The sequence below is a fragment of the Dipodomys merriami genome, unplaced genomic scaffold (genome assembly GCF_024711535.1).
Source record: "Dipodomys merriami isolate MVZ:Mamm:240054 unplaced genomic scaffold, mDipMer1.0.p SCAF_36, whole genome shotgun sequence".
Classification (NCBI taxonomy): domain Eukaryota; kingdom Metazoa; phylum Chordata; class Mammalia; order Rodentia; family Heteromyidae; genus Dipodomys; species Dipodomys merriami.
Window position 1 is genome coordinate 12,221,485 of NW_027205159.1, and position 72,089 is coordinate 12,293,573.

The 72,089-nt window shown below is 38.5% G+C and overlaps 1 pseudogene; it reads left to right on the forward strand.

Moving 5' to 3' along the window:
- Positions 1-5,940: 5,940 nt before the first annotated feature.
- Positions 5,941-22,819, forward strand: LOC138804202 (immunoglobulin kappa variable 1-27-like; annotated as a pseudogene).
- The last annotated feature ends 49,270 nt before the right edge of the window (positions 22,820-72,089 follow it).

Sequence of the window (72,089 nt, forward strand, 5' to 3'; positions counted from 1 at the left end):
CTGTCTGCACAATGTGTACACTTTGTGGGTCTATGTGTGGGTATATGGTGCATTTCCATACAGCTGTTCCCTGTGCATGGGAGGAAAACCCATTTCCTTTCGGAGAGTAATAACACTTATTAATGTATGTGTCTTATAAACCCAATCCACATGGAATACCTGTTCTTTAGGACATCTTCCTTCAAGTTGTATAACGACAGGAATTAAGGAGGGAGGAGTAGCAATGAGGTGCTAGGGTCCCAGGGGTAAGGTAAGAGTGGACATATTGTGAGACTCTGGCCTTGGCAGAGGCATGGGAAAGCCAGTGGGCAGTGTCCTTTGGACATACCAACAGTGTTCCAGGCCTCTGAAGCCCATCGCCAGGGGAACTTGCCATTATCTTAGTTGTCCTCGTGAATGGTCTTGAACATGAGCTGGGCAGTTTTCATAGCAGAGGCTGTTCTGGTGTTGCCCATGGACCTGTGGACAGATGGTGGTGCTAGAAGGAGCACAGGCTGTTGTCTGGGCTTGGGATGAAACTTCCTTTCCCTGAGACCACCCCTGCCCTCACCCAGCCAGCACTAGCAACACTACCAGCACCCCTTCCTCCTCCTATACCTCCAGCTCCTGGCTGACCAGCACTGCACATCACACTTGGTTAGTAGGCAGTAATGTGGCCACTCCCAGTACAGGCCAGGTCAGGTTGGAGTTGACCCCCTCAGGACACTGTGCCCCTGTGTTCATGGCCCAGAAGCTTGTGTAAGAGCCTGTCAGCCTCGGCCCATCTTGCTTTGGGCAGCACAGAACCTGGCACTCGCAGCTTTCAGAAGCCATAGGCAGAGTACTTAATTGCTACTTCCATGACAACAGCATTGTAAGGGGGCTAAAAATCCCTTTCAATAAGGGTTTAAAGTGATAGTATTTTTTCTGATCATCACAAAAATAAAAATGTAATCAAACAATATATCAATACATTATTCTGATAATATTACTGTCCGAATTTGAAAATAAATATGACTTGTTTTTTTTTGGTAGGAGCTGATGCAAATATACGCTTTCCATTTGATTTCTTTTGAAATAGTGCTATATGACGAGTTCTCAATAATGCTTTTCATTTCAAACATTTACATGGTATAATGAAAGTAAAAGAACACTTCCATCACCAGGTAAGATAAAGAAGACTTTGGTCAAGAGAATAAATTAGTTTAGAGAAATATCTCAAGATATTGGAAATTCCTTCTAACTCTAATTGAGAAGAAGTAGAATTTGATATTAGAGCTTCCTGAATTCAATGCTATTTACAATCATCTGATCCTTATACCAGCAAAACAGTAGGGGTCACTCAAGTGTTAGATCTATAGACATTTTTCTCATTAAAACTTCTGGACTAAATTTTTCAGACTTCATTCAAAGGATAGGAGGAGAAAAACAAAGGAGAGGCTAATAATGCTCGACAGAAATGTACTCATTACATTACTCATGTAACTATAACCCCATCTACACAACATCTTTGTAATAAAATAAAATTTTAAAAGGCCTCAGTGGCTCCTACATTAATTCTACCTAATTGAGGGTTGAGAATATGTGGTTTGAAGGCCATCCTGGACAAAAAGTTCACAAGACCCTTTCTAAGCTGATAGTGCTCCACACAGTGCTGTGTAGCTTTTATCCTAAGCTATGGAAGGGGGTGAGATTTGGAGGATTGCATTTCCAACTGTGTTATTTTAAACTCATATTCACCTTTTGCTGCCACTTTACTGGGACTCCAAGATGTGGTCTTTAGCCACCTCTTTCCTTGAAAGTAGAGTCAGGTCTTCAACCACTGAATAGGATGCATAGGCCTTCTTGCTGGCTAATCATGGAGCACAGGAGAGAGCTACAGAGCAAAATGCTACCTTTAAACTGGATTCAGATGTAGAGAAGAATGCTAAGAAATGTCTACTTAGGGGATAAGAGACTTCAAACTCAGAAGCTAGTTAGACATAAACATGCAGGTTCAATTCTACATGCCCTGAGATTCAAGGATCTATTCCATCCACCCAGAGTTTGGACTAATGCTTTGTGCTTTGTGACTAAACATCCTTTTATATATTATGCAAACACTCCCCATTTGATCGGCGAGAACATCCATTTCAGCCTTTGAAGGGAACTCTGTTTCTGTGTGAATTTATCTGTCCTCAAACATTGGTCTCCAAGGATGGCTAAGAATTCCCTCAACAAGTAGTTTTCCAAGGCACAGGAGGTGCAGCAGCCAGACAGTGTCGTGGCCCCAAACAATAGCACTTGGCAACACAATAGACATTACAAGGCAGTGCACCTGCCTCAGTCTTTTCCTTAATGGTGGCCAGATCCTAGGCACTTGGGGACACCTACTTCCACAAAAAACAACAGGATTAAGAATTTGAAGCACGTCAGAGGTGACATTGTGAAAATGGTACTTTCTATTTTTTATTTTTAAATTTAATTTTATTGTAAAGATGCTGTTCAGAGGGGTTACAGTTACATGAGTAAATCAATGAGTACATTTCTTGTCGAGCATTGTTACCCTTTCTCTTACTGATCTCCCACTATCCCTTCCTATTTTACATTATTTATGTTTTTTATCCTCAAGCTTGTTCATCTTCCTTGCTCGTCTGGTCCTCTATAACATGAGCCACACCTCCAGTCCACCTTCTTGAATGTTACTTGGGATTTGATCATGATCCTTGAGATCTCCATACTCCTATATGGTTAGGAATGTAGTCATGAGACACTGATATCTGAAAAATGTTTTCATGATTATATTTTGATTCTATGAGCTCATGACAGAATTTGTGCTGCTTCTTCATTTTGCCTCAGTCCAAGTTTCCATATTGGATAATTACAGTATTAATAGTTGAGGCAACCATAACAACATTCCACAATTTTAGTGTTCAGAGTAGCAGATAGGAATTGTTTTGTCATATATTTGATTGCTGGAAGGGGAAATAATGTGTCTGGCAGCTCTGACAAAGCATCTTGTTCTTCAGCAGGATTTGATGACGGTCCTGTGAAATTTCAGCCATTGCATTGAGAAAAATAAACAGTGGATCTACTCTTGTGTTTTAATCTGGGAAATCTACATTTCAACTATGGACTCCTTGTTGTGGATGCTCTACATACAAATTGGGATGAGATGAAGTAAGTTTCTCACTAAGAGCTATAAACCTTGACAGGATCACATGTTGCTCATCAGAAAATTAGCCATTCTGTCCCATTGTACACAGAGAAATAAAAAGAAATATGTGATTAAGTGCCCAATTATCATGAAGAAATAATGTAGTTTTACTAATTATATTGTAAAAATGATTCCATGAAGTTTTATATTCACATTTTTAGGTATAAACATCTCTACTATTATCCAATTTAATTTAAAAAAATATTATGAGCTCACTAACTGTAAGAAATGGGCTTTTTCCTCTGTGTCTATTTTTTCGGCCATGATCACTCTGAGTAGTTTATTAGATCCAATAACAACATTTCTATTATTTTTGGTAAATTTTATTTTATTGTAAAAATGCTGTACAGAGGGGTTATATTTACATGAGTAAGGCAGTGAGTACATTGCCTGTTGAGCATTGTTACCCTTTCCCTAGTTGTTCTCCCTCTATCCCTTTCCTCCTCCCCCCACCCTCTCCCCTTCGCCCTCCCCTTCCCCCCTCCTTCCCTGAAGTTGTAAAGTTCATTTTCAATATACTTTCTTGTGGATATGCTGCAATGTCTCATCCTATGTATTTGTTTCACAATTTTGTGACTCCTCTTCCTCTCCTCAAATTAGACAAATGTATATACAAGATGCAAGGTATCAAAATCAAGTTCAGTAACAACAGGGGATATACCCTAGGGGGAAGAACATACAAAGGAAACAAAATAATCACATAGTACATTAAAAAGTACAACAATAAAAGAAAGACCTCGTGTGTCCATATCTTGGGGTTCATTTCACTTAGCCTCATGTTATATGGTCATATGTACATAGCTTTTGAGCTTTTTCTGCTCATCTGATAAAATTGTCCTATACATACACTAATTATTGTAAATGAGGGAAACTATGGGACCTATAATTCCTTGGGTCTGGCTTACTCCACCTTAGGTCTCTGGGACTGACTGTCTTTTTTTTTTTTTTTTTGCCAGTCCTGTACTTGAATTCAGGGCCTGGATGCTATCCCTGAGCCTCTTTGTGCTGAAGGTTAGTGCTCTACCACATGAGTCACAGCATCACTTCTGGCTTTTTCTCTGTATGTGGTACTGAGGAATTGAACCCAGGGCTTCATGCATACTAGGCAAGCACTCTACCACTAAGCCACATTCCCAGCCCTGGACTGACTGTCTTATTTCACAATTAGTCGGGTGATTCTCTTTCCATCCTCATATCCACTCTTCTTCCACCTGCAACTTAGAGTTATTCCTCTAATTGTTCTTCTCTCAAACCCACGTCAGAAGAATGATAATCTAGAGAACTTGTCTGCACCAGGAGTGCATGTTTACCATAAGCCAGGTCCAGCTTCAAAGCTCTACTCATTATGTGGAGGGGGTAGAGGAAAACATGAATTTATTTCTATACTCTGCTTTGTTCCAATAGTTTGTGAAATACTTCAGTTAGCAGGGTTGCTATAGGAACCTGTCATGTAGAGCCTGGTACAGATGGACTCTGACTTTGGCAATGCCTGGTCTGTGAACTACTGGCCTTTGGGGAGCAGTGTTATCTTTGTGCACCTGTACCAAGTGCTTGGACTCATAATAAGATGGTGGATTCATTGTCAAGCAAATATCCTGTCCGTGTCTTCCCAGTTGTGACATCCAGCACTAGGGTGAACAGCTTCCTCACATGCTGGACTCCAGGTGGGAGCCTTCTTCATCATGCTCTGGATTTATCACCTGTGGCATTTTGTCTTGTCTTCTCAGGGCTTTGCAGCTCTGGTGTCCCACTTCACACTTCACTATGCTACATGTCATCCTTTCAGAGCTTGTTTATGTCATAAACTCTAAGTTCAATCACTGAAAACTTCTTTAATTACAAATTCCATTAAATGGGAGGTACTGTAGGAATTTACAATTTTAAGAGGCAGAGTAAATTGAAGTTTAGTTCAGCCTTGGTTTAGAGAATAGCTCAGGTTCTGAGGAGGAATAACTTGGATTAAGAACAATAAGGCATGAATGTCATCAAGACTTTAGGAGACTTGCAGCTCAGAAATGTACAATGATAATAAGGCTGTGCCTATAGCCAGGTCCTTTCAGTATATAGAGAGCCAATGTCTGATGTTAAGTCTACTGGATGATGGTGGTGGGAAAATGCATTCAGAAACAGTGGACAGCAACCTGGAGTTGATAGCAAAACCCAATGGCTACCCTGTACATTGTACACCATAGCACAATACTGCACATACTTGAATTTCATACTTTTCATTGTCTTTCATTAAGTCTTAATTGATACTTGTCTATCATCTATTTATTTAACTATCACTCTCTCTATCAACCTACATACCCATGTAGGTTGAGTAATTGAATGATTGTGTCTATGATTAACAAATAGGAAACCAAAGACTTAGAAAATCTAATCAAAATCATTAATTCTACATTTTGGGACCATTTTTGCTTGAAAAAGTGACTTAGATAAAATGCTATCATGAAAAGCGTGTCATGACCCATGTATAAATTAAACTTCATTGTATTTAACCAGAGAGTCATTCTGTCCCCTGAACCCCAGAGAGAAACACATTCTCTTCAGGCACATCAGTGCTACCCTGGTATGTTTTTTTGTGTGTCTGGGACATCACGTCTGGGCTGAGATACTGAAATCTGGCATGCTGGTGCAGCTGTGCTGGCCCCTTCCAACCCCTACTGATTTGCATGTGCTCAGAGCACAGCCCACTGCCCTGAGCAGTTCTTGAAAGCTGCTCATACCCTGAGCAGGAGTCAGTCCTTGTCAGCACACAGCATGGACATGAAGGCCCCTGCTCAGTTCCTGGGGCTCCTGCTGCTCTGGATTACAGGTAAGGAAAGACTATGCTGAGGATCTCCTCAGTCAGCTGTAGTCAGTGATGCTTGGCTGTTTATGAAGCTTTCTTATAACATGCTTGATTCTTTGTATACTTATTACTTTTCCAATGGCAGGTACCAAATGTGATATCCAGATGACCCAGTCTCCATCCACTTTGTCTGCATCTCCTGGAGACACAGTCTCCATCACTTGCCGGGCCAGTCAGGGCATTAACAATTGGTTAAGCTGGTACCAGCAGAAACCAGGGGGAGCTCCAAAGCTCCTGATCTATGGTGCAAAGTATTTACAATCCGGGATCCCCTCCAGATTTAGTGGCAGTGGATCTGGGACAGAGTTCACTCTCACCATCAGTAGTCTGCAGCCTGAAGACATTGCCACTTATTACTGTCAACAGTATTATGATAACACACCCACAGTGATACAAGCCATAACATAAACCTCCAGGAAGCAGAAGTGTGAGCCTGGGCTGTCCCAGCTGCTTTCCTCATGGTTCCTCTTGCAAGAGCTGTCTGAGAATCATCGGACAGGAATCTTTCTCAGGATATCCTGGACCAGCGAGTCTCTGTGTCTCAATCTTTGGAGTAAGTGTAATTATAGATGTGCGATACTGGCACTGGGCTGAATGTTAAATATTAAAATGACATTCCAGACTATAAACATGGAAATACTCTGACTTTATTCAGGCTTTTAAATTTTTGAATACATATTCACAATGTGCACAGAGACACTTCGAAGTTACTTCAAAACTTTTATTCTGAGATTTTTCAATACTTCATGCATGAATTTCATCAGCAAGTAAAGACAGTTTGCCACTTCCTTTTTCTGCTTCAGGTCTTTTGTGCTTTTTCCAATTAGTTGTAGCTTTTCTTATTGCATTTGGAGAACCTCAGTACAATATTAGGTACAGAAGATAATAGTGAGCATTTCATACTTTAATACAACTTAAGTGGTAAAATGCTAAATAACTATATCAATGAGTACAAAGTTTGTTTCAGAGTTTGCCTATTTATTAAAACAGGTATTTTCCATTATTCCTGGCCTGCTGATATGTCATGGATAGCTTTTGACTCTATTAGAAATATTTTTCACATAAATGGAGATAGCCTATAATTTTCCTCTTTAACTCAATCAGAATGATGAACTGCAGAGATAAGTTATCTAATTTAAAAGAGTTTTATACTTGTGGAATATATTTGACTTAATCAACATACATTGCCTGAGAAAAATAAGAAAAACGAGAGAGAGAGAGAGAGAGAGAGAGAGAGAGAGAGAGAGAGAGAGAGAGAGAGAGAGAGAGAGAGAGAGAGAGAAGCAAAGTAGGAGGTGGAGATGAATGTTATTTCTATATTCTAAATCCTAGTTCCACTTAGCAATCAAGCTGAAATTACCAAGAGAAACACCGAATACAAACAACCCTGTTGGCACTGGGTATCCAGCCATTCTGTGCTCTCCTGCAAGGTTCACTGAAGGTGAGATGTTTCTTGAGCTTAATCCCTCTGTCCTCCAGACCAGTTCCCACCAAGAATCACAGTGGTGTTCCTAGCTCACTGAATCTTCTCTGTTTAAATCTCAAGAATCTAGCAATCTTGGACAGTCAGCGGAACAACACTGACGTGTTTTATTTATAAAAAGAAAAAGAGAAATCCCAAGATAAAGCAGATCTTCCTTAAGTCAGAAGCCCTCTGATTCTCATATTGACAAGTGAACATATGTATGCAATTTATGCATCATATTTATGTATATATACCTAATGTATAAGATACAGTACATAATAATTAAATATAAATTATATAAAGTTTTTTATGTGTTATTTTTATATATATGATGTATTATTAGGTATTAGTCTATGATTTTTCTGATTTTCTCTATTTTATTGTTTTCACTTTTTTGTAAAGGTGATACATAGAGAGGTTACAATTACAAAAGTAAGGTAATGAGTAGGTTTCTTTTTGAATAGTGTTGCCCTATCCCTCATTATCTCCAATGTCTACCCTGCCAACTACTCCCCCAGCCCAAGCTGTGAAGTTCATTTCCAGTATAGTGTCTAATAAGTATTATTGTCACATTGTTTTGTTATTATATGCTATGTCATTTATGTATCGTCTTAAGACTTACCAAATTTTTTAAGCAATGTATAGGTAAACTCTTCCATTTTATAAAATATTGTCCTATAGATTATAACTTTACATGGAAATATATCCAATTAATCATAAGAAATAACTTGGGAAAAAACTCACTCTGAAAGAGTTTCTATTGTGAGTATTGAAGTTGCCACTACTAAATATCCTGAGTTAAGTGTTAGGGAAAAAGGTATACAAAAAGGTGAATTAAGAGCAAGTAAATCACTTAATATAATTTTTTTCCCAGTCTTTCCATTTCCTGACAAATGGGGCAATCATTCTTTCTGATGGAGGCATAGAATTCCATTGTGTATATATACCACATTTTCTTGATCCATTCATCTACTGAGGGGCATCTGGGTTGGTTCCATATCTTAGCTATAACAAGTTGTTATGTGGAAAAACGAATTTTACAACTTTGTTGGGAGAGGGAGGAGAATTGGGTGGTGGGGGAAAGGTGGGTAGGGATGGGAAGGGGAAACAAAGGAGGAGGCTGCAATGTTGATAAGAAATGTACTCATTATCTTGCCCACGTAATTGTAACTCCTCTGTGCAGTGTTTTCACAATAAAAATTAAAAAAGAGCAAGTAAAAATGACAAATATAGGGCATCTCTCTTTTATAGGCAAGGTTTTAGCAGTGGATATAGGAGGATCTAGATTGAGGAGGTGGGTGTGTTGCCATCGAAGAAAATACTTAGAATTAGGAGATATATGATCCTGTGAGTGAAAATAGCCAAGGAAAAAATTGGCCCATGGATGGAAGAAGGTAAAATCCCAGAGAAAGGTACAGCAATGTGTTCGGCACTACTATAACAGTTACACAAATGAGGATGCTGAAGCAGATAAGTAAGGAACATAGCAGCTGCCACACTCCATAAAGCATGGAAGGGCGGGGCCACCAGGGCACATTGTTTGACCTCAGGCTCACAGGATAGCAGCTGGATTGTGTCTATGGATGTGCATTTTACCCTGAGTCTGCAGAGACATACATGGAATAGAGTGGCACAGAAGAAATGCTTTCTTGAGACGCATGTTGCAGATGGAAAAGGAGAGTTTTATTTTTATTGAGGAATTAGAAGACAGACAGGGAGGACATTCAGAGCCAGAGAACTTAAGCCAAAGTAAAGAGCAGATCACACTGTCCTTTAACACATGCATGGTTGAAGACCAGCCATCCAATGAGCACAACTTGAAGGAGCAGGAAAAACCCAAAGTGGGTTCTAGGTAGACCTGAATTTCAGACTGCTGAGTAGCAAAAATCCATGAGATCACTGTGATTGTTTGGCTCATAACAATTGCTACCAAAGTGGCACTGTGGCTCAAGCAATAGAGTGCTTTCCTTGAACCGAAGAGCTGAGGGAGAGCGCCCAAGCCCAGTGTTCAAGCCCCACAACTGACCAAAAAACAAACAAACAAAAACAATTGCTACATAATGGGCAACTGTTTGATTGGCTGCATAGTTTTAGTGTCTCTGTTTCTTAGGGTTCTCTACAGTAACTTTTGGATAAGATTTTCACCTTGGTTCCTGGGATTTTCATCAGAGTTTTTCTAATATTAGGTTCAAGAAAAATTCACTGCCAATAACTTTGGGTGAGACACATGTAAGTGTATGCTTTTAACATTGCACATGTCAAGTACAAGTCATGACCACTATCATGAATTGACAAGCAAACAAATAAGAAGAATATGAGAAGTCCAGGCCTGGTGATGCATGCCTTGTACTTTCAGATATAAAGGACAAAGAGGTAGAAAGATCTCCATCCAGGGCAGCTCAAACATTTTTTATACATTCCAGATGATACCAGAAAAATGAATTAAAGCAAAATCAGATGGAAGGTGGCTTAGTGGATAGAGTGATGGCCTAGCAATTTGAAGTCCCTGAGTTCTATCTGTAGTACACTCAAAAAGAACTGTGAGATAAAGAGAATAAAAAATGTAATGATACACAAGAAAGATTCTATGCAAATACCATCAGGATAATTTACAGTAAAATGTTGACATATCAATTTGAAATATCAAATCATTGGATGCAAAGTTATCCAAACTATGGAGTAGGTATGTGTCTCCCTGTTTTGTAGTCTAACAGAATCAAAGGCACATCTCCCATGCTGGACACTGATCATTCTGAAACCAGATTTGTAACATTTCAAAATGCAGACTCCCATATTTTGTCTGGCTACTCATTCCCAAATGCCAAATACAGACATAGTGAAAGGCATAAAAAAGGAGGTTTATCATGGTAGCCATGGGAAAGGATCATTTTAATATTTATCTACATCTTTGGATAAATCTTGTGACTCTTATTTCTGTGATTGATAAGCAAAAAGCCAGACATGGAGATGTGGCTCAAGTGCTAGAACACTAACCTTGAGAGAAAAATCCAAACAAGAGTGAGCAGTAGGCCTTGAGTTCAAGACCCTGTTCTAGAACTGAAATAAAAAATATTGAATTTATAGGAATTAGAAGAAATTGAATACATGATTTGTATTGAAGATATTATATGCTTAGTAGGAAATGATAAAGCAATATATTTGGTTCTACTGGTGTTTGAACTTGGGGTTTCCTGCTTATTAGGCTCTATAACTTAAGTCATTTCACCATCAGTTTTTACTTTAGTTTATTTTTCAGATGAGGTCTTGTGATTTTACCTGGCTTGGCCTTCTATTTATTTATTTTTATTGTGAGAATACTGTACAGAGGAGTTACAATTACATGGGCAAGATAGTGAGTACATTTCTTATCAAGCATTGTTGCCTCCTTGTTGTTTCCCCTTCCCATTCCTTCCCATACTCCTCCCCTCCCCCCATCCGATCCTCCGCTCAACCCCACCAAAGTTGTTAGGTTCATTTTTTGACATAAAGACTTGTACATTTCATTGTTGCAATGGGTCTACCTGTATCCCTAGTTAAACCATTTGTTTATTTCCCTTCCCCTAGACAAATTATACCAGCATCAAATACAGTGAAAGTATGAGTTATACTATGGGGGAGGGACATACAAAGCAACAAAGAAATAATCTTATAAATACAGTAGAAACAATTGCATGAAAGGAAAAAAAACCACATTTGAATACTTATCTTGGGATTCATCCCCCTAACATCACCTTATCTGACCTTTTCTGCTTGACTCAGACATATACTAGTTATTGCAAATAAGATAAGAAGGATGGTCAATAGACACATGAAGAAATGCTCAACCTCTCTAGCATAAAAGAAATGTAAATCAAAACGACATTGAGATACCATCTCAGCCCAGTTAGAATGGCTATAATCAAGAACTCTAATAACAACAGATGCTGGAGGGGATGTGGACAAAAGGGAACCTTACTTCATTGTTGGTGGGAATGTAAACTTGTTCAACCACTTTGGAAAGCAGTATGGAGGTTCCTTAAGAGACTCCACATATCCCCTATGACCCAGCAATCCCACTTTTGGACATTTACCCAAATGTTTACAAACAAGACCACACTAAAGCTATCAGCACGACTATGTTTATTGCAGCACTATTTACCATAGCTAAGATATGGAACCAACCCAAATGCCCCTCAGTAGATGAATGGATCAAGAAATGTGGTATATATACACAATGGAATTCTATGCCTCCATCAGAAAAATGACATTGCCCCGTTTGTTAGGAAATTGAAAGACTTTGAAAAAATTATATTAAGTGAAGTAAGCCAGGCCCAAAGAAACATAGGTCCCATCATTTTCCTTATTTGCAACAACTAATATATGTCTGAGTCAAGCAGAAAAGGTCAGATAAGTTGATGTTAGGGAAATGAACCCTAAGATATGTATTCAAAGGATTTTTTCATTCATGTGATTTTTTCTAACATATTTATGAGATGATTGCTTTGTTGCTTTGTATGTCTCTCCCCCACAGTATAACCCCTGCTTTCACTGTATTTGATGTTGGTATAATTTGTGGAGGGGAAGGTCAAAAACAAATAGTTTAAGGGATACAGATGGACCCATTGCAATAATAAAATGTACAAGTCGTTATGTTGAAAAATGAACTTTACAACTTTGGTGGGGGATGGAGAGATGAGGAGGATACATTGGTGGGGGCCTGGGGGAAGAGGATGGGAAGGGATAGGAAGGGGAAACTAAGGAGGAGGCTACAATGCTTGATAAGAAATGTACTCATTATCTTGGCCATGTAATTGTAACCCCTCTGTTCAGTGTTTTCACAATAAAAAAATAATTATTTGTACGTTTCTGGATCCGTCCTTTTCAGAATGATTTACTTTTATAAAAGGCTAGCATGAAAAGCATTTTGTGAACAACATGGAAATCACAATAATAAAAATCACAGGATATAAAGTTATTTGGTTCTCTGGCTTCAAGTGACAACCATTTTCTGCTAGCTCAGTTGCACTACTCTTGTCAGGTAGACCTTACTGAAACCTGAGCACATTATGGACAACAGATATGTACTAAGAGATGAAAATCTGTCAGCCCTGCTGCTGTTTGCCCCGTTACTATCTCCTGCTGATTTGCATGTGCCAGAACACAACACAGTACATTATAACTTCATAACAGGCTGCTCACACCCTGTGCAGCAGTCAGTACCAGTCTGTATCAGTGAGCACACAGAATGTTTTAAAAATAGTATTAGCATAGAGGAACTGTACAAAGGGCTTTCATTGGGATATTTACAAGAAGATTATAATATACATTGATCAAAAATTAAAAATATATACTACTCTTTATTCTTCTTTTTTTTTGGGGGGGGCGTCCGGTCATGGGACCTGAACTCTGGGCCTGGGCACTGTCCCTCAGCTCTTCAGCTCAAGGCTAGTGCTCTACCACTTGAGCCACAGTACCACTTCTGGCTTTTTACTTTTTGCTTATATGGTGCTGAGGAATCGAACCCAGGCATGCAAGGCAAGTGCTCTACTACTGAGCCACCTTCCAGTCCTCTTTATATTCACATACATTTATATGACTTATATGCAAACATTTATATGATATATATGCATATATGTCACATATTCCATATAGGACACCCAGGTCACATATGTCATATGTGTTGCATACATTACATGTGTCACACATGCCACATATTTTTCATATGCATGTTACATATGCTATATAGCTCACACATCAAATATGTCACATATGTTTCATATGTGTCAGGTATCAACATGTGCATTATTGACACGTTAATATGCTAACATATATGGATGCATTGTCCTATATACTTTAATGACATATGTATGTATTCTATGTATATGTTTCATGTATATATAGTGTTCTGTATATATATCATAATATTCTCTATACAAAGAGACTATATTATATTGTGTTGTAATATATAATACATTCTTCTACTGAATTTATTAATTATCACCATCTCCTTTTACTTTTCACTCTACCTGATGGCCCTTCAACATTTATCCATTTATTTACTTTTTAAATATAATTTTGTTGTAAAAGTGATATACAGTGGTGTTATATTTACATATGTAAGGTAATGAGTACATTTCTTGTTGAACATTTTACCCCATCCCTCAATATCTTCCACTTTCCTTCCCACCTGACTACACTTCCCCACAAGATGTAAAGTTCATTTCCAATTTAGTGTTTGTGGGTATTGTTGTGGCAATGGTTCACCAGTTGTCCTTTTTCACTATTTTTAATTCCCTTTTCCTTACCCAAATCACTTGGAGTTTTAATTTAATATTTCTTCTGAATTATTTTCTGAGCACTGAATTATTTTCAAAGTAGCACTCACTTTCATTTCTGTGTTGATTTCATTTCTGTATGTATATGTTTATATTTCTTTTATAACTCCCTACTTACTGGCTCCTTTCACTAGAATGAGACTTAGGTTTAAACAATTATAAAATGATAACCAGTTTCAAGTTTGTTAACCTGAGTAACAAAAGTTAAAATTCACAGATCTGAAAAATTATTACTGAAAACAGGAAAAACATTGTGGGGATATAAAATATTTTCTGTAATTTGATCTCCTCATCATTATTTGTTGTCTTTCATAGAGATCATTGCCAATAATTTTGACCTATAAAGCCAAAATAGTTTTTATGCAATTATCACTTGTCAGCTTTTTAAAATGTCATGTTTAGCTAAATTTCTCAAAAGAGACGTTAAGGTTAGCTTTATTGCAGAACGCTATCTGGAGTTAGATTTGTTTGTTGATGTTGCTTTTCAATTAGGAATGATCTACATTTTATTAGTATTTATTTATTTTTAAGAGCTGAGGTTGACCATATGTCCTCTCATTTATTAGAATGGTCCTTGATTATTTAGGCCATGCACCCAAAAATGCTTTTAGAGGACATTTTGGAGATAGGTCTTATGACCATTTTTTCTTAGACTGGCCTTCAATCAGGATCCTTCAGATCTCAGCCTCCTAAGCAGCCAGGGCTACAAGCCTGATCTCTGCCTCCCAGCATCAGTCTAGAGTTCCCATTGCTCTAGCACTTGTGTTCAGGTGTGTGAGCATTGTTCCGAAGTGAACTGAGGGAGGCACTATTTTCCAGAAGATGGTTATTCTAGCCTCAAATGCAGTAGGGAGAAATGGAGCATTATCACATTGTTTCCCTGTTGAAATGATTAGCCATGCAAGGTTCTTACACCTGTAGGCAGTTATCATTATTAAGTGAAGCCCAGGAAAATGTGAGCCACAAGCTAATTGTAAACAGAACTCTGTGCATCCTGGCTTGGACCCAATAGTACTATGCAAATCATGTGATGATGTGAAAGAAAAGTGCAAGTGTGGTAAATCTTGGAAAGGGAGACAAAAATGGAGTTTTCCCAAGAATTGTCAGAATGGTTAAGATTGGCATAGTAAGTGCAAGATTCTCACTAATATTCACCAAAATTTTCAGTAGTTAAATACATTAATCATTAACTAAACTCTTCCAACTGATACACCATGTGAAACATGATATGGTTGGTACCAGAATAGTTGATTACAAAAATAAGGGAAGCAATACTTCTTGTGTTACCTCATGCAAAATATTTAAGTCATTGGACAGGATGAGAACAGAGTGCAGGGTTTATGGCTTTGTCTTAGCCCCTTGTTTGAGTTTTAAAGTCATGTTTAAGTTCCTCTTCTTCAGTACATATCAGTTCCAGACATCAGAGCAGACTTCTGATATCTCTCTCAGTACAAGCACCACTGCAGAACCTTGAGTCACCACATGCTCAGGAGCCATCTTTGTCACTGCTACTCAGGTCAAGCAGACTATCCTGTCCCAGTTCAAGTCCTCCCTATGCCTGCCACTGACAAGTCTAAGGTTCCACACCTCCCCCTGGTGGTCAAAGGTGAAACAGCAGCAGGTCTCAAGTTGTACAGCTGTTCATTTATTCCTATCATCAACACAAAGGAATTATTTAAGGTTATACACTGATAGTTATTATGAACAATCGACAACAGTGAAGTCATGAGCACCTCTAAGAAAATCAATGATCTCACAGAATTTTCATTTTAATGAGACTGACAGAAATCAAATGAACAAATCTTGTTTCTATGGCTGCTCCTAACTTACTCCTTTGGGATTCTCATCCTCTTTCTCAATGTTGTTGTAGCTTTTGAAATTAAGGCCTGGATGCTGTGGCTGAGGTTTTCTCCTCAAAGATAGCATTGAATACTTGATCCACAGTTTCACTATTGGCTTTTGTTGAATAATTGGAGGTAAGAGTCTCACAGAGGTTTGTGTGTGAGCTGGCATTGACCTGTGATCCTCACAGCTCAGTTTCCTAAGTAGCTAGAATCACAGGTCTGAGTCACTGGTCCCGAGTGTATTCTCCCACTTTCAGCAAGGTCCTTAAATCAGGGCACATGGTATTGGACTTCCAGTTCCATTTATTGTCTTCTAATTTATCATAATGAAAAGAGAAATAGACAAGAAGTTGAACAATTATATTTCATGGAAATTAAACTCAACTCTGTGCTCACTAGTGGCCAGTTATCCAAACTAAGGCAAACGTCTTCTAATCCATCATGTGTGTACTGGAAATAAGTTAAAATTGAACATCTGTGGTTCATTAAATATATCCCGTGTAATCTCACTGAAGCCTATTTAACAAACCCATATTCTGAATAAGGATATTAATTTTTCATTCCATCATGTCCCTGCAATTGGAAATCAGCAAACACTCAGATGAGTAACATGAACCAGACCCTGACTCTTTATTCAAAAGAAACCTTGAACCTGCTGTAAGAGTATCTTGGGCCATTTTTAGTATCTCTGTTAATGAAGGGAACCAATCTTCATTTTAAGTGATTTGTTCACAGGCATAGGGAGAGAAATTATGTTTGATTTCGCTCTGATTCATAATGATACTTCCTTCAAATTGTAACTTACTTTCCTTCTTTAATCAAAACTCATGGCCTTGGTCATAGATGAAACAATGGACATATATGTATGATCTTCCAATGCATCTGTTATGCACTTTAGAGCTCTTACTACAAACAGCTATTATTGTCTGTAGGCAGTTTGATTTTAAGGATGTTTAATTTAATCCCACTGCAGGACAGCTGATTTGCCTGTTTGAGAAGTCATTCCCTCGGCAGTGATTGTCTCCTGCATTTGTCCAAGTTGATCTTACCTGTCTTGACCTCATGGAGAGAAACAGATCCTAGTGGTAGATAGAAGCCTGTGCATGGCAAGGAGAATACACAGTTCTACAATTTGTTAACAACAAGGAAAAACCTTCTCCTAATTACAGAAATAGGACACAGGAGGACAGAGGAGAGAGGTAGGAAAAAATCATATCTTGCTATAACAAATGAACCCCTGGATTAAGTTTTGTTTGAGCTTCCTCCTTGAATTACCTTTTGTTTCTCCATTCTTCTATAAACTGAAATCTCTGCCTACTGCCAGTGAAATATTGCCACATGATGAGTAAGTTCTAATGGAGGAATATATGTTATTTTGCATCCTATTGTGTAGGAAAAAAACACGATATAATCATGGTCTTATCATTCTTAGTGACTGCACAGCAGCCATGTTTCTGAATGTCTCTCAAACTAGATTCATGGAATTTTCCCCCAGGTTATATTCAGTAGTGCATGTATGTGAGCAAAGTCCAGAAGTGCCACTGTGTTCTTTGTATGGTGACTGTCAACAGACCCACAGTTTGAATCATCATTACTAGTGATCTTCATCTCAATTCTAGACTAGGTGATGGCTGCCAGATTTCTCTGCTATAGAACAATTTTTCCCTTTTGCAATTTATGAAAATGTGTGGGGAAGATTTGATCATTATAGAATATCACATTTCTCCACAAAAAAATAGAATATCACATTTCTTATGAAAATACCATGGTGAATCCAAGGGTTTACAATTTATTTAATGGTGTATATTACTGTTTATATGGTATTCAAAATCCCTTGAAATTGGCCAGTGGGCATCCCTTGCTAGCTGATTCTCTCCACTTTTTCCTTTACCTCTCATACCAGGAATTTTTTTTGTGTTTGGCACAAAATGGTCCAAAATTATCTTACACTTTCTTAGTTTTGATTTAAAAATTCAATTATTTCCACAAGGGTCACTTGTTTCATTTACTGGAGAAAGTTTACAGGTACATTTGTGATGGTGCTATCTATTCATGGAACTACAGCATCATTACTTCTAGACTGTGAAAAATTATCCATACACATATTCATTCATCTAGTCTTATATGTACATACATATATGTGTGAATTTATGGTGATTTCTCCACCTGCATGCACAGCAGTAGGTTATTCTGAAATACATTCTTAGACAAAGTTCTCCTGTAATTAGATTACAATTCTTTGCTTCAAGAGTAGTGCTGTAAGCTCCATTGATCCCTCATGAATTTAGCCACATGATCAACTTTTTTAAATGATGAGAAACACCAGCTGTCACTGTCACTTACATGATCATAGCATACATTCCCCTCACATATTTGCTCATATATTACTCACACTGGCATAACACTGCTGAGATGAGTCAACTTTGCATCCCATGCAGTAGTGACTTGTGGGCCCTGACAACTGCACAGGCCCAAATGGATGTCCTCGTGTCTCATTCCACCTCAGCACCTTCAGTGCAGCCAGCAATGATCTTTCTCCCCAGCATAGACAATCAGCTCTCCTCACTCTTGCTTCTAAGCCCATGTTGCCTCCTGTTAATATGGATGACATTTCCATGTACTGCTGGCTCCTGGATTCTGTTCAAAAATTCTGACATGATCTTCCTTTCTATGGTTCTACTTGCTCTACTTGAGCCCAATATCTTTAACCCAGCTGTTAAACACAGTGTTCTCTTCTCAAATAGAAGACACCACCAGATGAAGGGAATATATGTAGGTTTAGGCAACTCAGTAGGCTTCAGCATAACCAGAGTTTATTCTTCTTTTCAAGGAGAATCTCTGATTCAAACACAGTGGCTTTCATTAAGATGTTTAAAACCCAGAAGGATTATGAAGACCTCAATAATGGACATTATAAATTATACACACCCCTAGGATGGTGGAAAAGATTGATCAGGTTTGAAGAGAAGAAAATGTCTTGCTTTTATGTATCTGCTGATGCAAGAAATTCAGAGATATAGGAGAAAACAAGGCTGTGCTGCACAATTCACAAGTTTAACTACTTTCCAATCAATGTAATAGCTCCACATTCTTATTTCATCTCTAAGGATCGCATTACAGGACAGCAGTGCTGACAACTTACCACATAAAGATGATCAGAGAATCAGAGCAATTACCAAAATTCCTGCTCTCGATAATAAAGGCCTGTGCCAAATGAGTGTTGTGCAAACGTCTATAAATTTCTGGAACTAACCTTTTAATGGATAGGTCTTGTCTTAGATAAAGAAATAAAAAGAAAAGAGACTTTTATCCTCAATGGGATCAGTGGTGTGCTCCATCCACAGGAAAGAAATGTGCTGATTCTCTTCTGTGGCTACAATACAGTCTGTTGCCTAATCTAAATCTCCTGAGACTCAAAGTTGTGTAGATCTACTGAGGTGAGGCAGCCGTACAGTTGTGTTTAACCTTGTCCAGATGCTGATGATTTGCATGTGCCAGCAGCACAGTCCACTGCCCTCAGGACTTCTTCATAGGCTGCTCATAGTCGGTGTAGCAGTCTGTCCCAGTCAGCACACAACATGGACGTGAGGATCCCTGCTCAGCTTCTGGGGCTCCTGCTGCTCTGGCTCCCAGGTAAGGATAAAGAATATTGGGCATTAAAATTCCTCAGTGTGATCCATGATGCTTTACTCTTCAGGAGAGCTTTCTTATAATTCGGGTAATAATGTGGATATTTGTTTCATGTTTCCCCTGCCAGATGCGAGGTGTGACATCCAGATGACCCAGTCCACATCCACCTTGTCTGCATCTGTAGGAGGCACAGCCACCATCACTTGCAGAGCCAGTGGAAACATTTATAGCAGTTTAGCCTGGTACCAGCAGAAACTAGGGAAAGCCCCTAAACTCCTGATCTATGGTAGTAGTATTTTGGCATCTGGCCATCCAGGTTCAGTGGCAGTGGATATGGAACAGAGTTCACTCTCACCATCAGCAGCCTGCAGCCTGAAGATGTTGCCACTTATTACTGTCAACAGTATAGCAACTCTCCTCCCACAGTGATATAAGCCATGACAAAAACCTCCCAGGGAAGCAGAAGTGAGAGGCTGGGCTGCCCCAGCTGCTCCTCCTAGTGCCTCCACCTGCTGACAGAGCTGCTCATATATAGACAATATAGACGTGAAGAGTGTTAATTGTGTCAACAGTTGAGGTTTGTAAAACAATAACACAAGTAATAGATATTCTAAGCAGCAATTTTTATGTTATTTTTATTGTCAGTCTTGGGGCTTGAGTTCTTTGGCTCAATGTTAGCACTCCAACATATTGAGCCACAGTTCCATTTCTAGTATTCTGGTGGTTAATTGGAGCTAAGAGTCTCACAAAGTCTCCTGCGCAGGCCAGCTTTGAACAAGGATCATGAGATATCAACTTCCAGAATAACTAGTATTATATGTATGAGCTACCGTCAGGAATTGTTTAATATGAAGGACAGATTCATTGCTTCAGATTTTAGTCATTACTTCTCTGGTATCTATTGTATTAACATATTTTAGCAGTATCTATTAATAACATTCTGGGATTCTCCATATACATCTATTATGTACATTGATCATGTCCTTCTACTTTTCCCCTGTGCTCACCCTCCGGCCTCCTGAACTGGAACCCTTTTCAGGCCCACATAATTACTCTTCTATTTTAATTGTTTTAAGTTTGTTTGAATGAGAAAGACCATACATAATGCCTTTAGTTTTGCCTGTTTTAACAGAATGTCCTCCTGTTCCATTCATTTTGCTGCGGATTACAGGATTTCATGTTTCTTTATATATGTTGTTTATATGTATATATATGTATATATGTATAATCTATATATATACATATACACAGACATACATACATATATGGACCAGTTCATCACTACTTTCTAATCGATTCTAGGACAATTGATCAATTTCAAATTTTCTCTAGTGATAACAGTATCACAGTAAATCTATATATGCAGAAATTCCTTTATAAACATCACTTTTGTATGTTGGCTTTATTTCCTTCACATGTATTCCGGGAGTGAGGTAGCCAAATCATCTGGTATGTCTCTTTTTAGGTATTTTAGTAACTTCCTTACTGTCTCCATACTGACTATGCTAACTTGCATTCCTACAAACTAAGTTTGCTTTGTGTTGAAAGAGAGTTTAAAGGGAGAGGGGAGTGATGTCTGATCTCCCAATCCGCTCAACCTTCTCTGTTGGATCACATCATTTCACATTTTTCTGTTCTGTTCTAATTTAACCACAGACAACAAAGTAACAGTGTATTAAATCATGTAGTTAAACACTTACAGATCTGGTCTTAAAGGAAGATGTGGGGAACCTAGATTGTGGAGATTTAGTAAGGAAAAACATGGGTGCCATATGTAATCTGTCAGTAGTTATTTTTATACATTTTTATTGTAAAAATTCTGAGCATTGATGCCTCCTCCTTTATGTTTCCCCTACCATCCCTTCCTTCCCCGCCTCCTCAACTACTCCCCCACCCCTCCTTCCGCCCCCCCGAAAGTTGTAAAGTTCACTTTCAACATAGTGTGTTGTACATCTCATTGTTACAATGGGTCAACCTATATCCCTATTTAAACATTTTGTTTGTCCCTTCCCCTCCCCAAATTAGAAAAATGTATATACAAGATGCAGGGCACCAAAATAAAATACAGTGAAAACGGGTTATTCCGTGGGGAAGGAACATACCAATGAAACAAACAAAATCACATAGTACATTATACATACATTATAAACAATAGCAAGAAAGAAAAAAAAATATTTGTGTCCCTATCTTGGGGTTCATTTCGCTTAATATCATCTTATATGGTCATATCTACATAGCTTTTGAACTTATCTGCTTATCTTAAACTTATAGTAGTTATTGCAAATAAGAAGATTATTATTTTCTTTAAAAGTCTATAAATGAAATACTACTTTGGTTTCACCATTATAATTTAGTCCTGGGATTACACTTGAGACTTCTGAAGGAGAACCACCAAGTGGGTTTGGGTTTCCCTATCATCTGAATTGAGGTAAGTAATTTTGTCTTGTAAAGAATATGTTTGCAATGTATTCTGTGGTCATGTATTTCTCCTGATGTTTCACAAAATGTGAATTTGTATATGGAAAAATGTGCATTGCATCTATATCCAAGATCAGATTGGTGGTTTGGGATAACAGAATGAACAGAATGGATGAATCCTCAAGAAGTACAAATGATGATATAGTCCATACAGGAAAGGCTGCAGGCCCAGAGCCCTGGTTTCTGGTAGCTGTACTGCTGCAGAGTTGTAAACCTTCCGATTTACAGGAATATCCTTCTTCCCTAGGGAGTCGCCTGAAACTGAAGCCACAGGTGTTGGAGATACTTCTGCAGGCTCAATTAGCAGTGGCCGTGTTGGATCTGTTTCTTGAAGCTTTTCAGAAATCTACTCGATAACATTTCCTAAGACTGTGTAATTTGAATTCCAGAATATGCACTTTTCTGCCTATTATTCATATTTACAACTATCAGCAAGAGTAGCCATTCCATACAGGATCAAGGGAAGCCAGTTTACTCCAAGAACATCACCTACACATTTTGTTGCTAATCAAGATACTATCTAGTGGACCTGCCAGAAGTGGGCAGTTTTGCAGGCTTTCAAACCTGAAGTCAAACAAGAATAGAGGAGCAACTGAGTTCTCTTTCCTGCAGCAGGGTTGGCCCCACTGTGGACCTGGGGAATGGACTACTGCTGTGATCTATCCTATGAACAGGATGGATCCAATGAAGAAACACAGAGTCTATGAAATTTAGGCTTGAACTTTTTAGTTTGAAACTTTTGTTGCCACACGGTAATGATGATGAAAATAATTGATACCTTGTAAATTATGTTTTTATCATTTTAAGCATTTGCATAAGAAGTTATCATTCTCCAAATCAGTTTAGGAGTTCAATACATCTTGTCAGCCCTTCCATCATTCTCCCCAATTCTCACAAGGAAATTTGATATTTGAATTGTCCACTCTGTCAGAATGACTGAAGGAAAACTATGTCAGAGGTCTAATTTCTGGGAGCAATGAAATATATTAAAGGGTGATACCACTTTTTCTGGGTTTCCAAATTCTTTCTGGTTGATAAGACGCTCTGATTATTGTTGTGACATTATAAGGCTCCAATTGAAATAGAAGATAGGGACTTGAATGAAGACACTGCATTTTTCATAGGGTCCTTCATGATCCATTAGGTGTCAGGACTTTCTGGCATTCTTACATTCCTAGTGGAACTTTTGATCTCTCTCTTCCTCTCTATGTTTCCAAACTCAGTGATGTGATGTTGATTTGAATCTGACTTGGGAGTCATTGTTTTGCAATAGATCATGACTAGTCCAGGGTTTTAGGTTTATCCTAATCCTGGTTCCTTCTTGCTTGGCTGGAAGAAGTGAAAATTAATTTCTCTTTGACAAATATGTTTAGCATTAGTAAGAACTTCTAGGTTGCTGAATAAGGCCACACTCAAAGGACAGAATATGGAGGCCCCTAAACTAAGAGCAATACTTAGGCAATTATTAGGTGGGCATTAAGAAACATTTGGCTTTTTAAGGGTCATATCCTTGAGGAAACAGTATTATCTTGGACATTTGTAGAAAAGTGATTTGTCTTACAAAGGAAGAATGATTTTAGCATATGGTTAAGGAATTTTATTTTGTATTGCAAATTATTTGAAACAATTTTACTCTTACAGATGGGTTGTAAGTGTCGTAAAAATTGCATTTTCTTCTCATTCATTTCAGAATATGCCCTCATAGTTTTACAGCCTAAACATTTCTTAAAAACAGGGCATTTTCTTATCTGACCCAATAAAATTATGGTATCTGCAATAAAATGATGGTATCCTAAATCATGCCCTGTGGACTGCAAGACCATTTTGACTTTGACAATTGTAACAACATTTGTGACAAAAGGACCCACTTACAGGTTGCCTTTACTGGCCTAGATCTCAGTCTGCTTTTAATTCAGAACAGTTTTGCGGACCTTCCTTGAATATCATGATCTGGCTCTTTTACACATTACATACCCATCAACTTCTTAGACTCATGTGGTTTCTATCACTACACAATTACAAATCTGAATGTTCATTAGAAACATTTTATATGTTCATATTGTATTTCTACCATATTTTCCTGCTTTAACTCCGTTTTTTTTCTCTCTATCCCATGAGTCCCCATACTCAGAGAGGACCTACTTTACCATTCCATCATTAATTTTGTTTCCCAATTTTTAATGTTTAAGCAGTCGTACAAAAGAATTGCCATTTTAAAAAGCAGGTTCTAAATACAATGCAAATTGATCAATCTCACCCCTTAAATTATTCTCACTATCCATCCCTACCCACTCTTTGTGCACTCTTCATAATCTGGGTGTGGGTGCTGTCCCTGTGCTCTTTAGCTCAAGGTGATTGCTCTACTGCTTGAACCACAGCGCCACTTCTGGTTTTCTAGTGGTTTGTTGGAGATAAGAGTCTCACAGACTTTCCTGTCCAGACTGGCTTTGAACTGAGATCCTCAGATCTCAGCCTCCTGAATAGCTAGGATTGCAGGAGTGAGACGCCAGCACCTGGCTTTGCATTGAATTCTTATCTGCATTCTCCTTTTCTCAGCTTCATTTTTCTTCCCCTTTGCCCTTGATCCCACTCCATTCCATTCAAATGCCTGCCCTCTACTGTTGTTTTGTTGAAATTTGACTTCGCCATTCTAAGGGATTATACTAGAGTGCTCTGTGGAATCTACCATCTTCCAATGAATATATTTGTATATATTTGTACACCAACTAACCTATTTACTAATAAATTTATAAGCTAAATCTGGCTTCTATACATAGAGGAAAACAGGCATCCTTTGTCTCATTCATTTTTCTTTAAATCTTCACAATAAGATTTTCTTTTTAAATTTATTTATTTATTTATTTTTATTGTGAAACTACCTTAAGGAGTTGTTACAATTACATGGGCAAGGTAATGAGCTCATTTCTTATCAAGCATTGTTGCCTCCTCCTTTGTTTCCCCTTCCATCCCCCTTGCCCGACACACCCTCACCCCCTTGCCCTGCCAAAGTTGTAAAGTTCATTTTTCAACATAACGTCTTTTATATCTCATTGTTGCAATGGGTCCACTTGTATCCCTGTTTAAGCAATTTGTTTTTTCCCTTCCCCTCCACAAATTATACCAGCATCAAATACAGTGAAACCTGAGGTTATATGATGGGGGAGGGACATACAAAGCATCAAAGAAATCATCTTATAAATATGTTAGAAACAACTGCAAGAAAGAAAAAAAAAACATGCATCTCAACCAGGGCAAGCAAAAGGCCATGTGCTTCTGGGGTCACAGTGAGCCCTGTCAGGTTCACTGGTTTCTAGCTAGCTATGATTATGGAAGCACCATGCCTCACTCTTCCCTAAATGTCGTATTTCACTGGACACATGTGCTCTTCATGGAGATCTCAATACTGTAAAATGAGGAGTTCCAAGATGATTTCAAATTTCAAAAGGCAACACTGGGAGGAAAGGAGGGAAGATGTGACACTGTTCAAAAGGAAATGTACTATTTACCTGACTCATGTAACTGTAAATCCTCCATATGTCACCTTTCCAATAAAATGTAAATAGAGGCAGGTAAAAAAATAGTGTTGTTTTAATGTTTTTCCTCAGCAGCCAGGGAAAAAATTTAGCAAACCTCACACTTGTAGGCCTGTAACTGTGATAATATGGAACGCATATGTAAGAGTACTAGGTTCTGTGAGCACCCTCAGAACAAAGCATGGGATTCTCCCTCAAAAATGTGCTAGAGTCAAAGTGCAGGAATGTGGTCATTTACCAAGATTGTTTGAATTCCTGAATACAAACTTCAGTCCCAACAAATAAAGACAATAGCATCAAAATTGGTACTGATGATGGTCAATATGCTTTAAGTAGCTGTATGTGTGCCCATACACTTTGCATCATAGATATTCTTTTTGGAGAATTACATGTTATTTAATAAATAAGAATGCTGTTTGCAACTAAGGTTTATAGAAAAAAACTGAATACTTTCTGACACTGTCCAGTCAGACAATGATTGCCCAAATTCTGATTATCACTTGCAGGCTGGTTGTCTGATTACACCATTAAGCACACTGCCTCCATCTTTATCCTAAATCACTCTCCTCCGTGCTCTTTCTGCAACTCAGGATCATATCCCAGATAGGCTTCTCTCAGACCACGAATGGAGGATTTATTGTCAGAGAGTCTTGTAGGACCTAGGGATTCATGTTTTTCATAATGCAGGATTCAGTTCCAGGATCTTAAATTGTACTTGGAAAAAGAAAAAAAGATAACAGGAATATTGTTATTTTGTGTGTAGTGTCAGTCCTGGGGCTTGAACTCAGGGCTTGGGCAGTGTCCCTAATATTTTGTTCTTGGTTAACACTCTACCATTTGATCCACAGCTCCACTTTCAGCTTTTTTTGGTGCTTAACTGAATATAAGAGTCTTACAGCCTGTCTTTCCTAAATGATCTTTAAATTGTGATCCTCAGATCTCAGCCTAAGTAGCTAGAATTACAGGTGTGAGCTATCCATGCCAGGCTAATTACTGTTTTTAATGCCTATAAGAATGAGACAAGGCCACCTTGTTAAAGGTGTTAGAACATCTTCAGTCTGTACTCAACAAGTGCTGTTTGAGTTTTTAATGGGAAACTATTTCAAGAAGAAATGTTAAAAGTACAACACAAAGTAGATTTTCCCTGAACCCCCTAAAGCAAATTGAAGAAGAAAGAAACATACTCTCTTGTGTATTTCTATTTACTTGCAACAAATAAGAAATCAGCATTCGTACCCCAGGAAGATAACCTTAATATACAAGTCTAATTCTTTCTTAGGCTCATATCAAATACTGACAATTATCCCCCATTGTCTTTTGTCACATAATAGTTCAGTCTAGGTCAGATTTTCCTAGATCTGCCTTTCCTCCTCTTCCCTGGAAATCTTCCAAAGTCTCTTCAGTCCCCTGATCTTATCAGTCTTGAGGATCACAACTATTTATATTCCTGAAGGTCCTTTGGTGTGGACTTGTGCACTTTGCCTCAAGGTTAGACTCAAGAATCCATGCTTAGTGGAATGTACAGCAGTACTTCTGAGTTCTTCCCAGGATATCCACTTGAAAGTTGCTGTTTTCACTCAGTTTCATTACTGATGATCTTCACTTCAATTCTATTCTAAGGTAATGGTTGTTTGATTGTTCTTAGCTGCATTGTTATTTTTCTTTGAAATTAAGTGTGCTCTGTGGAAAGAACTTGATGGCTTATAACCATCACATTCCTTGTTGAAATATACTTATGGATCCAAGTTTCTACAGCGGAATGTAAAATTATCTTTGTTATTCACTTGATAGGTAAAAAAGTTGGTCAGTGGGCATAAAATACAGTTGGCTTCTCATCACATTTGACAATTTCCTCATTTTTCATTATTAAAATATTTTTATGGAATATATATTTTCAATTGTGAAAATACTGTAAGGATGGGTTACAATTACTTGGGCAAGGTAATGAGTATATTTCTTATTAAGCATTGTTGCCTCCTTCTTTGTTTCCCCTTCCCATCCCTTCCCATCTTCCCCCTACATCCCCCTCTTCCCTCCCACCCCAACCTGGCCATAGTTGTAAAGATCGTTCTTGACATAATGTCTTGTACATTTCATTGTTGCAATGGGTCCAACTGTATCCCTTTTTAAATGATTTGTTTTTTCCCTTCCCCTCCACAAATTATACCAACCTCAAACACAGCGAAAGCAGGTGTTATACCGTGGGGGGAGGGACATACAAAGCAACAAAAAAAATCATCTTATAAATATGCTAGAAACAGTCAAAAGAAAGAAAAAAATTATTTGAATCCTGATCTTGGGGTTCATTTCACCTAGCATCAAATTATCTGATCCTTTCTGCTTGTCTCAGACATATACTAGTTATTGCAATTTTATTTATATATTTTTGCCAGTCCTGGGACTTGAATTCAGGGCCTAGGCACTGTGCCTGAGCTTCTTTTGCTCAAGACTAGCACTCTACTACGTGAGTCACAACACCACTTCCAGCTTTTTCTGTTTATCTGTTACTGAGAAATCAAACCTGGGGCTTCATGCATGCTAAGTGAACACTATTACTAAGCCACATTCCCAGGCCTCATTAGAATTTGTATCATAAAAAGGATGTTGAACTTTGTCAAAAGCTTTTCTGGATAAGTTAAAGTAATGATGCTATTTTTTAAACCTTGATTCTGTTTAAGTCCTGCATTATGTTTGATGTCTATATGGTAAGAATTTCTTTTTTTCAGGATAGAAACAAATATGCTTGATCATGTTTTATGATCTTTTAATGTGAAGCTGAATTTGATTTGCAAATGTTTTATTGAGAATTATTGTGCCTAAGTTCATCAAAAAGATTGGTCTACAATTCTTTTTTGTTGTTGGAATTCTCTTTTGGGAATGAGTGTAATACTTGTTCCATAAAATCAGTTGAGTAACATCCCTTCCATTTCTATTTATCTAAAAACTATGAGGGTTATAGGTGTTAGTTATTTTATAGTAATAAAATTTCACAATAAAAAACAATTAAAATATAAAATGACCAAACTTAAACTTTTCAATAAATATCTAGAACTAAATAATAATGACTCACTACTTAATGAAAAGGCGTCTTTGTTTAAGAAAACTGTAAAACATGCCTGGAAAAGGTTGAAGAATTACGACGCAGGCAAAGAGGAGGAATCATGAAGGCATGTCCCTTTCTAGGGAACACATATAAGATCTGTCTTGCCTTTCTTTTTATTATTTATTTATTTATTTTGTGAAAATACTGTACAGAGGGGTTACAATTACATGGGCAAGATAATGAGTACATTTCTTATCAAGCATTGTAGCCTCCTCCTTTATTTCCCCTTCCCATCCCTTCTCATCCTCCCCCTGCCTTTCCACCCAATCCTCCTACCGCCCTTTGCCTTTCTTTTTATAATGTGTATTTTTATTGTGAAAGTAATGTTCATAGGGGTTACAATTACATCAGCAAGGTAATGAGTCCATTTCCTCTTCTGTTTTCCCTTACTATCCCTTTTCTCTCCAACTCCTTCCTCTCTAAACGCTCCTCCCAGCAAAGTTGTAAAGTTTGTTTTCAACATAGTGTCATGTACATCTTATTGTTCCAATGGTCATCCTGTATCCTTATTTCAGCATTTTGTCATTTCCCTTCCCCTCCTCAAATTAGAAATAGGTATATACAATATTCAGGACACCGGAATCAAATACAGTGAAAACAGGGGTTGGACAATGGAGGAAAAACATACAAAGTAAAAAATCAAAAAGTACATTATTAGTACATTAAAAAGAACAACAAGAAAGATAAAATCTCTTGTGCGCCTGTATTGGAGTTCATTGGCTTAGTATCAGGTTATATGGTCATTTGTACATAACTTTTGACCTATTTTGCTTGTCCTAGACATATACTAGTTATTGCAGATAAGGGAAACCATGGGACCTTTGTTTATTTGAGACTGGCTTACTTCATTAATATAATTTTTTCCAAGTTTCTTGATCATAGTTAATGATTCTAATTAACAGGAGAGGCCCACCCTCCTGGTGTCACTTTGTTTTTCTTCTGACAGTTTGTCTCTCACAACTGCACTTACCAGGATATTTGCATATTGCTCCCTGGGGAGGAGCTTCTCTGCAAGTCCACCATAAAAGCTCAGCTTTAAGCTTGCCTGGGCTGACAAGGACTGCTTACTCTCAGAATGAGTTGCCCTGCTCAACTCCTGGGGCTGCTCATGCTCTGGATCCCAGGTAAGAACACACCAGAGCTGAGGAAGAAGATGGGGAGGGGCTGAGCTCTGGTGCCCAATTCTTCCCATGTGTGTTGTATCCACTTGTGAGAGGTGCACATTTTCCCTCCTGGATGGGTAGATGATATATGTATCTGTGAGAGTGAGGAAGATTCCAGAAGGACCAAAGAACTTGTTCTGCTTAGGACTAGATAAGCAGAAAGTGCTGGTAAATTCTAGAGGTCCTCAGGGACAGCACCCAGGCCCAGAGTTTAGGCCCCACAACCAGACCCTCCACACCCCCAAAAAAAACAAAATTAAAAAATTAGTGGAAAAGTTAAGACTTTCTTGTGTTTTATAATCCCATTAGTACTCAGTAAGCTTAACAAAGAATGAGAATCCAAGAATTATGTGAAGAAATTTTATCTCCAATCACGTGTTCCCTTTCATTTATTACTGGAGCAAAGAGAACTGGCTCCCCAGAATCTCACCTTCAGAATTGAAGAATGAGGTGGGAATAAGGCAAGGAAAGAGAGACATAGTAATTTGCACTGAAGTTGCTGTGCTGTCACAATGAACACATGTTCTCATGCAATCTTTTTGAATCCCACAGTTAGCATTTTTGTGTTTTTTATTAGTATGACAAGGATGACTGACTTTCCCAGACTGAGAGTTGGAAATGTGTGGGACACATTCCTTTATCTGTGGAATCTTTCTCAAAATTGTGTATCATTCACTTTGGTTCTCAGTGCCTTTTCCATCCTTGTCACAGGTATGTATTTCTACAAATGGAGAAGTTGGTTCATCATTTGCCTTTAAATGATCAAATTATGTGGATTTGGGGGATTGTGTGATTTGCTGTAGAGGGAAGGTATTATGAGTAGGACCCTTTGGTTACCATTTACATTTCTTTGTGGAATTCTTATTGGGGCTCTTACTCATGGACTTGTGTAAATAATTCTCCCCATATTCCAGTCCAGTAGAGTGGGCAATATATTAGAACTTTAAAACACACCTATAATTCTTTTAAAATATAGTTTTAAATAGAATAAGTAAAAGCTTTTGGGTTTCTTTTTTAGTTTTTTTATTTTAATTTTATTGTCAAGGTGATGTACAGAGGGATACAGTTATATAAGTAAGGTAATGATTACTTTCTTTTCTTGTCTAACTTGTTACCCCCTCCCTCATTTTTCTTCCTCTTTCCCTTCCTCTCTCAATGCCCCCCAAGTTGACAGATCATTTCCAACATATTGTCACTTTTGAGTTTCTTTAAGTAAATGTTTATGCTGATCCCATTTTGGACTTCCACGAATTCAACATTGGAACACCATGGTTAGACCTTTCTGCCATGCATATATGCATATATGCATATATATATATTTTCCTACAACTTCAGAGTCATATATTTATTTGATTATTCATTTATTTATTGCCAAAATTGGAGCTTGAATTCAGGGCCTGGGCATTGTTCTCAGCTTTTTTTTTTTCTCAAGGCTAGACACAGGTCCACTTCTGGCATTTTGGTGGTTAAATGGATTTTCCTGTGGGGGCTGGCTTTGAACCATGATCCTCAAATCTCACTCTTATGAGTAGGTAGGATTACAGGTGTGAGTGTACTTCATAACTTGACTTTTCATCGCATTATTTCATTTATATATTTCCTATCTAATAACATCCTAAGAAATTGCACTGTTCTAAGAACATCACTTATAATGATTACTTGGGAATCCAGTGCTTATAAATACCATAGTTTATTGAACTGTTTCTACATTGAAAATCTTTGTTGTCTCCAAAATATTAAATGCATCATTAAAGTTGTTTTGAATTTTTCATTCTAGTATTTATTTTTTATAAATAGATAAGTATCTGCTAGTTTTTAGAAAGAACAAAATACAAACTTCCTTCTTACATGATAATCCATCTTAACTTGGCTCATCTAAAAAAGTAAGTTACTCCTCCCTGTGAAATTATTCTTTTCCCAGCATGCAGTTCCACTTTTGTACAATTTTATATACCTTACCCACTAAATATGCCTTTTTCTAAAATCCCTCTTGCTATCATCCAGTTTTTGTAAAAACCTTTTCCAAGTTATTTCATTAATAGGAAGGCATAATTAACTAATAACAACTTAATGTCATCATTTCCATTGGTATTTGCATTTTAGCCTGGATCAAAACTTGATTCTAACAAGATTATACTTTAATGGAAGAATCAGAGCATCAATGAGGAGGTTGAGAGTACCCTCATGAACAAATTGTATCATGCATTGCTTATTTTTGTTTTAAGATTTGAAGGCTAAAGATTACCAGCTCATATAACCCTGGTTCCAGTGCCCTGCATCTTGTATATACATTTTTTTAATTTGGGGAGTGGCAGGGAAATAAATAAATGCTGAAACAAGGATTCAGGTTGACCCATTGAAACAATGGAATGTACAAGACACTAAGTTGAAAACGAACTTCACAACTTTGGGAGCAGAGGGAAGGAGGAGTTGGGAAAGTAGGCAGGGAAGGGAATGTAGAGGGAAAACAAAGGAGGGGGTAACAAGGCTCAATAGGAAATGTACTCATTACCTTCCTCATGTGCCTGTAACAACTCTATACAGTATCTTTACAATAAGTAATATTTTTTAAAAAAGATTACTAGCTCATACTTCCACAATTAACTTGCTATACACCTTAAACACTTCATATGGCTCAAAACAGGAAACCAAAAAGAAAGCAACTTTCAATATAGATTGTCCATTGTTGTAAAACCCAGATGCCAAATGCAGTGCCCAGCGCACAGGAACCCAGAGTACAGTCATTAACCTCTATAATGCTGAGTTATCTTCTTTGGCTGGAAATCTCTTAATTTTATTATAGACATTATGCAGAAATTTCCTGAAACAATATTCATGGAGAATAAACAGTTCTACAAAATCAGGAGATTTTTACTAAGTCAAAAAGAGGAAAACAAGACAAGAAAAATTCTATTCCTGGTTATATAAAAAATAGGATTGAACAATAGTCTACCAATAGTCTGAAGAAGAGAACAATTATTTAAGTGAGTTGTTATTATAAATGTAATAATAGAGTGATATGCATGGTAAAATGAAACCTGATGATGAGCCATGAACTCTGTCTTGGGAGGTCAGGAAAATCCTTCTTGCACAGTGTCTTGATACATGGAAAGGGAGAAAAAAGATGAAAAGCTTATGAAGTTTAGTAGTCCACAAATATTATGACCAAGGAATGCAAAGTATCAGGAACAGGGTAGCAGTAAGTCAAATTGGAGAGATGGAAATGGCCATGTAGCTTAGTGTTGTTGTACTTGCTTTAATATGCACTAGGCCCAGCACTAAAAAGGAAGGAAGAAAGAGACAAAGAAAGATTTGCGAAGTGGGCCTAGCATCATCATAGAAGTTTTATTCTCTAGCCCAGGATTTCATACTGTTAATTACTGCATGGGAGAGTTAAAAGTACAGTTGCCCAAGTCTCAGCCATTTGTATTTGAGTGGGTACAGATATATCAACTTTAGCTGATATGACTTGTGGGCAGCCAGGATTGAGATATCATGGTAGTGCATATGAGTGTAGAACATGGAAAAAAAGTTCGTAAGCCTTCTATTTCTGCAGGAAAATAAATGTACTTGGTATGAGAGCCTAAGTATGGATATAGTTTAGTCTGCATTTAAAATGTACAAATATACCAATTTTGCAAACTTGTGTAAATTACCTACCTCTCTTTAAGCCTTAGTTTCCTATTTTGGACTTGGGAGCCAATGAGACTATAGTGAGAGAGTGTTCATAAAGTGTTTTCTGGCTATGCATTTTAAAATGTATTATAACTACCCATAGTTGACTTGTTTATATAGTGTAAATTTGCACCAGGTGCTGAAGAGCAAAGCAGATGAGGATCAAGTGTCCTGTCTTAAGACTCTTGAGTACTTGATGTCATTCCTTACATTCCAAAATTTTTGAAGTGAGAATTGGACAAGAAGGCAGTTTTAAAACTTTTCCCTATGGAGCCTTAACATTTTTCAATATCACAGGGACTCCGGAAAGATGGAAAAATAAAATATAGAGAAAACACAACAATGCTTTTCAGATGGCTTACTGTTCATTCTTTTGACCTATGATGACAAATTACCAGACACTGTATTGGTTATAAACACTAAATTTATTTCTACATTCTGGAGCCTGGAGGTCCAAGATCGCAATGCCAGCGTAGTCAGGATTTTTTTTTTCTGAGTGATGCTCTGTATTAAAGATCAGGAGTGAAATCTATTTGGTTTTGTTTATTTAAATCCCATTCATGAAGGCTTGCCTCCATGACTTAATTACCATCCAAATACACACAAAGGCCCACTTCTATAATATTACATTTGAGATAGGATTTCAACAAGTGAAACTGGATGAAGGGTGTAAATATATGCATTGTACTTATACATTCCTTTTTTTCCCCATAAGATTGTGGATCTAAGAACAGTAAGATCCACACATTGAATGATCTTAAAGCTGACCTCTGGGCCACTCTGATTTTGGAGTATTATATTGATCTGGCTTATTCAATTCTCTGCCTTCACTACAAGATTATGTGGAGAATACATAAGATAATTACACTAAGTGAGTAGTTATCTAGAGAATTATTTCATATTATTTACTTTTAATTTTTTTGGTAGGTAGTTGGGTTTGAATTCAGAGCCTTGCATTTGCCAGGCAGGCACCTTACCTCTTGAATCATGCCACATCCAGCATGCTTTGGTTGTTTTTGAGATAGAGTCTTGCATTTGTTTATTCCTAGGCTACCTGGATAGTGAACTTCCTAGTTTGATGTCCAACACAGGTAGGATGACAAGCCACACATTGGCTCACCCAGCTTTTATTGATTGATATGGAGGTCTCTTGTGTGTTTTCCAGCTTGACCTTGAACTCCCACTATCCACATGTCCACTTTCAGAGTAGCTAGGATTATAGGTATAAACCACCTCATTTGGTTTCTATTATTTATGTTTATGAAAAGTCTGAAAGCTATGAGAAAATCCCCTAGAGTTTACTAACCATATCCAGATTCTAGATGATATACTCATGTTTATTTTGTTACAAACTGTGTTTTTCATTCTGTTTTATATAGAGATATGGCAAGTCAAGAATAAAAATATTATTAGGAATGCCAATTCAAACAGCTGTGACTATCTAATTTCTAAGTGTGGATTTGTGTTTTCTGGAAAAACATCCGGAGTACATAGGCCAAAAAGTTGATAGTCCTAACAAACAAAAATTTGCTTCCAGTATGATCAGCAGATTGCAAATAGGGGTTCCATGCCTGTAGAGGAGACAGGTCACAGGGGAATTCCCTGCTTGTGACCCTAAAATAATTCTGTCCTGTTCAAAATAGCAGAATGGTAAAAATTTGTCAAAATTATTATATTGGAACTTTCTTTTTTTCCCTTTTTTTTATGGGGGGGGGGTCCGGTCATGGGGCCTGAACTCTGGGGCTGGGCGCTGTCCCTCAGCTCTTTAGCTCAAGGCTAGCACTCTACCACTTGAGCCACAGCTCCACCTCCAGCTTTTTTCTTTTTGTTTATGTGGTGCTGAGAAATAGAACCCAGGGCCTCATTCATGCAAGGCAAGCGCTCTACCATTGAGCCACTTTCCCAGCCCTTGTATAGAGTCTTGTATATACATTTTTCTAATTTGGGGAGGGGAAAGGGAATAACAAAATGCTGAAACAAGGAAACAGGATGACCCATTGTAATGATGATACCCACAAGATTCTATATTGGAAATGAACTATACTACTTTGAGGCGGAGGTGAACCAGGTAGGGAAGGGAAGGAATAGTGAGAGAACAACAAGGAGGGAATAACAATGCTTGACAAGAAATGTACTCATTACCTTACTCGTGTAAATGTAACCCTTTGGACAGCATCTTTGCAATGAAGTAAAATAAAAACTTATTAAACAAAACATAAAAAAATAGAATCCTGTTTTTAAAACATGTAATGTTAAAATAATACCACTAGATGGTAGCAAAATTCCACAATATATATTAAAAGACCTATCTAGGTTTGTAAACTATGGAAACTACAGAGTTAGTGTTTTATCATCAACAAAGAGTCTCCAGGCTTGGGTATTTGACTAGGACCAGGGACACTCAGAAGGAGCTGTCAGCAGGCTGAATTGTGGGGGAAAGCCTTGTGTTTTTGGAATTTAGAGACTGGAAGCTTGGCTTTGCCTCTATTTCCTGCCTCATCAGCAAAGGCCACCTTTCAAGGATTGATTCATGTCCCCTGAGATATGTGTCCTTCTAGAAGTCTGTAACAGTGAGTGAGGTGATGTGAGGGCCCTGAGACTGTAGCAAGTCCTGTAGTGCTAGTGTCTTTAGGAAATATGGCACTGGATGGCTCTGTCTCTGTCTCTGTCGTAGGCATCAATGTCCTTGTGAGGACATTACAAGAAAGTGAACAGTCAGGAAGAGAGTCTAAAACAGATGACACTCTACACTTTCCTGCTTCCAGAATGTTGATTTAAAACTATTCCATAAACTTATCTACCAGCCCAAGATATCTGTGTTCTCCATGGCAGTGCAGGGAAACTAAGTCACATAGACCAGCTCTCCCTGAGCAGGATCAGCCTTAGGAATTGACATGTAGTTTGGACATGTAGTAGCAGACATGCTTCTCTTCTTCCTGTTGCTCCAGCCATGGTGAGGAAGCAGGACTCGGGTTCCATTCTTAGTGAGCTTGAATTCAAGAAAGTTTCCTAGCATTGGACGGTGTAAGCCTGCTTAGTTTTTTTTTTTTTAAATCAGAATCAGAAAAACATCAAATAAATGGCATTGTTTGTAGATGTACATGTATTTTTTTCTTCTGTAAGGGTGTGAGAAGATCATTTTTTCCCAACATTCTTTTCTCTACATGGCCCTAAGCACAGACTTTATAATGCCTCTCCTGACTTGTAAATGACATATCTACACTGGTGAGTCAGGGTTGTGCCAATACTTTAGATTCACATAGTAAAGAGAAGTCTATCTAGGTAAAATAAAGAAGTATATGTATGTATATATTTGTATGTGCATTTCATTTATTTAGTTTTGTTATAGTTTTCATTGTAGACATGATTTATCTCTCCTTGGTTATGCTTATATATTCTTATTTTTGAGGAAATAATTTCATAATTTCAGTTTTCCCCATTTAGTATGATGTTAACAATAGTTTCGCCACATATCTTTTATTCGGCTGAGGTGATATTTTTTCTATCCCTAGATACTTGAGAGATTTTTATCAAGCGCTTTTCTCCAATGCATGGCAACATTTAAAGTTATTATACTTTTTATATTTTCTGATGCTTCTCTGTATCAAACTTGCCAAGAACAATGACCACTACTGAGCCTCTACAACTGCACCACACCTGAGAAGAACAGACCATCACCTGGTATGCAGTTGAGGGCAAATGGCCAGCAGGACTGATCAGCAACTTCACAATGTTCCAATCCCGAGAATGAAACCCTTCCATTCCTGAAGCTATACTTTGTCCTGTTTTGACAAGTATAAATTCAAATCCCGGTGTTCTACAAGGCTGATGTATCTACAAGAGGTCAATGCAGGTGGCTCATGTCTGAAAACTTACCTACACAGAAGGCTGGGATCTGCTGACCCAGTTTAAAGGCAGGCCAGTAAAGGAAAGTGCAAGAGACTCTTTCCTCCAGTTAACCAACAAAAGGACAGAAAGGGAGATGTGGCTCAGGTGGAAGAGGGCTGACCTTGAGTACAAAAGCTCAGGACCAGAGATCAGACCCTGAGTCCAAGTCCAAAGATACACACACAGATACACAGACACACAGACAGACACACAGACACACAGACACACACACACACACACACACACACACGCACAGTATATAAATGCACAAGATGAGTCTTCTTATGGTTGCTCATCCTTGGTGAGGGGTATGAAGGGATAAGATTTCAGTATTTCTTTTGAGCTATATAATTTATAACTCATATACAGGATTGAAGTTACAACCTAATGGGAAATTACCTGTGTTAGTCATCTCCCTTTCCATGTGATTGGCATATAATTTCATTTTGGAACTTTCTTCCAGTAATGGTATCTGAAAGAGTTTGGAAAGGAATAAAAGAAATAATTTACAAATAACATATTTATAAGATAATTTCTTTGTTGCTTTGTATGTCTCTTCTCCATGGTATAACCCATGATTTCACTGTATTTGATGTTGGTATAATTTGGAGAGAGGAAGGGAAAAAACAAATTGTTTAAATAGGGATACAGGTGGACCCATTGTACTAATGAGATGTACAAGACATTATGTTGAAAAATGAACTTTACAACTTTGGTGCTGGGGGTGGGTAGTGAGGGCAGGGGTCAGAGGAACAGGAGTGGGGGAAATAGGAATTGATGGGAAGAGGAAAGAAAGGAGGAGGCAACAATGCTTGATAAGAAATGTACTCATTACCTTGGTCATATAATTGTAAACTCTCTGTATGGTAGTTTCACAATAAAAAACTTATTTAAAAATAATATATAATACCACATATATGGTATATAAGGGCACATCAAAGGGAAAATAGGAGGAGGACACAGAAACAGAGGTTAACAGGGGAAAACATACAACAGTGGGACCTATCAGCTTCACTGGACATTGATCAAAACGAACTAAGTAACTCAGTGGAAGCAATGGGAGGAAGAGAATGAGCAGGAAAGAGGGAACAGCTGACACTAAGCAAAAAGAAAGAAATGTATCTATCACCCGATGTGGAAGAAATAACTGTATTGTCAAAGCCCATAGATTTAACAAACTTTATGAACCATGATATAAATAATTTACTCCAGAATATTAGAATGTGTTTGTGACTATAAATATCACTTACTTTGTGACTATAAGTATCACAATCCTGTAAAACCTGAAAAATTTATGTAATCACTTAATCACAAAAATTCCTATAATAAATTTTATTAGAAGAAAATTTTTGTGTAACCCATAAGATAATGTCACAAACAGTGTCCACTAGCAACAGATATGTATGTTCTTCAAGCTAAGTGGAATATGAATTCCTCTGTACAACTCTGAACCTGCATTCAGTTTCTGAGTAGATCCTGATGAAGCTTAAGAGAAGACTTAATCTTGAGTGTTTTATACTGAGACATGAACACAGCTCTTGCTGGGTCCTGCTATGAGGTGTGGAGTCCTGGCTGTGGCTGCCTACATGGAATGCAGGCAGGACAAGGAGGGTCTAATACAGAATTAATAACTTTTCCAGGAGCAGACTCTGTAGAAAGATTAAAAATAGATGTTGTAATAGTCTGACTACCTAACTGAATGTAACTGGTGTTCTTGTTCATACTGTCTTATAGAAGAGAGAGAGAAATATTAAGAATGCTGTTGTTAGTCTGGTGAAGAGTTATGCTGAAGAAGTGTCATCCTATATTTACAGATTGTGAAAATGCCTATGTAAAATTTAGTTTTCTGGGGCTGGGAAGGTGGTTCAGTAGTAGAGTGCTTGCCTTGCATGCATGAGGCCCTGGGTTCGATTCCCCAGCACCATATAAGCAAAAGGAAAAAAAAAGCTGGAAGTGGTGCTGTGGCTCAAGTGGTAGAGCACTAGCCTTTAGCTGAAGAGCTGAGGGACAGCACCCAGGCCCAGAGTTCAGGACCCACAACCGGATGCAAAATAAATAAATAAATAAATAAATAAATGAATAAATTTAGTTTTCTCTGCTATTTTTCTCTTCCCTTTATAAATATTATTAGTTTACCCTCTGTAGGGAGGATTTTATCCTCTGGGATATTTTGTTTTGACACAAGTGATAATAAGGAACTTAATTTATTAGGCCCTTTATGAAGAATCTTATTTTTTTAATCACTTGTAGGGCTTGAACTCAGGACCTGGGCACTGATCCTGAGCTCTTTTGCCCAAGGCTAACACTCTACCACTTTCAGCTCAGCACCACTTACAATTTCTGAATGATTAATTGGAGATAAGAGTCACAAGGAGAATTTTCTGCCTGGACTGGCTTTGAACCATGTCCTCAGCACTCAGCCTCCAGAATAGCTAGGATTACAGACATGAACCAACAAAGTCTGGCTTATAAAGAATATCTCTAACAGGTGTTGATAACTTGCTAATCATAAGTTAACTTTCTTTCTGTGATATCAGATTAACTGAAGTAGGTATTTGATTTCCTTACCTAATTCAAACCACAGTGATATTGGATAGAAGTCTTGAGAGACAATGGCAAATGAAGTCTCTGTACAGTACTTTTCTCTAGAATAACTAGAAGAGGGCCAATCAAATTAACCCTTCACCAAGACTCTCCTGGACACACATTTCAATTGAATTGGGCCTCTAGTGTTTTAAGTTGCAGGGTCAAGTACACCACATCCTCCCTGCAGATCCAGGCATCAGGGTAGAGGGGTCCTTCTACGCACTGCTGGAGCCAGCCTGGTATTTGTGGGTCTTTTCTCCAAACGCAGAAGAAATTTAAGTCACTTTCTTCACCAGAGAGATGCCCTTGCCCTCCACTTTGTTCTTCTCACACTGCTGCACCCACCTGCTGATTTACATAGTGCTCCCCAAGGAGGACTGTCCAGCCCTAGTTTGACATAAAGGCTCATCTTGACCTTGACTTCACTGATCAAATCTCCTGGATTCCCAGCTAAAATGAGGCTCTGTTAGTGGGCTGCTCTGGGACTCCTAGTGCTCTGGATCACTGGTAAGGGCAGAGGGAGATGAGGATGGAAAAGGGGGTTGAGGGTGAGCCCTCACGGCCACTGCTTCTTGTTTGTATTCTGTTCATGGGTTAGATGCACAGAACTTGTCCTCTAAAATGGGGCAGGTGAAGTTAATTATATGAGAGTGATGAACATTCTAGATGGAACCAGGTTCTGAGCTTTGGTGACAACTATGACAACTGTGTAGTGGGTAGTATACATGAGATCTAGAACCTCATTAATGCTTTTTAATATTTGTATATGTTTTGAAATATTGAATGATAGGATAGAAAGAAAAGCCATGAAAAGGATTGGGAATTAATATCTAAACACAGAAATATTATATTACACATATAACATTGTACTTTTCATTTATTTTAATTTCAGGGTCCAGTGGCGATATTATAATGACTCAGACTCCACTCTCCCTGCCTGTCACTCTGGGAGAGACGGTCTCCCTCTCCTGCAGGTCTAGTGAGAGCCTCACAGATAGTGATGGAGATAGTGCTCTATCTTGGTACTTGCAAAAGCCTGGCCAGTCTCCCAAACTCCTAATCTATTGGGCTTCCGACCTAGCATCTGGAGTCCCAGACAGATTCAGTGGCAGTGGGTCAGGCACAGATTTCACACTGCAAATCAGCAGGGTGGAGGCTGAGGATATTGGCGTTTATTACTGCATGCAAGGTACAGATACTCCTCCCACAGTGATACAGTCCCTAACAAAAACATCTCTGTAGGGCTTGGCCCAGCTGTCCTATTTCAAAGCTTGTCTGGGGAACAGCATAGCACATTCTCTGAACTGAAGCAGTAGTCTGAGCTTGGAGGATTTGACAGAGGACGTCATACCAGAGACCTTGTCCAAGTGGGATCTTGGATTACTTCAGCTTCCAGGGACTCCCAGAACCAGAATTTATAATTTTACTGCAGAAATCAATTTATCACTTATTACTAAATGTGAAAGACAAAGACAAAAACATCTACCATCAGCATGCCGTTTCTATAGTTTGGAGAGAATTACAGAGTCAAATCTCATGAAGAATGACTCAAGAAACATTAGTATCTAGGAATTGAAGAATGAATCACAAAGCTAGGCTTAAAAGTTAGAAAGATTTTGTTTAATAGAATGTTACTGAATATCACCAAATAAATAGAATATGTTTGTTAAATACAAAGCAAATTAATTATATGATTCAGATGTTAAAACCTTGTTGCTTAATCAACCCATGATTCTGAAAGTCCCATTAGTGTTACTTTTTAATTGTGAAAATACCGTACAGATGGGTTACAATTATATGAGCAAGGTCATGAGTACATTTCTTATGAAGCATTGTTGCCTCCTCCCTTGTTTATCCTTCCCTTCCCTGCCCTCCCATCTCCTCCTCAGCCCCCCTCCCCAAAGTTGTAGAGTTCGTTTTTTGACATAATGTCTTGTATAACTCAGTGTTGCAATGGGTCCACCTGTATCCCTATTTAAACCATTTGTTTTTTCCCTTTTCCTCCCCAAATTATACCAACATCAAATACAGTGAAAACAGGTGTCTCCTTGGCACAGGCCCATTTTTTTTTAACAAAGCTACAAATTGAAGTTTGATTCTGCATAATGCTTTTTTCCATGTCTGTTTCCTCTGGTCCTCCTCTAATTAAGACTCTTTCTCACTTGCCTCTTACAGGTTAGAAGAATATGTTTTTCCCTTCCAAAAACCTATCATTAGATGGCAAACAAGCCCTACAATGAGCAAAGGCTTCCATTGAAACTTGAGAATATACTGGATTTTCTCTCAGAAAATGCAGAGACCACTGAGATCCCTATGTGCAGTTCAGGTTCTTACTCTATGCACACAACAGATCTTTTTTAAAAATAGGTGTTTTTATTTTGAAAATACTGTACAGAGGGGTTACAATCACGTGAGCAATGTAATGAGTACATTTCTTATCAAGCATTGTTGCCTCCTCCTTTGTTTTTCCCCTACCATCCCTGCCCTATCATCTCCAGAACTACATTTCCCTCTCTCCTCCCCCACCCTATGCCTAAATTATAAATTTCGTTTTTCAACATAGCGTCATGTACATCTCATGGGTTAACCTGTATCTTAATTTAAACATTTTTTTTCCTTTTCATTCCTAAATTATACCAACATCAAATACAGTGAAAACAGGGTAATACCGCGGGGGAATGGCATACAAAGCTACAAGAAAATTACGTGGTACCTTATAAATACATTAGAAACCATTGCAAGGAAGAAAAAAAAAACACTTATGTCCCTGTCTTGGGATTCATTTCGCTGACCTTTTCTGCTTGTCTCAGATATATACTAGTTATTGCAAATAAGGGAGCCCATAGGACCTATGTTTCTTTGGGCCTGGTTTACTTCACTTAAAATATTTTTTCTAAGTTTTTCCATTTCCTAACAAATGGGGCAATATCATTCTTTCTGGTGGAAGCATAAAATTCCATTTTGTATATATACCATATTTTCTTGATCCATTCATCTACTGTGGGGCATCTGGATTGGTTCTGTATCTTAGGTATGGTAAATAATGCTGTATTAAACACATGTGCTGGTAGCTTTAGTATCGTCTTCACAAGATATCCTTATGTTTATGATTCCTACCTGAGGTTCAGGGCATAACAGTCTTATTACACAAATTGTGAAGTGGTTGCTCTTCACTCTCATATTCACTCTTCTTTCCTCCTGAAACATAGCCATTCCTAAAATGTCTTGGTCTCAAACCCAGGTGTGGGTGGATGTTGTGTGCACCAGGAGGGGATGTTTATCAATAGACAGGTCCACCTTCAAAGTTCTCATTAAATGCAGGTAAATAGAAAGGCATGAGGTTTACAGTTTCATCATAGCTTCCTTTGGCTTCAAAAGTATCATATTTCTGGCCGCAGATACATCATAACCGGGGTCAAAGTTGGTGAATTTCTCAAATCCAGATCCACATGCAGTTCATTTAGTGAAGGATGATGAAGAGAACTCTGACTTTGGCAAGGACTTTCCCTGTGTGTGACCTTCTCACTTTGAGGAGCAGTGTTATTTTGTGAAGCTGCAAAAGCTGAGACTCACAATGATGAGAGGTTGATTCACATTCATGTCAATGCCCTGCTAGTGGCTCCCCAGATGTGTCATCTTGCACTAGGGTGTACAGTGCCCCCAAATGCTGGTCCTGATGTGGGATCCTTCCTCACTGTGCTCTGCCTTCACTGTCTGTGGCAGTTTTTCCTTGCTTCCCATGCTAAGGATGTCTTCTCCATTCCTTGTGGCTTCTTTGCCTTGCTCACCCTTTACTGTGTTTCCTTTCATCAAATCTGAACCTGCTGGGACCACAAGTTCTAGCCTAGTTACTAAAAAATGTTATTCTGAACTGGAAGAGACGATAGCATAAGAACATGAAGGTTTATGAAGCAGAAGAGACTGAAGTAGATGTGAGTTTTTGGTTTAGGGAACATCTTATCTTTGAAGGGGGTCTTTGGGGCTATTGATAGGAGACAGGAATGTTACCTGAGAGATTTGGAGACTTCTAGATCAGAAATTTATGAAGATCACCAAGCTACATATATAGTCATGTCTTTTAAATCTTTCCAACCCTGCTGACTTTCATGTGCCCTTAGCACAGCCCACTGCCCTGAGAACTTCTTCAGAGGCTGCTCACACCCTATGCAGGAGAAAGTTCCACTCAGCAAACAGCTTGGACATGTAGGCCGCTGTTCAGCTCCTGGGGCTCCTGCTGATCTGGCTCCCAGGTAAGGAAGAACAATGCTGGGGATTACTCATCTCATGTTAACAGAGCAGCTTGAGGCTTCATGGAAGTACTTGAATAATATAATTTATTAAATGACTAATTGTTTTAATGTTTCCAATGTCAGGTGCTCATTGTGATGTCCAGTTGACCCAGTCTCCATCCCTTCCTGCATCTCTGGGAGAGAGAGTCTCCATCACTTGCAAAGCCAGTCAGGTCATTAGCAATTATTTACATTATTAGCAGCAGAGAGCAAGGAAATCTCCAAAGCTCCTGATCTACTTTGCACCTACTTGGCAATCTGGGGTCCCATGGAGGTTCAATGGAAGTGGATCTGGCACAGAGCTCACTGTCAGTATCAGCAGCCTGCAGCCTGAAGATTTTGCCACTTACTACTGTCAGCAGGGTAATTAGTTACCTACCCTTGTGACACCAGTCATAACAAAAACCTCCCAGGGAAGCAGAAGTGAGAGCCTGGGCTGCCCAAGATGCTTACCCTGGTGCTTCCAACTGCTGACAGAACATCTCAGATGCAGCCCCCTTTTTAAGGTCACTGGAAAGCATTGGGAGATAGGTTCTGGAGTCAATTGCATACCTTAACTGTCTGTCCTCCTGCTCATCCCAAGCAGCACACACCTGACACTGCCTCTTCTGTGGCTTACAATGAACACTGCTCCGTACTTATGTATGGTCCAGTCTGTCCTAAAATTCTGCAGTCAGTCAAAAAGGAAGGCATTCTAGATATGTTAGGGCACATTTTTAAAGGCAAGGAAAAATACCTTGTGAAAAACATTTTGAAATCTATTTTTTTAAGAAACATAGTCATTAAAATTTATTTGAAATCAATTTTAGATTGCCATGGAATAATTTTATTTGAAGTACAATATGATGTAATAATAATGTAATAAACAAATGATGTAATAAACAAGTGAGTTCAGTACCTGAAACATTTATCATTTTTCTTTTCAGGAATTTTTTTTAAAAATATATTTTTTAAAATATTGATTTCAACTCTCATGAAAAACATGCAACATTTTAAACTAGTTCTCAGAAAAATAATTTATTTTGATACTGAGTATCATATTATTGTTTTACATTGCCATGTTCTCAACTTTTGAAAGAAGTGTGGAAAAATAAGTTTTTAAATAACTTCAGGAAATATCAAGAAAAAATTAACTAAAATTTGTATCATGATTTGGAAGGTTTGAACATTTTTTTTTCAGGTGCTTGATCTTAGAAGTGTTATTCAGAGAGCAGATATCAAAAGCAGCCTTGGCTTCTCGGCTAGTTCACATAAATCCAAACTGAAGAATGGAAATAAATATATGTGAATAAATAAAATATATTTAATACACTGTGGAGTCATGCACTAGGTACAGTTACATAGTGACCCATATTATATCTGTATTTATCAGAGTAATCAAAAGTCACTTCCATATATTCTACAGACAGAGTGAGAGTCATAAGTTCACATTTATTAATTAACATGCATTCTTACACATGGAAATGTATATGGAAGTGAGGAGTTGGATTGGGAGGGATGGTTCAGAATGATGAAAGGCTGATAGGTAAAGAAGAATTGCATTTATAAACTTATATGTATAATGGAATTTATTTTATACAACTCCTTATAGATATTAAAAATAGAATTTATGACATGAGAAGTGTATCGAGTTCTCACTTGTCCACACTCTCACCTCTGTTCAAGTTCCTTGCATATTGTGGATCGATAGGATTGAGTCCCTTCCACCTTCCAGTTTTATATGTGATTAGAAGAGGTCTCATCCCATTCAGAATAAAAACAGGAAAGCAGAGAGAGAGAGCAGTGCTGGGAAATGTATTTCCTGAAGAGACTATGCTGATGGGAGCTCACAGTTGATGACCCAGTGAAGTCACCGCCCAACTCTCAGAATATATCCAGGAGGGCATTGCCCAAGACCAGGTACACACATGCCTTTTCCTATTAGCAACTTGAGAGAGAGAGCAGTGCTGGGAAATGTATTTCCTGAAGAGACTATGCTGATGGGAGCCCACAGCTGATGACCCAGTGAAGTCACCGCCCAACTCTCAGAATATATCCAGGAGGGCATTGCCCAAGACCAGGTACACACATGCCTTTTCCTATTAGCAACTTGTAACCATAGCAAGAGTTTCAGTAAGTCCCCGTTCATGGAAAATGAGATGTTTTCATGAATTATTTAAAGGACCCTTCTCAAATAGAAACATTTCTTGACAAAAAGGAAGCAAACACAACTCAACATGTATGTAGTATTATTTTATTTCCTATTCAGAATGTGTCCAGAATTCAGGATCATCAAGAGCATCCCTCAGAGCATGGGGCAAATACAATATTACAAAACCATGTCACATGTACTGAGTGTGAATCTGCCTTACAGCAAGTTATCATGTACTCACTGTAAGGTTTAGGAAGTTGTATTTAGAAGAAGAAGAGTATCACAGGTAGAGAGATGCTTTTTACTCCTCAATTAGCCTATTAAGAGCACTTCTATTTAAACCACATTTCTCTTGCTCTCTCTCACACACACCTGTGTGCACACACACACAAACATGACACACCTCTGTCAGTCCTTTTCTTTAACAAATTAACTGACCTAAACTCTGAATAAAGAAGAGTTGGTTTAACTCACAGTTTTAGATGCAGAAAGTCCCCTATGCTGAATCTTCATTTGTCTGTACTCTGGGGAGGCCTGTCTTGCATTTGGTACAATATGTTGTGTTAATAAAGGGAGAACCAGTTGTAATTTGAGGTGGCCAAGCCTATGGTTGTCTTCATTTGATAACAGGTGACTATTATGAGAACTGCCTCACTGCATAAGAGTATCTTTAACCCTCTGGTGAGCAGTGGTATAACCTCCAATCCCATAATATAATCACTTCCCACAAGTCACCTCTTCCATTGGCCAGGTTCATCCACTGGGACAGCAGTACAAAGATCCTGCATGTGCTCTTCCTTCCCTCAGGTGAAGTAGAGACTGAACTCTCTGAGACAAATAAACAGAGACTGGTTAAATTAAATTGAGACTGGAGACATTTGGAGATTTTATGTTAATTTAAGATAATCAAAATTATACATATATATAGATATAGATCTATATCATTTCAAGTAGTTACACAAAGTGGTCTCAACTAAGTATGTCAATTTATAAGTACAATGTATTTTGATCCTCTCACCCTTCCCTTACTTTCCAGAGGAAACTTTAAGAAATCCTTTGATTAATTTGTTGTACGAATACATTGTGGAAGAATGACAGGATATTTAGTGAATTTAAAAAACTGTTACATTGAATTCATACTTTCAAGTGTAATCATTTCAACCATTAGGTTCAAAGACCAATAGGGTACTTACTACCCGTATGAGAAAATTTTGTTTTGCTTGTCAATTCTATATCCTGCATCATAATATGAAGATCCTGGCAAATAGATAGCTAACATTTGTAGCTAGCATCCCTAAGAGATAACTTGGTAACTATGGTGTGCCTCTTCATCTAGCTCAACTCTGTGCTTTTATTGGTCAACTATTTTGAGAATCAGTTCCAGATATTATCAGTGGAGTCCTTCTTTCCATGCTACAGGTATCTTGTATTTTATTGGTTATCACCAGTATTTTGATTCTCAGGTGTGTGTGGGGAAATCCTGGTCTATTAAAAATGGAATTAGTTTTGGCTCACCCCAAAACCACACACAAAATTTATCAACACACCCATACCTACTGCATAGCAATCTGTACTTTAAGCAGGTAACAAGGATCCATACAAGGTTTTAGAAACTAGGCTGTAGAACCAGTCTATTTTTGCTAAGGAGATCTTCAATAGGCAAAATTATTTAGATACACACAAATATTTATCAATTATAAGATCTCAGGCCTGAGAATAATAATGATATTTAAAAATTTGAGGATATATCAAGATTAAGTATTATTCAAAATATTGCCTATAATCCCCAAAAGTGAGAGAAGTAAAGAAGTGGATTCAAGTTGAGGTTTTACTGGCCAAATGGTATCAAGAAGCTATCTCCAAAGAAATCTAGGCATCGGGATAATCTCCTATAGTCATGGTTCCCAAGGCAGTACATATAGGTGGAACATGGCCTTGTCTGTATTTCCTAAACAAAACTACAATGAAAATGTTTAGGAGTAGTGCTCATATTAGAGGACTTGCTTATCCAGCTCAAAGCAGTGTTGAATGTTCAGAATACAAACTCTTTAAAATGTGTTTCTTTGTTGGATATTTTGTGACTGGAATTTCTCTTTGTACCTTGACCTCTAGATGTTGGTCATGATCTCTATGATTCTCTGCCTCTTTAGTCACTGAGGAAGATCAAACATAATCCAATTTGAGCCCAGCTGAGTGACCTGCAGCACAACAGTTAAAGGAGCTCCAGCAGGATCATCACCAATTGAAAGTGTGAATAGTTGACATGTATAACTGTGAGCAGTTGTTTACCAGTGCTTCATTGCATACTGTTTTTGTTAAAAACCAATTGCATAACTACGGATATTTAAAAAACAATGGGGAAAAGGAAAAATAAAAAAGTCTGCAAAATATATGAATATGTAGAATATATTGTAATTCACATATGGAAACATGTAAGGAACAGTTAGAATTCACTTTATCCATATTATAGTAATGTATGGTGTAATATACAACAATATATAGCAATGTACATGCACAGAAATAAAAATGATATTTTAATAGTACAGATTTAACAAATATGAGTAATTAACAGTTAACAAATAGGCATACATATACATATATTGCTATGTGTTTATATGGGTCATCTATAAAACATGTGCCTTGATTTATATATTTATTGTGTGCATATATACATCTATATGTACATATAGATGTATACATATATACATATAAATGTCCAAATGTAGCTGCATAAACAGCTACATGCAGCTACAATACACACACAGAGAAATTATCAGGGATCCAATGAAACATAGTTTATCCTTTGCAGAGACTGTCTTAAAGAAAGACATGTAAGTTAGGGAAATGAAACCTAAGATATGTATTTAAATGTTTTTTTCTTTCATGTGATTTTTTCTAACACATTTATAAGATTATTTCTTTGTTGCTTTGTATGTACCTCCCCCACATTATAACCCCTGCTTTCATTGTATTTGATGTCGGTATAATTTGTGGAGGGGAAGGGGAAAAACAAATCGTTTAAATAGTGATTCTGGTGGACCTATTGCAACAATGAGATGTACAAATCGCTATGTCGAAAACGAACTTTACAACTTTGGTACGGGGGAAGGGGGGAAGGATTTGGTGGGGGGCGGAGGGAGGATGAGAAGGGATGGGAAGGGGAAACAAACAAGGAGGCTACAATGCTTGATAAGAAATGTACTCATTATCTTGCTCATATAAATGTAACCTCTCTGTACAATATTTTTACAATAAAAAAAGAAAGACATGTAAGAACACACAGCATGTAGACTTTGAGGAAACCATGTATATATGGCTCAATAACCTTCTTTCTATACTCATTATCTTCTTTGAAATTTTAAAGAAACAGAAAAAAATCTGATGATCTTTTATGATGGTTCTCTTTGTTGGATTGCTTGGAGATGAAAAAATATACTTCTGGACCTGGCTGTGAGAGATTCTCTAGAGAGAATTGACTAAGAAAGAAGACCCACCCTATTATACACAGCCCCTTCCAAAGGACTGAGATCTCATCAAATAAGAGGAGAAGAAAGATGTAGCCATCAAGTAAACATTTCCTCTGTTTCTTGGGTGCCATGTTGTGAGCTTCACCATACTCTTCCCACATGGTAGACCAGACCTTATGATCTAAGAGTTGCAATCAAGTACTCTGTCTTTTATATTGCTTTTACTGAGGTCTTAGCCACAACAAGGGAAAGCTAAGTAACACATTTTCATAACTTAGGCCCTAGCTTTCTAACCAATGATGGAAGATGAATTAGGCACCATAAGCATTTGGGGTCCCCAGCACTGAATTGAGAGAAATGGCTATTATTTGTAGTGGTAATAATAAGTTGAGGGAGTTTTTTTAAGTCAGAGTTTAAATGTGGGAATGTATGTATTAGTGAAGCAAAGTCATTAAACATGAATCAGTCCATGAACTCACAGACTGGATTTATCCTCAGGAGTGTGAGATGTGGATGTAAATAGCACAAGAGAGCTGCAGGCCAGGAGGTAGATTCTGAGCACTCATTACTGGGTGCTATAGTCTCAGAGCAAGGGAAAAGGGACAGCACTTCTCTGCAAGAGATAACTGAATAGAGAATCCCAGTAGCCAGGGTTCATCCTACTGGCTCCATCTTCAACTCCACTGTTGGAAAGGTTTCCAGAACTTCTGCCTTAAGACTTCTCAATAGTTTGTGAACAAATCCATATCCTAAGATAAATCATCTTGTGCTGAGCGCACTTGACAACTGTGACTAAGAACAGTGACAAATCTACAGGGAGAGCAACAGGCTACTTTTTCTATTAATTATAATACTTCCCCACCAGATAGAGTCCAGAAAGCCAACATTAGCTACCTTGCAAGCCATCAGTACTCAAGCCACATAAGCACAAGGTGAGCCATTGGTTCTCCACACCTGTAGCATGTCATGCAACAAATAGTGATAATTTTTTCTTCACTACTCAGCCCTCCACATGCAGTCAGTGATTCATATTTAGTAAAATGCCAGGGTTTGGCATGGAGAGATTTGGGGATCTCTGTGCAGCTTTTGCCTTTTGCTTCTTGTTTCTCTATCTTCACCTACTAGCTTTTATTCTTCAACTTATCACTGGCAAACCACTGACAGACACACACACACACACACACACACACACACACACACACACACAAATCTACCATCTTATCTGAATTTAATCCATAGAAATGTTAAGAGTTTATAACTGTACCCGAAAAAAAATCCTGGGGTTCATTTAGCTTAGCATCATCTTAGATGGTCATATGTACATAGTTTTTGAACTTTTCTGCTTTTTAGATAAAATTGTCCTAGATGTATACTAATTATTGCAAATGAGGGAAACCTGAATCCTAAGATATGGATACAGAGAACTTTCTTTGTTGTTGTTTTTAATGTAATGTTCGATTTTTTTTGTTTCTTTTGTATGTTCTTCCCCCCTATGGTATATCCCCTGTTTTCACTGTACTGATTTTGGTACCCTGAAACTTGTATATACATTTGTCTAATTTGGGCAGGGGAAAGGGAATTACAAAACGCTGAAACAAGGACACAGGATGACCCTTTGCAACCATGATACCCACAAGACTCTATATTGGAAATGAACTTTACAACTTTGTGGGGGGAGGTGTGAGGGAGGTAGGCGAGGGAAGGTATAGTGAGAGAACAACAAAGGAGGGAGTAACAATGCTTGACAAGAACTGTACTCATTACCTTACTCATGTAAATGTAACTGTTTGTACAGCATCTTTGCTATAAAGTAAAATTAAAAATTAATTAATAAAAATAAAGAAAAAGAATCCTGGTTCTAAAGCACGTAATGTTAGAATAATACCACTAGATAGAAGCGAAACCCCACAAAATGTATTAAAAGAGCTATCTAGTTTAGTAATCTAGGGAAACCACAGAGTTAGTGTTTTATCATCAACAAAGAGTCTCCAGGCTTGGGTATTTGATTAGGACCAGGGACACTCAGAAGGAGCTGTCAGCAGGCTGAATTGTGGGGGAATGTCTTCTGTTTTTGGAATTTAGAGACTGGAAGCTTGGCTTTGCCTCTATTGCCTGCCTTATTTATCAGCAAAGACCACCTTTTAAGGATTGATTCATGTTCCCTGAGATATGTGTCCTTGGAGAAGTCTGTAACAGAGAGTGAGGTGATGTGAGGTCCCTGAGACTGTAGCAAGTCCTGTAGTGCTAGTGTCTTGAGGAGATGTGGCCCTGGATGGCTCTGTCTCTGTCTCTGTCACAGGCATCAAAGTCCTTGTGAGGACATTACAAGAAATTGAACAGTCAGGAAGAGAGTCTAAAACAGATGACACTCTAGACTTCCCGGCTTCCAGAACTTTGATTTTAAAACTATTCCGTAAATTTGTCTACCAGCGCAAGATATCTGTGTTCTCCATGGCAGTGCAGGGAAACTAAGTCAACAAACCAGCTCTCCCTGAGCAGGATCAGCCTTAGGAATTGACATGTTGTTTGGACATGTAGTTTCAGACTTGCTTCTTTTCTTCCTGCTGCTGCAACCATGGTGAGGAAGCAGGACTCAGTTTCCATTCTCAGTGAGCTTGAATTCAAGAATGAGCTTGAATTCCTTGCATTGGAAGGTGTAAGCCTGCTTAGTTTATGGATCAGAATCAGAAAAACATCAACTAAATGGAATGCATTACTGGTATTGTTTGTAGATGTACATGTATTTTTTTCTTCTGTAAGTGACTGAGAAGATCCTTTTTATCCTAACATTCTTTTCTCTAGATGGCCCTCAGCTCAGACTTTATAATGCCTCTTCTGACTTGTAAATGACATACCCATATACTCTGGGGAGTCAGGGTTGTGCCATTACTTTGGATTCACATAGGAAAGAGAAGTCTATCTAGGTAAAATAAAAAAGAAATATGTATGTATACATTTGTGCATTTCATTTGTTTATTTTTCCTTGTAGAGATGCTTCATCTGTTTGGTTATACTTATGTATTCTTACTTTTGAGGAAATACTTTCATAATTTCAGTTTTCCCCAATTAGTATGATGTTGACAATAGTTATGCTACATATTTTGGGGGGAGCTGAGGTAATTTTTTTCTATCCCTGGTCAATTGAGAGATATTTATCAATCACTCTTCTCCAGTTGATGGCAACATTTTAAGTTTTTATCTTTTTATATTTTCTGGTCCTTCTCTGCATCCAACTTGCCAAAAGCAATGACCACTACTGAGCCTCTACAAGTGCACACACCTGAGAAGAGCAGACCATCACCTGGTATGCAGTTGAGGGCAAATGGCCAACAGGACTGATCAGCAACTTCACAATGTTCCAATCCTGAGAATGAAACCCTACCATGCCTGGTTGTGTTGCAAGGGAAGCTATACTTTGTCCTGTTTTGAGAAATATAAATTCAAATCCCGGTGTTCTACAAGGCTAATGTATCTACAAGAATCCAGTGCGGGTCACTCATGCCTGAAAAGCTACCTACACAGCAGGCTGAGATCTGCTGATCCCAGTTCAAAGCCATCCCAGGAAAGGAAAGTGCAAGAGACTCTTTCCTCCAACTAACGAACAATTACAGAAATGGAGATGTGGCTCAGGTGGAAGAGTGCTGACCTTGAATACAAAAGCTCAGGGCAATGGCCCAGACCCTGAGTTCAAGTCCCAAGACACACACGCGCGCGCGCGCGCACACACACACACACACACACACACACACACACACACAGAAAAAATGCACAAAAATTTGGTTATATATGAGTCTTCTTATGGTTGCTCATCCTTGGGGCGGGGGAAATCAAAGGGTAAGATTTCAGTATTTCCTTTGATCTATATCATTTATAACTCATATACACGATTGAAATTACAACCTAATGGGAAATTACCTGTGTTAGTCATTTCCCCTTCCATGTGATTGGCATTTAATTTCTGTTTGGAACTTTCTTCCAGTCCTGGTATGTCAAAGAGTATGCTCATTCTCTTTGCATAAGCAAGCAGCAAAGGAATAAATGAAATAATTTACAAATAACATATTTATAAGATGATTTCTTTGTTGCTTTGTATATCACTCCCCTATGGTGTAACCCATGTTTTCATGTTATTTGATGTTGGTATAATTTAGGGAAGGGAAGGGAAAAAACAAATTATTTAAATATGGATACATGTGGTCCCACTGCAATAATGAGATGTACAAGATGTTTTGTCGTAAAATGAACTTTACAACTTTGGTGCTGAGGGGGAATAAGGTGGGTGGGTTGGAGGGGGGAAAGTAGAGGAGAAAGGAATGGATGGGAAGAGGAAACAAAGGAGGAGGCAACAATGCTTGATAAGAAATGTACTCATTACCTTGCTCATGTAATTGTAACCCCTCTGTATGGTGTTTTTACAATAAAAATATTTAAAAATAATATATACCACATATATGGTATATATGTGCACATTAGAAGGAAACTAGGAGGATGACAGAGAAACAGAGGGAAACAGGAGAAAACATACAACAGTGGGACCTATCAGCTGCACTGGACATTGATCAAAGCGAACTAAGCAACTCAATGGAAGCAATGGGAGTGAGGGAATGAGCAGCAAAGAGGGAAAAGCTGACACTAAGCAAAAGGAAAGAAATGTATATATCACCCCATGTGGAAGAAATAACTGTATTGTCAAAGCCCATAGAATTAACAAACTTTATGAACCATGATAAAGATAATTTACCCCACACATTCTTGTGTTTGTGACTATAAGTATCACTTACTTTGTGACTATAAGTATCACCATTCTGTGAAATTTGTGAAATTCATTTAATCACTTAACCACAATAAAAATAGCTATAAAATAAGTTTAATAGAAGAAACCTTTTGCATAACCCATAAGAAAATGTCACAAACAGTGGCCAATAGCAACAGAAATGTATGTTCTTCAGGCTCTGGATGGTGTAAGTGGAATATGAATTCCTCTGTACAACTCTGAACCAGCATTCATTTTCTTGGTAGCTTATGATGAAGATTAAGGGAAGACTTAATCTTGAGTGTTATACTGAGACATGAACACAGCTCTTGCTGGGTCCTGCTATGAGGTGTGGAGTCCTGGCTGTGGCTGCCCACATGGAATGCAGGCAGGACAAGGAGGGTCTAATACAGAGTTAATAACTTTTCCAGGAGCAGACTCTGTAGAAAGATTAAAAAAATAGATGTTGCAATAGTCTGACTAAGTAACTGAAAGTAACTGGCTTTCTTGTCCATTCTGTCTTATGGAAGAGAGAGAGAAATATTAAGAATGTTGTTGTTAGTCTGGTGAAGAGTTATGCTGAAGAAGTGTAATCCCATATTTACTGATTGTGAAATGGACTATGTAAAATTTAGTTTTCTCTGTCATTTTTCTCTTTCATTTAGAAATGTTATTAGTTCACACTCTGTATGGAGGATTTTATCCTCTGGGTTATTTTGTTTTGACACAAGTAATCATAAGAACTTAATTTATTAGGCCCTCTATGAAGAACCTTTTTTTTAATCACTTGTAGGGATTGAACTCAGGACCTGGGTGCTGATCTTGAGCTCTTTTGCCCAAAGCTAACACTCTACCACTTTCAGCCACAGCACCACCTCCAATTTCTGAATGATTAATTGGAGATAAGAGTCACAAAGGGAACTTCCAGCCTGGACTGGCTTTGACCCATGTGTTCAGAACTCAGCATCCAGAGTAGCTAGGGTTCCAGACACGAGCCACCAGTGTCTGTCTTATGAAGAACATCTCTAACAGTTGTTGATAACTTGCTAATCATAAGTTAACTTTGTTTCAGTGATGTCAGATTAACTCAAGTAGGTATTTGATTTCCTTACCTAGTTGTAACCACAGTGGTATTGGATAGAAGTTTTGAGAAACAATGGCAAATGAAGTCTCTGTACAGTATCTTTCTCTAGAATAACTAGAAGAGGGCCAATCAAATTGACCCTTCACCAACACTCTCCTGGACACACATTTCAATTGAATTGGGCCTCTAGTGTTTTAAGTTGACAGGGTCAAGTATACCACATCCTCCCTGCAGATCCAGGTATCAGGGGAGAGGGGTCCTTCTACCCACTGCTGGAGTCAGCCTGGTATTTGTGGGTCTTTTCTCCAAACGCAGAAGAAATTTAAGTCACTTTCTTCACCAGAGAGATGCCCTTGCCCTCTGCTTTGTTCTTCTCACACTGCTGCACCCACCTGCTGATTTGCATAGTGCTCCCCAAGGAGGACTTTCCAGCCCTAGTTTGACATAAAGGCTCATCTTGATCTTGACTTCACTGAACAAATCTCCTGGATTCCCAGCTAAAATGAGGCTCTGTTCTTGTGTTCTGGGTCTCCTAATGCTCTGGATCACTGGTAAGGGCAGAGGGAGATGAGGATGGAAAAGGGGGTTGAGGGTGAGCCCTCAGGGCCACTGGTACTTGTTTGTATTCTGTTCATGGGTTAGATGCACAGAACTTGTCCTATAGAATGGGGCAGGTGAAGTTAATTATATGAGAGTGATGAACATTCTAGATGGAAACAGTTTCTGAGCTTTGTTGACAACTATGACAAGTGTGTAGAGGGTAGAATACATGAGCTCTAGAACCTAATTTATGCTTTTTAATATTTGTATAAGTTTTGAAATATTGAATGGTTTTTGGATAGAAGGAAAAACCATGAAAAGGATTGGGAATTAATATATAACCACAGAAAAAAAATATACCATATATAATGTTATACTTTTCATGTATTTTAATTTCAGGGTCCAGTGGTGATATTGTAATGACTCAGACTCCACTATCCCTGCCTGTCACCCTGGGAGAGACGGTCTCCCTCTCCTGCAGGTCAAGTCAGAGTCTCATAGATAGTGATGGAGATAGCCGTTTATCTTGGTACTTGCAGAAACCTGGCCAGTCTCCAAAACTGCTGATCTATTGGGCTTCCAACCGAGCATCTGGGGTCCCAGGCAGATTCAGTGGCAGTGGGTCAGGCACAGATTTCACTCTGCAAATCAGCAGGGTGGAGGCTGAAGATATTGGGGTTTATTACTGCATGCAAGATATAGATACTCCTCCCACAGTGATACAGTCCTTAACAAAAACATCTCTGTAGGGCTTGACCCAGCTGGCCTATTTCAAAGCTTGGCTGGGGAGCAGCAGCATAGCAAATTCTCTGAACTGAAGCAGTAGTCTCAGTTTGGAGGACTTGACAGAAGATGTCATACCAGAGACCTTGTCCAAGTGTGATTTTGGATTACTTCAGCTTCCAGGGACTCTTAAAACCAGAATTTATAATGTTACTGCAGAAGTCCATTTATCACTTTTTACCAAATGTGAAAGACAAGGACAAAAACATCTACCAGCAGCATGCCATTTCTATAGTTTGAAGAGAATTACAGAGTCAAATCCCATGCAGAATGACTCAAGAATTGAAGAATGAGTCACAAAGCTAGGCTTAAAATGAGACGGATTTTTAAAAATAGGAATGTTACTGAATATCACCAAATAAATAGAATATGTTTGTTAAATATAAAGCAAATTAATTATATGACTCAGATGTTAAAACCTTGTTGCTTAATCAACTCATGATTCTGAAAGTCCCATTATTATTTTTTAATTGTGAAAATACTATACATAGGGGTTACAATTACATGAGCAAGGTAATGAGTACTCTTCTTATCAAGCATTTTTGCCATCTCCTTTGTTTCCTCTTACCATCCCTTCCCTCCCATCTTTACGCAGACCATAGTTATAAAGTTCATTTTTCGACATAATGTCTTGTATATCTCATTGTTGTAATGGGTCCCCCTATTTCCCTATTTAAACAATTTGTTTTTTCTCTTCCCCTTCACAATTTATACCGACATCTAATAGTGAAAACAGGGGCTTCCTTGGCACAGGCCCATTTTTTTTAAACAAGGTACAAATTGAAGTATGACTCTGAATAATGCTTTGTTCCATGGCCGTTTCCACAAGTCCTCCTCTAATGTTGGCTCTTTCTCACCTGACTCTTAGAGGTTAGAACAATATGTTCTTCCCTTCCAAAAACCTACCATTAGATGGCAAACAAGCCTCACAATGAGCAAAGGCTTCCACTGAGACTTGAGTGTATATTGGATTTTCTCTTAGAAAATGCACAGACCACTCAGACATCCAAAGCAGACCCCTGCTATTTACCTCAGCACAAGCATCATCTTAGGAAAGGACCATCCTTACCAGTTTCTCTATTACATTTAATTTCTCCTAATCCCTCTGTCACTGATAGATCTAAAATACCTCATCTTCCCCTGTTGGTAAAGCATGAAATAGCCTCATAGCCAGAGCTGTGCTGGGAGAAGTTCTATACTTACTGATTCCTAAACAGACAGAAAACATTTATAAAATTATCCACTGAGTATATCATGAGCTTTAGTAGGGAAGCATTTGAATATCTAAAAGAACTACAAACCACACAGAGTTGGTTTTAGTGCCAGGGGCAGACAAAACTATTGAACAAATGCTATTTCTGCCGCTGCTCCCTCTCTGCTCCTGCCAACACCACTCCATGAAGCAAGGCTATGTCAGGTGAGACAGGGCTTATCCATGTGTATCCTGATTGACCTGAAACTCTCCATAGTCCTTCCTGTGTCCCCCTGAGTGATTAGGATTACACATAGGCAGTGTTTGTGGTAGAAACAGTCCTTTCATCTCAAATAGCATATATGTGTATTTCACAGGATGTCACCATCTATCTATCTTATACCTTGCATCTTAAATAAGAATACTACTTTTAAACAGAACTTTGAAGGCATTTTAGGAACACAAATGAACACAAATCATTTTGCTCTGGTTTACATAGCAGCTAGCTGTGAGACATCAGTGACACAGTGAGCCTGAAACCCCTGTGTGCAGATCAGTTTCTCACGCTATGCACAGAACAGATCTTTTCTTTTTAAATAAGATTTTTCTTATTGTGAAAATACTGTTCAGAGGGGTTACAATCACATGAGCAAGGTAATGAGTACATTTCTTATCAAGCAGTTTTGCCTCCTCCTTTGTTTTTCCCTACCATCCCTGCCTTCCCTATTTCCACAACTACATTGCCCTCTCCCCTCCCCCACCACACTGCCCAAATTATACCAATATCAAATACAGTGAAAACAGGTGTTATACTGTGGGAGAGGGACATATAAGCAACAAAAAATTACGTGGTACCTTATAAATACATTAGAAACAATTGCAAGAAAGAAAGAAAACCACTTGTGTTCCTATCTTGGGGTTCATTTCGCTTAACATCATCTTATCTGACCTTTTCTGCTTGTCTCAGATATACACTAGTTATTGCAAATAAGGGAAACCATGGGACCTATGTTTCTTTGGGCCTGGCTTACTTCACTTAATAGAATTTTGCCCAAGTCTTTTCATTTCCTAACAAATGGTGCAATGTCATTCTTTCTGATGGAGGCATAGAATTCCATTGTGTATATTTACCGCATTTTATTGATCCATTCATCTATTGAGGGGTATTTGGGTTGGGTACCTATCTTAGCTATGGTAAATAACGCTGCAATAAACATAGTTGTTAATTCCTAGGTATTTTATTTTTTGTGGGGCTATTACAAATGGAGTTGCTTTCCTAATTTCAGCTCCACGTTTCTCATTGTTGGCATACAGAAAAGCCATTGATTTGGGGGGTTAATTTTATACCCTGCTACTTTGCCAAAGTTTTGAATCAGCTTGAGTAATTTGGGAGTGGTGTCTATGGGATTCTTTAAATACAAGATCATGTCATCTGCAAAGAGGGAGAGTTTTATTTCTTCTTTCCCTATTTGGATCCCCTTTATGTCTGCATCTTGTCTTATTGCTGTAGATAGGCATTCTAATACTAGGTTGAAGTGGAGAGAGTGGACATCCTTGTCTTGTTCCTGAGTTAAGAGGAAATGGCTTTAGTTTTTCACCATTAAGTATAATGCTGGCTGTAGATGTGTCATATAAAGCCTTTATTGTATAGAGGAATGTTCCATGGATTCCTAATTTTTCCAAAACCTTCATCATAAAGGGGTGTTGGATCTTGTTGAATGCTTTTTCTACATCTATTGAGATAACCATGTGGTTCTTATCCTTGCTCCTGTTGATGTGATGAATAATATTATTTGATATGCGTATATTGAACCAGCTTTGAATCCCTGAAATGAATCCTGTTTGATCGTGGTGTATGATTTTTTGGATGAATTGTTTTAGTTGATTGGCCAAAATTTTGTTGAGAAGTTTTGCATCAATGTTCATCAAAGAAATGGCTCTATAGTTCTCTTTCTTTGATGAGTCCCTGCCTGGTTTTGGGATGAGGGTTATGATGGCTTCATAGAATGTGTTTGGTAGTGAGCTTTCTCTTTCAATTTCATTGAAGAGTTGGAGGAGTATTGGTGTGAGCTCTGCTTTGAAGGCCTTGTAAAATTCCGCTGTAAAACCACCTGGTCCTGGACTTTTCTTAGCTGGGAGGTCTCTTATTGCTGTTTGTATTTCAATGCTTGATATGGGCCTGTTAAGATGGTTTAACTCATCTTGGTTTTGTTTTGGCATGTCAGTATTTGCTAGGAAAAGGTCCATTTCTGTCAAGTTCTCAAACTTATTAGCATAAAGTTTTGAGAAGTATTCCCTTAAAATGTTCTGAATCTTGGTTGTTTCCATTCTCCTCTCTGAGTTTATTAATTTGGGTGTGTTCTCTTCTTTTTCTGATACGATTTGCTAAGGGTCTGTCAATTTTGTTAAGTTTTTCTATGAATCAACTCTTTGTTTTGTTGATTCTATAATTTTTTTTGGATTCTAATTCATTTAATTCTGATTTAATTTTAATTATTTCTTTCCATCTACTGGATTGGGGTTTATCTTGCTGCTCTTTTTCAAGGAGGTTCAGCTGTCTCATTAAATTGTTGGTTTCAGATCTCTCCAATTTGTTGATGTAGGAACTCAGAGCTATAAACTTGCCTCTGAGTACTGCCTTTGCTGTGTCCCAGAGGAGCTGGTAATTTGTGTTTTGGTTTTTGGTGAATAGCATGAACATTTGAATTGCCATTCTAATCTCTTCCTTGACCCACTCGTGATTCAACAGTGTGTTGTTCAGCCTCCATGTGTTACCGGGCTTTCTTTGGTGGCTTTTGGTGTTGAGTTCTAATTTTATTCCCTTGTTGTCTGAGAGAATGCAAGGTATAACTTCAATGTTTCTGAATTTGGACATGCTTGCCTTGTGGCCTAAAATGTGGTCTATTTTAGAAAATGTTCCATGTCCTGCTGAGAAAAACATGTATTCTGATGCTGCTGGGTGAAATATTCGGTATATGTCTGTTAAATCTAGTTGATCTATGCAGCTGTTTAGATCTGCGGTTTCTCTGTTGAGTTTTTGCGGAGTTTATCTATCTAGTGGGGAGAGTGGTGTGTTAAAATCCCTACAATTAATATCTTTGGATCTATGTGGGATTTGAGGGAAAGTAGTGTTTCTTGGATAAATTTGGGTGCTCTGTTGTTTGAAGAATAGATATTTAGAATTGTAATATCCTCCTGAAGGAGAGATCCTTTAATTAGTATGTAGGGACCTTCTTTATCTCTTGTCAAAAATTTTAATTTGAAGTCTATTTTATCTGATATTAGGATTGCAACTCCTGCCTGTTTATGGGGGCCGTTTGCTTGGTAGATTCTGTTCCAGCCTTTTCCATTGAAAATGAATTTGTTTGTACGGGCAAGATGTGACTCCTGGAGACAACAGATACAAGGATGTTGTTTTTAATCCAACTAGACAGTCTATGTCACTTAATTGGAGAGTTAAGTCCGTTAATGTTAAGAGATAGGACTGAGAGGTATTTGGGAGTTCCTGCCATGTTATCCACCTTCTTGGGGGCTGAGAAAACTGGGTTCTTCCTATGGTTCTTGGATTCTCAGTTTGGGTGCTGTTTCTTGGCCTTTATTGTGGTCTTGTTGGTTTTCTATGTGTAGGTAATCTTTAAGAATCTTTTGTAGGGCAGGTTTGGTGGAGATGTATTTTTTCAATTTTTCAGTTTTTGCTATGGAAGGGTTTTATTTGGCCTTCAGTTATTAAGGAGAGTTTAGCTGGGTACAGTATTCTTGGTTGATAGTTGTTTGTTTGTAGGGCATGGCATACATCATTCCAGGCTCTTCTCTCTTTGATTGTCTCTGCTGAGAAATCTGAGGTGATTCTAATTGGTTTCCCTTTATAGGTGATTAATCTTTTCTCCTTGACAGCTTTAAGGATCTTTTCCTTGGTCTGAATTGATCCTGTGTGGACTATAATGTGATGGTGGGATGTCCTATTCTGCTCTGGTCTATTTGTAGTTCTAAAAGCTTCTTGTATTTGAATAGGCCTATCTTTTTGCATGTTTGGGAAGTTCTCTGCTAGGATCCTGTTAAACAAATTTCCTAGACCATTAATTTATTTTTCTAGGTGCTCCTCTACACCCATTATCCTTAGATTAGGCCTTCTGATGGTGTCTTCTAAGTGTTGGATAGATCTATCATATTTCTTGGTCTTGTCTTGAATGGTTGTATGTTCTTTCTCTATAATATCTAGCCTGTCTTCAATCCCTGAGATTCGAGTCTCTGCATGGTCTAACCTGCTGTCAAGACTTTCTTTTATTTGGGGGGGGTTTGGTCTTGGGGCCTGAACTCTGGGCCTGGGTGCTGCCCCTCAGCTCTTCAGTACAAGGCTAGCAATCTAACTCTTCAGCTCAAGGCTAGCACTCTATCACTTGAGACACAGCGCCACTTTTGGCTTTTTTCTTTTTGCTTATGTGGTGCTGAGGAATCAAACCCAGCGCCTCATGCATGCAAGGCAAGTGCTCTACCACTGAGCCACCTTCCCAGCCCCTGCTGTCAAGACTTTCTACTTTGTTTTTCATTTCTTTTCCTTCTATTTGGTCAGCTTTGATGGCTTCAAATTCTTTGTTGAAGCTTTGTTTTAGATCTTGTATGAACTTCTTTACTTCCTTAATTTGGTGTTCAGTGTTTATTCTCAAATCACTTAGTTGATTGGTTATGGTTTCCTTGGATTCCCATTCCTTCTGTTTGGTTCCATTCAGCATTCCCTTTGTGGTCTCCCTGACTTCCTTCCGCTCTTTGTTAATGGATTCCATGAATGCATTTAGTGATCTTTGTGTATTCTCATCCTGCTCTCTCAATTCCTGTATTACTCTTTGCTTAGCTTCCTCACGTTCCTGCCATTCCTGTAGTTCTCTTTGAATGTTCTCAGCCTGCTCATGCCATTCCTGCCTTTCTGTTTGAGTATTCTCAAGCTGCTCACGCAAATCCTGTATCAGTTTTTCAGTAGCTTCCTCACGCTCATGATATTCCTGTATAAACCTTTGGATTGCCTCCTCTCTCTCCCTATCATGCTCTTACAGAGTCCTTTGTATTTTTTCAATCTTTTTATTTATCATGTTTGCCAGCAGTGTTTGTAGAGCTATTTGGGAACTCTCTCTGGATTATTCATTGTCTGTTCTGTCCCCTGATTATCATGAGTGGGAGTTGAGATACCTGGACTTGCCATTTTTCTTATTTTTTTCCTGCTTATTCTGCCCATTTGGGATGAAAATAACACAAGTTTTGTGCTAGAACACTAACTTAGGGCAAGCATCAACCAACGTCTGTATTTGCACAGTCAATAGTCTGCAGATACAATCTAGTTCAACAGATACATCTATTCAACATCAAACAACTATATATTAATATGCTACGAACCGCAAAGAAGAATTTGGTAAACCAGAAATTATTAGGTTTAGGAAGAGATGTGGGTAGAAAATAGGAATAGAGTGATGTGGGAAGGCACATGGAGAGTTAACTAAGTCCTAATCTCAAAGCAGGAAATAGGTTGGATAGGATAAAAGTAGAGAGAGAGTAAAAAAGAAGAAAGAGATAGGGAACAAAAAGAGACCAGAAACAATAGAAAAGTAATAATTAAAAATATTATACAGATTGAAAAACAAACTATTCAGAGAAGAACATGAATATAGTGAGAGAAGGGGAGGGATACAAAGGAGATGTGCAAAACTTAAAAATAAAAATACTTAAAATATTATATAGGTATAAAGAGGTAGTACTGCTATTAAGGAATTTACGTCTAAGACGTTTTGAATTGAATAATAAATTTGTGGATTAAGTGTGTACACAATGGGGGATAAGGTCTAATAATCGACTATGGGTTTATCTGAGGATGCACAAAACAACAATCAAGTCACATAAAGAAGAACGAAAAAGAAGAAAAGGTGAAAAGGATAAGAAAGAAAGAAAAAAGATCAGAAGTTCAGTAGAGGTAAACAAAAAAAAAAAGAAAGAAAAACGCACACACACATATACTCCTAAAATAAAATTCTAAGAGGAAAAAAAATTACTAGAAAAAAATTGTTTTTTCAAAAAAAGGTGTAAGTTAAAGATTTTAAAAAAAATTTTAGAAAAAAATTTTTTTTATAAAACGTACAAAAAAAAAGTTCTTTGATTGTTTTGGGAGGGTTTGGGTGGGAAAAATCCTGTATCTCCCTTGTGACTGTAACCAGCCTCTTGTTGGACTGTCTGGTCTGCTTATGTTCCTGTGGCTTGGTTTGTTTCTTAAGTCAGTTTGTTTGAACAGGCAGAAAAATGCTCTGCTTTACCCAGGGTTTTGCGATCCTCCTCCTAGGTTAGTTCAATGGGAGGCAGATCTGCTTTGAGTATCACAAAAGAGGCAGATGGCTTTTTCCACAAGTTTGGAGATGCTATGATGAGGCTAGGTTCTGGGTAGAGTTGAGGCCTTTAAGCAAACAGTAGCTTTTCCCGGGGGCTGGTTTGTGAGAGACTCACAGAGCCCAGCTTGGAGCCTTTCTCAGGGTTTCTGTTTACTAAATTTCAATTGATTGTCAAAGCTGCTAAAGGGAGGGCCAGCCTCTGGCTCTGATTACCAGGTAAAGAAAGCCACTCCTAGGGCTGGCGCCCCAGCTGGGTGACTTTTCCCTGGGTGGAGCTGAGTCTGGCAGGTCAGGTAAGGCTCTTTTGACCTGCTAGATGACTCTAGATTTATTCCAGGGCATGAGTTGGAGACAGCAGCTCCACTGAGCTTTGTTGGTATCCAACATGGAGATCTCCGGTACTGGGGGTGGGGGTGGCCTTCCCTCCTCTGCTCCCTGAGAAGGAGTGAGGACGTCAGGCTTCTACTTATGCCCAGTCTTGGTTCCTGGGTGGTCTCTGGTCTGCGAACCGCAGGATTAAGATGTCTGCTCCTTGTTGGTTCTTGCTGGTGTTGAGTAGAATCCGCTCGCCTGCCGCGTCTGCCTCCTTTGTCCTGGACTCTGTGATTCAGGTATGGCAACTGCAGCTGCCGATGCCACCGCTGTCACCACGGCACCAGCTGCTGGCAAGTGCTCAGAGCTGTCTCCTTGCATGGATTTTTCCCTCTCTGGCCTAACTCTCTGTCCTGTGAAGGCACTCTTGGTGTGATTCTCTGGCTTAGGATTGTTCACTGGAACTCTAAAACTGCTTTCTATGCGAGAGCTTGTTTAGCCTCCAGCTTCTCCTCTGCCATCTTCCCTTCAAATTCTTTAAGACATTATAATTTCCCTAATTTCACAATATTGTGGAATAGTGATGCTAGTTAAAGTCACAAACACATTCTAACTTTCATGGGACAAATTGTCTGTCGTGGTCAATAACATAAGTTCTATGAGCTTTGACAATACAGTATTTCTTCCACATTGGGTGATATGTACCTTTCTTTTGTTTTGCATAGAGTCAGCTGTTCCCTCTTTCCCACTTGTTCCCTCCCTCCCATCGCTGCCATTGAGTTGCTTAGTTCGTTTTGATCAATGACCAGGGTAGCTGATGGGTCCAGTTGTTTTGTTTTTCCCTGATTCCCTCTAGTTCTGTGTCTTCCTCCTGGTTTCCCTCTGGTGTGCACATATATACAATATATGTGATCAGCAGCGTAGTTTTATTTAGTAGTGATTTGACCAGATGAGTGGTCCTTTGTTTCCTTTTTTTTGTTCTTCTCAATATGATATTTATTTTGAATTTTTTTTAAATTGTGAGTCCTTTGTTTCTTAAGCCTTGTCAACTTTGTCGTATCACCTTTAAGTTTTGGATTTTACATCCACTTATCAGGGAGTCCATGTGCCATTTGTCTCTTTGCTTACCTCCCTCAACATGATTTCTTCTAGCTCCAACCATTTCCCTGCAAGTACCATTATTTTGTCCTTTCTAATGGCTGCATAATGTTATATTGTGTATAGATACCACAGTTTTTGGATCCATTCATCTGTGGTGGGACATCTGGGTTGCTTCCATATCCTGTCTATTGGGAACAGTGCTGCAATATACTTGGAAGTGCATGTGTCCTTTTATACTGGTTCCTGTTGTTCAGGATAGATGCCTAGAAGTGCTATGGCTGGGCCATAGGGGAGGTCAATATTTAGCTTTCTGAGGACATCCAGACTGCTTTCCAAAGTGGTTGTATAAGTGTACATTCCCACCAGCAGTTCCTCTTTCTCTGTATCCCCTCCAGCATTTGTGGTTGGCTGACTTCTGATTGGGGAAAGGTGGTATCTCAGGGTTGTCTTTATTTGCATTTCCTTTACAACCAGGGATGGGGAACATTTCCTCATGTGTTTCTTTGCCATTTTTAATCTCTTCTTCTAAGAAGTCTCTCTTTACTTCCCTTGCCCATTTAGAAATTGGGTTGTTAGGTTTGGGTGGGATTAGTTTCTTGTGTCCCCTGTATATACTGGATATTAACCCCATGTCTTATATATTGCTGGTAAATATTTTTTCTCAGTTAGTTGGTTGTCTTTCTAGCTTGGTTGCTATAGCTTTAGATGTGCAGAAACTTCTTAGTTTATGGCAGTTCCATTTGTCCAGTCTCTGTCAAATTTGTTGTGACCCTGGGACTCTGTTCAGGAAGTTCCTGCCTGTGCCTATAAATTCAAGAGTCTCTCATACTCTGTCCTGCAGTAGTTTCAGAGATTCAGGTTTGGTGTTAAGGTCTTTAATCCATTTTGAGTTGATGTTGGTGCATGGTGATAGGCTGGTATCCACTTTTATTTTTCTGCATGTAGCCTCCCAGTTTTCCCAGCACCAGTAGTTGAAGAAGCTGTTTCTTCCACTGTATGTCTTTGGCTCCTTTGTCAAATATCATCGGACTATAGGTGTGTGATGTTATTTCTAGATCTTCTATTCTATTCCATTGGTCTTCGGGTCTGTTTTTGCGCCAGTACCATGCTGTCTTTGTTAGTATGGCTCTATAGTAGAGTTTGAAGTCTGGTATCAAGATCCCTCCCATGTTGTCTTTTTTGACTAGAATTGTTTTAGATATTCTAAGTCTTGTTGTTAAATATGAATTTTTGGACCGTTTTCTGTATTTCAGAAATGTACATCATTGGGTTTCTAACAGGAATTACATTGAATTTGTGTATCAATTTTGGCAGTATGTCCATTTTCATTATGTTAATTCTGCTATCTAAGAGCATGGAAGATCTTTCCATTTCTTTTTTTTTTTTATCAGGCAGGAGAATAAGTTTATTTACCTAACTGCTGCCCCCGAACCCCAACCCCATGCGTGATGGAGAAGCATGGCTGAAAATGAAGGTGGGGGGGCGCAACCCACCTCTGGGCCAGGACTTATCTGGGCCAGGGAGAGGAAGAGGTGTAGCCAGGTGGGGGGAAATGTATGCCACACTGGATGTGGATGTTACCTCAGGGTCTGGGACCCTCCTAAGGTCAGATGGGAGGCATGTGATCAGAGGTGGCCCAGGATGTGAGCCAGCAGGAGGGGAAGGTGACTGCTTCCAGGTCTGCCAGTTACCTGGGTAATAGATACTGGGTGGAGACTTAGTCAAGAGGGAGGGAGGTGTCCAAGTTCAGACCTTACATTCCAGCTTTTCATAATTATGAAAACGGGCAAACATTCTCTCTGGCTACTTCCTGCTGGCAAGGGGCATCGGCATTAGGGGTATTAGGATGAGATTTGGTCCCCTCTGGGAGAAGGAAGCAGGCAGCAGCTGTCATTTGGTAGGTGTGAGTCCTTAGACGAAGTCTGGAGGAGGCAAATCTCTTGGATGAAGTCTGGAGGATCTCATGAGGGAGAGAGGGACATGGAGTAGGTAGTCAGGATGGTCTAGGCAGGAGTGAGTCCTGTATTCCAGGCTGGAAGAGATTAACTGGATCTAGATTGCAGGTAGATTGGCTAGCACTGAACCACAAATCCAAACTGAACAAACTTCTCCCATATTGCCAAGATGGCGCATCCACCACATGGTCAATGCTAGAGAGAGCAGAGTAGAAAAGTGGTGTGGATGTGGACGTGGAGGCCAGCCATGGTGTTGGTGAAAAGTCTCCTGTGATGTCTCCAGGCAGTTTGGTTTACAGAAAAGGGGTGGTTAGGAAATTGTAACATTTCCAACTCAAAAACCCCATCTGAGTCAAGGCACCATATGTAAGGTATATTAAATAGGTAGGTTTCATTAGGTAGCCAATGAAGAGAACACCACAAGCTATTTAGGCAGAAGTTTATTTCCTGAATTGCTGCCCCGCCATGCATGGTGGAAAGCATGGCTGTAAAGGAAGTGTGTGTGTGGGGGGATCTTTCCATTTGTTAGTGTCCTCTATAATTTTTTTACATTTTTATAGTTCTCATTAAACAGTTATTTTACATCTTTGGTTAGGTTAAGTCCTAAATATTTTATTTTGGGGGGTGTTATTGTGAATGGCATTGCTTCCTTTATTTCCCTCTCTGCTTGTACATTGTCGGAGTAGAGGAAGGCGACTGATTTTGTGGGTTGTTTTTGTATTCTGATACTTTGCTGAAGTAGTGTAGAATTCCTAAGAGTTTGGGGATGGAGTTTTTGGGATCCTGAAAGTATATTATCATCTCATCTGCAAAAAGGGATAGTTTAACTTCTTCCTTCCCTATGGGGATCCTTTTAATGTCTTTTTCTTGCCTTATTGCTGGTTCAGGGTTCCAGGACTATATTGAAGAGGAGTTGAGACAGTGGGCATCCTTGCATTGTTCCTGATTTTAGGAGAATTGGTTTTAGTTTTTCCCCATTAAGTATAATATTTAACCAACAGTTTTTTAAACCAAAAATTTTTAAACGAAACTAGGCAGAACAAAGAGTTCTTCAATTTTTTTTGAGGGGGGGAATCTTGTGTCTCCCCTGTGTCTGTAAACAGTCTCTTGGTGGAGTCTCTGCTGTGCTTGTGGTGTTTGGTTTTCCTGTGGTTTGGTTAGTTTCTTTCTTTTCTTTTTTTATATTTTATTTTATTTTATTTTATTTGAGAACATACTGTACAGAGGGGCTACAATTACATGGGCAGGATAATGCATACATTTCTTACCAAGCATTGCAGCCTCCTCCTTTGTTTACCCTTCACCTCCCTTCCCAGCCTCCCCCCTCCCCCCACCCAATTATACCCCCCTCCCCCCCCACACCGACATTGTAAAGCTGGTTTTGACATGACATTTTGTACTTCTCATTGTTGCAACAGGTCCACCTGAATCCTTAAATGACTTGTTTGTCCCCATCTCCTCCACATGTTATACTGACATCAAATATAGTGAAAGCGGGGGTTACACTGTGGGGGAGGGACATACAAAGCAACAAAGAAATAATCTTATAAATGCGTTAGAAACACATGCATGAAAGAAACGAAAACATTAAAATACATATTTAAGGGTTCATTTTCCTAACATCACATTATCTGACCTTTTCCGCTTGACTCATACCTATACTAGATATTGCAAATAAGGGAAACCATGGGACCTATGCTTCTTTGGGCCTGGCTTACTTCACTTAATATAATTTTTTCCAAACCTTTCCATTTCCTAACAAATGGGGCAATGTCATTCTTTCTGATGGAGGCATAGAATTCCATTGTGTATATATACCACATTTTCTTGATCCATTCATCTACTGAGGGGCATCTGGGTTGGTTCCATATCTTAGCTATGGTAAATAATGCTGCAATAAACATAGTTGTGCTGGTAGCTTTAGTGTGGTCTTGTTTGTAAACATTTGGGTAAATGCCCAAAAGTGGGATTGCTGGATCATAGGGGAGATCTATGTGAAGTCTTTTGAGGAACCTCCATACTGCTTTCCAAAGTGGCAAAATCAGCTTGTTTGAGCAGGCAAAATGAAGCTCTGCCTTACCCGAGTCTTTAAGACAATCCTCTCAGGCTGGTTCAGTGGGAGGGTATTCTTCTTTGACTATCACAAAAGAGGGATGTGGTTGTTTTCCCCAGCTTAGAGTTGCTGTGCAGGGAGATAGGCTGTAGGCAGCACTGTGGAAAGTCAGCAATCACTAGCTTTCTCCCGGATGGACTAGCTCCTGAGAGAGTCAAGCAGGCCAGCCTGGAGTTATTCTCAGGATTTATGTGTAACATTTCTAATTGTTTTACTTTTACCCTCCAGCAGCTTGAGTTGCTGCCTATGCTGCATGAGTAGGTTGGCCTCTGGGTCTATTTACTCATTGAGGACAGTCTGCCCTGTCCAGGTGGAGCTCCCTCTGCTTGGGAAGGACAACTTTCCCCAGGGGTGGAGCTGAGCCCCACAGGTCTGTTTCTTATGACGTGTTCAATGGCTCCTACTGACTTATGCTAAGGCCTGCGTTAGATGTTAGCTGCTCTGGCCTGGTCTTTCAAAATATCAAAGATAGAGTTCTTCTCCAGGGATGAGGGATGAGCTACCATTCCATTGCTGCTCTATGAGAAGGAGTGAGGATGTCTTGAGGATACTAGCATCTTTCCCTTGGTTTCTGGGCCATCTATGGTATGTGACTATCTATGGTCAGCAGGATGAAGATTTTCATTCTTTGTCAGTTTTTACTTGTGGTGAGTAGAATCTGCTTTTACACTGCCTCTGGTGCCTTTGTCCTGGACTCCTTCTGTGGAGATGGTGGCCACAGTAGCAGCTGCTGCTGTCACCCCCAAAGACCCTAGAGTGCTTGAATCTATCTCTGGAACCAAGCTGCCTGAAGTTTTCCTCTCTGGTCAAACTCTTTGTTCTATGATGGCACACTTGGTGTGAGTCTAGCCTTAGATTTGCTTCTGGAACAGTAAAACTTGTTTCTACCTGAGAGCTTATTTAGCCCCCATGTTCTCCTCTGCCATCTTCTCCAGACTCTCTTGGTTTACATCTTAACCTGCAACAACTTTTTCAAAAGTTAATGCAAAGAATGGAAATAATGATAGAGAGAACATCTGAAGAAACAATTCTAAAAATGATAAATAAAACATGACAAAATCTACAAAGCAGCGTGATTTTATCATTTAACATATAGCCCATATATTGCAAAAAAATGTACTTGAAGATAAACTTCTCGAACCTAGGAAAAGTATTGGCAACAAACAAAATGCATGTACGTAAATTATGACTGAACAATCATCTCTCTCTTGCTCTCTCTCCCTCTGATCATACACAAACACACCTGTACACACACATGCACATATACACACATATGTAGACACACACACAATGGATTTTTTCTACTGTAAAAGAAGGATGGTTTCTGTGAACGGATATGAAATGATACAAGTATATATTGTTAATAAATTGAATAATTATTTGGAATGTATTTCATATAAAGTAGAAGAAAAACGATTTGGTATTCTAATGTAAGTGGGAAAAACACCCTAAACTACAAGCATTCAGGAAGTGAGTGTGACACCCAGTAGCTGTGATACCCAGCAATGTGACAGAAGGATTAGAGATGTGATTTTTCTTTGAGCATGACTTCCTTCATTTGGTTAATTCTCACTGGGGGTACAATATCAAACTTACACATATACAAAAGGAATAGATGATGAGAAAATTAAAGGAAGGTGAAATTATGATTCTTTAAGAGGAAAAGGAAAATGTGAAAGTCAGAGAGAATATCTGCGAATAAGAATCCACTCTCCTGAATGATTAGCTAGCCATATAGTCAGGTCAGTAGGTAATTTATTAAAAACAATATACAAATGTAATTCTTGAATATCCAGCTGAATATAATTTGATATATTGAAGGTTGGACTTTTATTTCTCAAGTAATGAATTAAAATTATAAATTAAAGAAGCACCAATCATACAGTTTTCATCTACAAGACCCCAGATCTCTGTAACCAGAAATGTAATTGAGGAAGAAGAGCTGAGACATTAAATAGTACATCATAAGAACACTGAAGAATTCCTAAAACATTTTGTATTCATTCCTTTTTTTGGAACCAGGAAGCAACATAGTATGTCAAGCACCATTCTCATCTTCATACATTGTGCTCATCTCATGACAAAAGAAAGGGTTTTCTTTTTATTCAAATAAGATCATGAAAGTACATGATTTAGGAAATCAATGGTTTAGGGAAGATAACAGGGCATCTCTTTCCTCTATGACCATCAAGCAGGTGTTTCCCGGATCCCAGGAAATTAACAATTGAAGAAGATTAGATCCAAATGGAACTGAGAATTTGAAGGCAAGCTTTCCTCTTTGACCATCATTTCTTTCTAA